General features: G+C 40.3%; 9 protein-coding genes and 2 non-coding genes across 14 annotated transcripts; 3 read left to right on the top strand and 8 right to left on the bottom strand.

The window, feature by feature from the left end:
* Positions 1-4,944: 4,944 nt before the first annotated feature.
* On the top strand, positions 4,945-5,017 carry Trnaa-agc (transfer RNA alanine (anticodon AGC)). The gene has a single exon. It is a non-coding gene; the product is annotated as a tRNA-Ala (tRNA).
* Positions 5,018-5,209: 192 nt separating this feature from the next.
* LOC141907630 (uncharacterized) lies at positions 5,210-8,703 on the bottom strand. 2 transcript variants are annotated; one of them, XM_074797339.1, is made up of 4 exons: positions 7,360-7,429; positions 7,104-7,163; positions 6,737-7,029; positions 5,210-6,484 (listed from the first exon to the last, which is right to left on the bottom strand). In XM_074797339.1, the coding sequence occupies exons 2-4, from the start codon at positions 7,138-7,140 to the stop codon at positions 6,356-6,358; spliced, it is 459 nt and encodes a 152-aa protein (XP_074653440.1). In that variant the 5' UTR covers positions 7,141-7,163; positions 7,360-7,429; the 3' UTR covers positions 5,210-6,355. The 2 variants fall into 2 exon arrangements, with proteins under 2 accessions (XP_074653440.1, XP_074653439.1); XM_074797338.1 differs by lacking the exon at positions 7,360-7,429 and adding an exon at positions 8,512-8,703 and having other exon boundaries at positions 5,211-6,484.
* Positions 8,704-9,040: 337 nt separating this feature from the next.
* On the bottom strand, positions 9,041-13,369 carry LOC141907108 (uncharacterized). The gene is made up of 8 exons (XM_074796676.1): positions 13,322-13,369; positions 13,109-13,218; positions 12,531-12,729; positions 11,652-11,725; positions 11,255-11,441; positions 10,630-10,979; positions 10,059-10,283; positions 9,041-9,848 (listed from the first exon to the last, which is right to left on the bottom strand). The coding sequence occupies exons 3-8, from the start codon at positions 12,709-12,711 to the stop codon at positions 9,723-9,725; spliced, it is 1,143 nt and encodes a 380-aa protein (XP_074652777.1). The 5' UTR covers positions 12,712-12,729; positions 13,109-13,218; positions 13,322-13,369; the 3' UTR covers positions 9,041-9,722.
* A 2,064-nt stretch (positions 13,370-15,433) lies between these two features.
* Positions 15,434-26,130, bottom strand: LOC141907107 (uncharacterized). Its single transcript, XM_074796675.1, has 5 exons — positions 26,124-26,130; positions 25,359-25,480; positions 16,990-17,511; positions 16,457-16,791; positions 15,434-15,533 (listed from the first exon to the last, which is right to left on the bottom strand). The coding sequence occupies exons 1-5, from the start codon at positions 26,128-26,130 to the stop codon at positions 15,434-15,436; spliced, it is 1,086 nt and encodes a 361-aa protein (XP_074652776.1).
* LOC141907623 (uncharacterized) lies at positions 20,226-23,011 on the bottom strand. Its single transcript, XM_074797331.1, has 2 exons — positions 22,935-23,011; positions 20,226-22,606 (listed from the first exon to the last, which is right to left on the bottom strand). Exon 2 carries the CDS (start codon positions 22,596-22,598, stop codon positions 21,135-21,137), a length of 1,464 nt encoding a protein of 487 aa, XP_074653432.1. The 5' UTR covers positions 22,599-22,606; positions 22,935-23,011; the 3' UTR covers positions 20,226-21,134.
* Positions 26,131-31,940: 5,810 nt separating the features above from the next.
* LOC141907622 (uncharacterized) lies at positions 31,941-33,945 on the bottom strand. The gene is made up of 2 exons (XM_074797330.1): positions 33,778-33,945; positions 31,941-33,451 (listed from the first exon to the last, which is right to left on the bottom strand). Exon 2 carries the CDS (start codon positions 33,441-33,443, stop codon positions 31,980-31,982), a length of 1,464 nt encoding a protein of 487 aa, XP_074653431.1. The 5' UTR covers positions 33,444-33,451; positions 33,778-33,945; the 3' UTR covers positions 31,941-31,979.
* A 5,729-nt stretch (positions 33,946-39,674) lies between these two features.
* Positions 39,675-42,534, bottom strand: LOC141907625 (uncharacterized). The gene is made up of 2 exons (XM_074797332.1): positions 42,404-42,534; positions 39,675-42,001 (listed from the first exon to the last, which is right to left on the bottom strand). The coding sequence occupies exon 2, from the start codon at positions 41,991-41,993 to the stop codon at positions 40,545-40,547; it is 1,449 nt and encodes a 482-aa protein (XP_074653433.1). The 5' UTR covers positions 41,994-42,001; positions 42,404-42,534; the 3' UTR covers positions 39,675-40,544.
* A 1,871-nt stretch (positions 42,535-44,405) lies between these two features.
* Positions 44,406-48,313, top strand: LOC141907621 (uncharacterized). The gene is made up of 3 exons (XM_074797329.1): positions 44,406-45,928; positions 46,473-46,592; positions 47,100-48,313. The coding sequence occupies exons 1-3, from the start codon at positions 44,516-44,518 to the stop codon at positions 47,613-47,615; spliced, it is 2,049 nt and encodes a 682-aa protein (XP_074653430.1). The 5' UTR covers positions 44,406-44,515; the 3' UTR covers positions 47,616-48,313.
* Positions 48,314-50,673: 2,360 nt separating this feature from the next.
* Positions 50,674-53,412, bottom strand: LOC141907631 (uncharacterized). The gene is made up of 2 exons (XM_074797340.1): positions 53,033-53,412; positions 50,674-51,888 (listed from the first exon to the last, which is right to left on the bottom strand). The coding sequence occupies exons 1-2, from the start codon at positions 53,195-53,197 to the stop codon at positions 51,676-51,678; spliced, it is 378 nt and encodes a 125-aa protein (XP_074653441.1). The 5' UTR covers positions 53,198-53,412; the 3' UTR covers positions 50,674-51,675.
* Positions 53,413-53,618: 206 nt separating this feature from the next.
* On the bottom strand, positions 53,619-53,691 carry Trnaa-agc (transfer RNA alanine (anticodon AGC)). Its single transcript has one exon. It is a non-coding gene; the product is annotated as a tRNA-Ala (tRNA).
* A 215-nt stretch (positions 53,692-53,906) lies between these two features.
* Positions 53,907-68,906, top strand: LOC141907620 (V-type proton ATPase 116 kDa subunit a 1-like). 3 transcript variants are annotated; one of them, XM_074797327.1, is made up of 21 exons: positions 53,907-53,991; positions 55,148-55,193; positions 57,101-57,235; positions 57,313-57,391; positions 57,966-58,063; positions 58,146-58,274; positions 60,533-60,624; positions 61,101-61,310; positions 61,442-61,535; positions 61,619-61,831; positions 61,905-62,055; positions 62,931-63,070; positions 63,384-63,520; positions 63,597-63,702; positions 63,968-64,086; positions 64,281-64,432; positions 64,742-64,923; positions 65,443-65,547; positions 67,837-67,954; positions 68,331-68,502; positions 68,710-68,906. In XM_074797327.1, exons 2-21 carry the CDS (start codon positions 55,167-55,169, stop codon positions 68,810-68,812), a joined length of 2,562 nt encoding a protein of 853 aa, XP_074653428.1. In that variant the 5' UTR covers positions 53,907-53,991; positions 55,148-55,166; the 3' UTR covers positions 68,813-68,906. The 3 variants fall into 3 exon arrangements, with proteins under 3 accessions (XP_074653428.1, XP_074653429.1, XP_074653427.1); XM_074797328.1 differs by lacking the exon at positions 60,533-60,624 and adding an exon at positions 59,954-60,042; XM_074797326.1 differs by lacking the exon at positions 60,533-60,624 and adding an exon at positions 59,936-60,042.
* The last annotated feature ends 715 nt before the right edge of the window (positions 68,907-69,621 follow it).

Raw genomic sequence — 69,621 nt, 5'->3', positions numbered from 1 at the left:
TTTTCAGGATGTTCTTGTTTGTTACTGAGGGATGTTTGACCAGGAGGATTGTGTACGGCTACAGTTTGTTGAGTGAATATTTTCCGAATTTTCAATATTTTATCTTTTTTATATCTTGTTTAACATCGGCTTCGGTCGTATTTCTATTTTCTCAAGTATCTTCAGAATGTTCAAGTCGTTTGTTACTGAGGGATGTTTGACAAGGAGGATTAAGTATGACTACAGTTTGTTGGGTGGATATTTTCCGAATTTTCAATATTTTATCTTTTTTATATCTTGTTTAACCTCAGCTTCGGTCGTGTTTCTATTTTCTCAAGTATTTTCAGAATGTTCTTGTTTGTTACTGAGGGATGTTTGACCAGGAGGATTGAGTATGACTTCAGTTTGTTGGGTGAATATTTTCCGAATTTTCAATATTTTATCTTTTTTATATCTTGTTTAACATCGGCTTCGGTCGTATTTCTATTTTCTCAAGTATCTTCAGAATGTTCAAGTCGTTTGCTACTGAGGGATGTTTTACAAGGAGGATTGAGTATGGCTACAGTTTGTTGAGTGAATATTTTCCGAATTTTCAATATTTTCTCTTTATTATATCTTGTTTAACCTCGGCTTCGGTCGTGTTTCTATTTTCTCAAGTATTTTCAGGATGTTCTTGTTTGTTACTGAGGGATGTTTGACCAGGAGGATTGAGTATGACTTCAGTTTGAGTGAATATTTTCCGAATATTCAATATCTTTTCTTTATTATATCTTGTTTAACCTCGGCTTCGGTCGTGTTTCTATTTCTCAAGTATTATCAGAATATTCAAGTCGTTTGCTACTGAGGGATGTTTTACAAGGAGGATTGAGTATGGCTACAGTTTGTTGAGTGAATATTTTCAGAATTTTCAATATTTTCTCTTTTTTATATCTTGTTTAACCTCGGCTTCGGTCGTGTATCTATTTCTCAAGTATTTTCAGAATGTTCAAGTCGTTTGTTACTGAGGGATGTTTGACAAGGAGGATTGAGTATGACTTCAGTTTGAGTGAATATTTTCCGAATTTTCAATATTTTCTCGTTTTAATATCTTGTTTAACCTCGGCTTCGGTCGTGTATCTATTTCTCAAGTATTTTCAGAATGTTCAAGTCGTTTGTTACTGAGGGATGTTTTACAAGGAGGATTGAGTATGACTTCAGTTTGAGTGAATATTTTCCGAATTTTCAATATCTTTTCTTTATTATATCTTGTTTAACCTCGGCTTCGGTCGTGTATCTATTTCTCAAGTATTATCAGAATGTTCAAGTCGTTTGCTACTGAGGGATGTTTTACAAGGAGGATTGAGTATGGCTACAGTTTGTTGAGTGAATATTTTCAGAATTTTCAATATTTTCTCTTTTTTATATCTTTTTTTACCTCGGCTTCGGTCGTATTTCTATTTTCTCAAGTATTTTCAGAATGTTCAAGTCGTTTGTTACTGAGGGATGTTTTCCAAGGAGGATTGAGTATGGCTACAGTTTGTTGAGTGAATATTTTCCGAATTTTCAATATTTTCTCTTTATTATATCTTGTTTAACCTCGGCTTCGGTCGTATTTCTATTGTCTCAAGTAGTTTCAGAATGTTCAAGTCGTTTGTTACTGAGGGATGTTTGACCAGGAGGATTGAGTATGACTTCAGTTTGTTGAGTGAATATTTTCCGGATCTTTAATATTTTCTTTTTATTATATCTTGTTTTATATTATATCTTGTTTTACATCGGCTTCGGTCGTATTTCTATTTTCTCAAGTATTTTTAGAATTTTCAAGTCGTTTGTTACTGAGAGATGTTTGACAAGGAGGATTGAGTATGGCTGCAGTTTGTTGAGTGAATATTTTCCGAATTTTCAATATTTTCTCTTTATTATATCTTGTTTAACCTCGGCTTCGGTCGTATTTCTATTTTCTCGAGTAGTTTCAGAATGTTCAAGTCGTTTGTTACTGAGGGATGTTTGACAAGGACGATCCAGGATTACTTCAGTTAGGTGTGTGATTACATTCTAGATTCTGCCAATTTTAAAATCCTACATTTTTCAAAGCCCTCAATGCATCACTTGCTTTTCTATTTTCAGTCTGGTGGAGCCGTTTGATACTCTCGGGGATTTTAACTCGTGAAATTACTACCCACATGACCAACGGACTACTTCGCAATCATTGGAATTCAACACATTGGACTACCATCAACAGGACTAACGGACTACATCAGAATCATCGGAATTCAACATATCGGACTATCACAAACAAGACTAACGGACTACTTCACAATCATCGGACCACACGTATTGGACTACACTCGCACTATCAACGGATTTTCACGATCACTGGACTACAGGATGTGATCACTGGACTACAGGATGTGATCATTGGACTAAAACATTAAATGGTACTCATTCCCCTGATGTAGATTCTATACATTAGTAGCGAAATTCCGTTAAGTAGTTGTCAAATAATATTTTGTATAAACGCATACAGTAATACAGTTATACAGTAATACAGTAATACAGTAATACAATATTACAGTAATACAGTAATACAGTTATACAGTAATACAGTAATACAGTAATACAGTAATACAGTAATACAGTAATACAGTAATACAGTAATACAGTAATACAGTAATACAGTAATACAGTAATACAGTAATACAGTAATACAGTAATACAGTAATACAGTATTACAGTAATACAGTAATACAGTAATACAGTAATACAGTAATACAGTAATACAGTAATACAGTAGGCTTTAAGCTCGCTATTGATAAGTTGCTCACAAATAATGAGCATAAAATCTTGAAAAACATGAAAACAAATCTCCAATTTGAACATATTATGTTCAACTGGAGATTTGTTTTATGTTTTCAAGCTGACTTTTATTCTTTGCTCAGTTAGTTTTTATTCTGCTCAACACTTAATGTGGAGTCGATTGTATGTAATCAATATTTGTATTTTGTATTTTGTGGAAATTGAATCTCTTACAATCGACCAATCAATATCAGCGATGCAGACATTGTATTTAATTAAGGTTTAAGCTCGCTACCATGGTTACCATGGTTGAGGGATATTATTTCTGGGTTAATTCATTAATTTTTAATAATTAATTTTATCGTGGATTAGAAACTCTTTGTTTGACGGAATCTTTCTTCCCGCACAGCACAGCACAGCACCGCACCGCACCGCACCGCACCGCACCGCACCGCACCGCACCGCACCGCACCGCACCGCACCGCACCGCACCGCACCGCACTACTCCGGGGACATGGTCTTTTTCCATTAACCACCTCCACTAATACCACACTCTCTATTTCTGAAACAATTTCTTTATTATCTTCTGTCAAACAAGGGGTTTATGATCTATGGAATGTATGATCTACTGCAGCTATTGTGATAGTATAGGGAATAAAATGATGCCATTATTCATATGGGTATTTAATACAAAGATATTATCAACTCATTTAGCCTGTACAATATTAATTTCGTGGTCACTCAGTGAGAGATTCAAATCTACCCAAATCATATCTGGGAAGGTGACGACACCTTTAGCCAATGCTGAGTATAGGATACCTCATATATTGAGGTAGCCGGCTCGTCACGGCAATACCCTGAATATGATTGTTTGCAAAGTGATGATTTTTTGCTTCACTTTCCAAATCGGGGGAGGTGAGAAAACACCTTTCAGCTGGTCTTGAGCATTGGGCAAACGTACCTCCCCCTCCTATGGAGTTGGGTTGGGTATCCGGCTCGCAGCGACTACCCTGTATTTGTATGCATCAGTTTGTAAACTTCTTAGGATTTTATATAATGAATATTTGATAAAGTTGTGTATGTTCGTCAACAAACAATAAACCATTTATTTCTGTAAACATATATGAACTTTACTCTTGTTTGAATGATATCTCGGAGCTTTGTTAACCGAATTAAGGACTTTATACTGCTATTCACGAGCAGTCGCCATCTTGTTTGTTTGTTTGTTTGTTTGTTTGTTTTCTGCTGTCCCTGGAACTTCTCGATAAAAGCGACTGCCTTCTCTTTACGAAGGTGTCACGAGTGATTTACCGCGGAGTCTGCAGTTCTATGAGTATTTTAGCTTAAGACGTTTGGGTTGTACTTCCTTATACAAATCGACAAAATGGTCGCGTTTCATCAATAAGCTGATGTTCGCCTTTAATTGGCTGATGTTGATGCAAAACGGCAAAAACTCGTTTCCCTGGAATTGGACCCAGACTGAAGAAATTCTCAAATCCCTCGACGCTATCAGATTGACTTCGGCGTCAGTTGCCCTGATCTTTCGGTCGCATTGTCCCCCCCCCCCCCCCCCCGGGAACGAGGAGCAGAGAACCATCGAAAGTAAGTAAAATACTGTGACAAAACGTTTTAGTCAGATAACCTTTAATTTTATGCAAAAGTAGTGACTAGCTTTATCTCCCGATAGCTTTCATCATAAAGCAATTCTGTTGTTTTAGTAGCAATAAAAAGCGAAAATCTTAATAAATCCCCGAAAACTAAAGTAGATGTTTTAGAATCGCAATCGGCATGCCATTTTAGCGCGACAATTATTTTTCAGGTACCGCAGATCAAGGCATTAACATCCAAAAAGTAGCACCAAAATTAGACCTCAAACCTTAGAAAGGTAAGTGAGGGCCCTGGAATATATATGAACGGTGTCGACCTTAGTCCGTTCTACGCAATCCACGTAAAAGCTCTGAAAACCTGCACAGGGAAGCGAGTCTACCGGAAATGCATCCAGCCGCATTCACCGTCAAACGGTGAAATGATCCCGTTAATATTCATTTTTCACAACAAATAATTTATATCATTTGATAATAGTTGTGAAAATCAGCTCAAAGTCTCATTTCAAATTTATCAGATTGTTTTGTGTAACGATCACAATGCCTTGGCCATTATATATTAGTTTTTATGACTGCTGAATAAGTCGGGGGGCTAGCTCAGATGGTAGAGCGCTCGCTTAGCATGCGAGAGGTACCGGGATCGATGCCCGGGTCCTCCACAGACATTGTTTTTCTCTTCTGATTTTTTTTATTTTCTTACTGCCGCTACTAATCCAAATGAATTAGGAAAACCCTCCCGCTGGCATCCAGTTAGCTATACTACAGTTCGTGCGGCGATGCCATCAGGTTCAATAGAATCCCCGCAGAGATCGATGATGAAGGAAGGATTGTAGGAAGACCGACACTTAAATCGTTTCAATCGATTTATTAGTTTACATTTATTTAATAACTTGATAATTATACAGACGTCAAAAACAGATACCGGGTATTTAATTCATGTAAAATTAATTTCAGTTTATCTGAATAACGACGACACACACGCGAATTTACTGACACAGTCTTATAGCAGCTTTCTGGGGGTACCGTAATAACCAATAGTGCAGTAATCGAACAGAAGATATTTCTTATTATAGACAATATGTGTGATTTATTTATTTACAATTAGAGAGATTGAGAGAAAGAGGGGATGAAAGAAGTGGGGAGGGAAACTAACAGAACAGATCCCACACATACAGAAATACAGCATTCTAATTAAGTGGATATATAAATCAATATAATTTTGTGACTTTGAATATAATAATAAAATAAAGATGATTGGGAAGAATAATTGATCGTATAAATTTACATCATAGATGATTGGAACAAACTTAAAAATAAGAATCTTATATCAAAAATTGAAGACAAAACACACAATACACAATACCTGCTAAATGCAATTAGCAGGAATCAGTGTGACCTTCAGCAGGAGCCCTCTTCTAACAGGGGATCAACAGGAGCCTTCCTCTCACAGGATGGGGTCGACAGGAGCCTTCCTCTCACAGGAGGGGGTCGACAGGAGCCTTCCTCTCACAGGAGGGATCGACAGGAGCCTTCCTCTCACAGGATGGGGTCGACAGGAGCCTCCCTCTCACTGGAGGTATCGAGAGGAGTCTTCCTCTCACAGGAGGGATCGACAGGAGCCTTCCTCTCACAGGAGGGGTCAACAGGAGCCTTCCTCTCACAGGAGGGATCGACAGGAGCCTTCCTCTCAAAGGAGGGGTCGACAGGAGCTTTCCTCTCACATGAGGTATTGTCAGGAGCCCTCCTCTCATAGGAGGGATTCGGCTGTCAGAATACAGCAGTTTAATGTTTGATAATTAACGCTTTCATTATAGTCTATTTACACTATCAGACACTGTATCCATGGTAACATATATCACCTTGGTAACGTAATCACAGCTGTCCGGAATGGACAGTGACGTCACGATTAATCGGTATTATATATATATATATATAACAGTTAATATGTATTAGCATAATTTCATTCAGCTACTCATTCGCCATCTGGTGACGCGTATCTACATCAATCGATTACATCTCGGACATCGTCGTTCTCTCATTAACAAACAACATAAAATTCCCCAAGGGAAAAATAGAATTGCGAGGATTATTCCGCAGGCCGTGAACTCTTCAACATACGTGCCGGCCTAAAAAATACAACAATCAATCGGTTAGTCACCTGTGACACAAGGTGGCGCTGTAAATGTACCGACCAATAGGTGGCGCTGTAAGCATATCGGCCACTAGGTGGCGCTGTTGATGTACCAGCCTCTAGGTGGTGCTGTTAGCATATGGGCCAGGTGCTGTTGATGTACCAACCATTAGGTGGCGCTGTAGGTATATCAGCCACTAGGTGGCGCTGTAAGCATATGAGCCACTAGGTGGCGGTGTAAACGTACCTGACACGTTTGACATCCAGCTCCTACGACGACGACAGTATTGCCAGCATTAGCCGTGTATCCAGTAGGGGGCGTTATCACAGGTTGCCCGTATTGTTGGGGCGATGAATATTGTGTCTGAGGATAGGGAGAAGAGTACTGAGTTTGTGGATAAGGCGAACCGTATTGGGTCGGAGGGGGAGGTGGGGGGTACTGACCCCCGTGTTGAGGGGGATATGCAGCACCCCCTGGTGGAGCCCCGTAAGGTGCTTGAGTTGAATACATAGCTGGCGGACCTGGCGGCTGTTTCATGGCTGAAATAATAATTCAAACATGAATTCGACGATGTTTAGCCGGAGATGTGTAGGATGAGACTGTGTATAATTACCCTCACTGTAAGCGGGTGGAGGGGCTGAAGGGTCCATTGTACAGATCACTGTCAATCAATCTGCAAAACAGAAAATACTTACAGGAACAGTGCTGATCATTGGGAACCAAGAACCAAAACAGAATAAATAAACACATGACATGAGTTCACTTTGGTGAGACCAGCAAACTGCAAACTATCTTTAAAATATCCGATATACAGACAGGTTATTACAGACAGGTTATTACAGACAGGTTATTACAGACTAGGAACTCACTTGACTTATTCCAGCGTGACGGGTTCTTTTTTGTATCTTATCTCAGTTTGATGTTAATGAATTGGATTAAATGAAAAAAACTCCCTTGACTCCCTCCCTTGACTCCCTCCCTTGACTCCCTCCCTTAACTCCCTTCCTCCCTTGAAGTCACAGTCGACGTCTCTCACACAACAGATTCAAGCACTCACATAATTCTGGGATGACGATAAAACGTCACTAACCCTGTTTAGCTAAGAGGTCAACAGGGGAAAACCTAATACATATTTCTTATAATAGATATTTCTTGGAACTAGGTCAGTGCTATGGGTGAATCATAATTCATGAATAGTACAATGCGATATTGAAGACAGGCAATAAAACAAGTTGTCTATTAACTGACTCGCATAAATAGTCCCGATATGAAATATATTACAATTGACTGGCGTCTTGTAATGTGAATAAACTGTGAATTCATCACAAACTATCGGCCTTGTCACCAGACAGTGTTAGACAGACCTACCTACAGTTGAACACCTCGTTTAACAGTGACATATCGGTGATTACAAACCTAGAATTTCATCCCAATTACTGCCTTCTTACTGGATGTAACGAACTATCTGATGTAACGAACTGATTTTCTGATCCCGTGAAGTTCATTGCTCTATTTAACGAAGTTCACGTTATCATAATGCTACAAACTAACACCTCAACTCTAACGTTATTTACAAATTATACTATTTACAATTTATACCGGTACATATACTATTGAATGGACTTATATACATCCAGACTTATTTGATAAATTCAGCCAGTTTTTAAAGTTGGATTCGACGGGAATGTCAGAGCCCCCTAGAGGTCGAATCAAACACTGAGGATCGCGATCGCTATTACGTCATGTGAATACCGAGGACTGCTCCGTAACTCGTGACTCGATAATTCCTGCTCGTACATCAATGTTGCTATGGTATCATCAGAAAATATTCATTAGAAATCCAACGGGATATTTTTTCTAATAAATAACGTCACACGATAACGGAGCAACAGTAGCAGGATAGCTCCATAGCTGTTGGCAACGGGTCGGAATATAGGATACATGTACTACAGTAGGCCTACTACCATCATCAGGCACCTCCCTTCCCTGACCCAAGTTTTAATCCACGAAATCTGACTTACTTGTGTATGATACAAACAGATGAAGATAATCAATGAATTGATTGCCCGACTGAGATATATTCAACAGTAGTTTCTGGTGTATTCCCCGTGTTAAAGCGTCTACTGATATACACAGTCAGTACTGGTATCTCTCCTGTACACCTTCCTACACACACGCGCACGCGCAGCAGTCAGTACTGTGCCGCACAGTATAGATCTTGTTACAGCAGTACTGTTGTACACCGCTAGATGTCACCGGCGTCGCTGTGCTGCGTCTCGTTGCTGGACCCACCGCCGGTGTACATCCTCCCCCGGCAGGGATTCGAACCTGATGGCATCGAGATTGCCGATGCCGTGGCTGAGTGTAGCGATGCCATCAGGTTCGAGTCCCTGCAGAGGGAGGATGCCGGTGTAGCGCGCGCGCGACAAACAAACACTAACTGTGAGAAAGATTTGAGATGAATTATATACAATTAAGTCAAGTCAAGGATTTAGACTGGGATCATTCAGTTTATTTATTGCAGACATCAGTTACATAAATGTGCTACGACAGAACCAAACACCAAACACGATGCCTCCAGTACAGTTTACCAAATAAATTAACATAAATTTATTAGATGTTAAATCACACGCTGAAGAGTCGATCCGTCTATTCGATTACTTATTCATATTCTTGTGTACTAACAAACCGTGATCCACAACAGCGGCGGCACCCCACCCTACATCCCTCTTCTGACATCCACCCGAAATAGAATATCAGCTGCACTTACAAGAGTGGATGTCAATATTCTATCAACGCTGATAATTTTTTTGAAATATATTGAGCTAATGTACAAAAATAGATGATTAAAGCTTAAATTTGCAGTTGGTGATTGAAAACCTTCAGCAGCCACAATGTCATTTATCCCCTTTGAAATTCCAGCTGCAGTACACTGTGAGTGTGCTTGGAGTTATCAGACTGATTACTCCAAGCTCAGGTGTTACCCCTAGAGTTTGCAGATATCTGCTGTCAATGTGTCTTTATTACTCCTATAGTCTGTATCACTATCACTTTATTCATCGTCTCGTTGTGTTCTGTAAACTATAGTGTAATAATTCTAACATACATTCCTGGATATAGCAGAATAAATAACTTACATAAATTACACTTCACTTTATTCATACAAATATCGATTTTATGCAAATTGATATCGATTATGATTTTATATGTAAATTACGACCATTCGATTTGTCTACATAAGGCGACATTCTTGTTGTTTTCCCGATTGACCGGCCCCTCCGGCTGCTGCACCAGCAACTCCGGAGAACACACCCGCCAGTAGATTTTCTGTCATAGCACCAACATCGGCATTTTCTTGCTGAAAATAGTATCAAAGATAACAACTATGAGCTATCATAAAAGGGTCGACGAGATCCTCGCCCCACCAGAGTCGACGAGATCCTCGCCCCACCACGGGTTAAACTCCAGTAGAAAATTTGTTATAAATAAATCTTTTACCAAATTCTTTAGTGATATTTGGACTCCACGATCTATTCTAGCGACGCCCCCTTGCGACTATTCTACTAACCACTGATATTTGAATATCGTCCGGTAGTTTGACATTAAGCCCCTGCAGTTTCTGACAAACTTTAGTTAAATCTACCGCTTGTTTCTCGTTTCCTTTCACGTCTTTTTCGTCGATTTTTTCGTCGCAAATTTCTGCTATTTCTTTATAATAAACTAAAGCTTGTTTGTATTTAGTTTTTTCGTCTGGACTCAAACTATCACCGTTCATCGCTAACCAGGCTGGGAGCTACAAATACAAAATCCGCTGGGGCTGCAGTTACTCATGATATTGCTGGTAAAATCAGGGTCCTAAATTGCTATAAACCTGGGCTCTGAATTGCTTTAAAGCTGGGCTCTGAATTGCTGTAAACCTGGGCACTGAATTGCCGAGAAGCTTATTTCAAAGTTATACTTAAATCAGAGTTTTCTATAAGGTGAGCTTAAACAGCAACTCATATGTAACTTGGTCTTTCAGTTGTACTTATCCGATTTTTTACTTTAGCTGACTATTAGGCTACTGGACTCACAATTACCCCTCACCCCCCCCCCTCACCACCCCCCTCACCACCCCGAGAGATGTAGATATCAATTACCTTTTCAATAACCGACTTTGAAACTGGTTGCATCATTTCTTTTGTATAGATACTTTTTATCATACCGTTGACCATATCTTTTATGGAGAAACCGGTTTCTTTGTCTTTTCCTCCCAACATCGCTTTGAACAAGTCGAACTCAGCATCAACGCCGCCTAGAGGAGCCTTACTACCCGCTGGGCTCTTAACACCAGTCTTACCAACCCCTTGTGCCTTTACACCACCACCGCCCGCACCGCCACCAGCAGCAGCAGCAGCAGCAGCAGCAGCAGCAGCAGATTGACGCACTATCGGAGTTTTGTTCGGCAATGTTTTCGATGTCATTTTTTTCTTCAATTGTTCGTTCAGTTCTGCGAAAAAGATTTCACACGATTTCAAAATGGCCGCCACAGATCCATGTATTTTGTATCTACAGTTCGTTATAACGCTGTCGTCGTTTTTCTGCCACCTCTCACCCTAAACGCTAACATTTTTTCAGAGAACAAATTCGCTAATTTAAACTCAAATTCAATGAAAATTCCATTGTTTATTTCGCCAAATTCGTTATAACGCCATATTCTCCAGCGGTGGCGTTAAAACCATAAACGACCTTTTTATCAAGAATTTGTATAATTTTCAAAATTACCTTTAAAGAATTCGTCATCAGAAGAATCAAGTTCTACCGATGAAGATGATTCTATTGAAACAGCATCGTCGTCATCCTCATCCTCATCATCATTTGTTCTTTCCTCCTTCTCTTCAACAATATTAAACTCTTTGGCTAATTGTGATACATACATTCCATTGTGTATCAATTTGACAACTTCATTGTTCTATAATTAATAGAGATTTAAACCGCAATCTCAGATAAACAATCCCTAAATTGGATGAGATCTTTTAAAGTTCAACATACCATGGACCGTATTTTCCAGAACCCCCCCCCCCCTCCCGACAATTAGGTAAAAGCACCCTTATTAGAAATAATCTCTAGGGAAGACATGATGTTTTTAGTGTTACATTATTGTTGTATCATTTTTTTGTACCTTCACTCTTTCTCGCACTTTTTTGATCCATATTTTTAGTCGGGCCCGGTAGGTTTTGTGTATCAGAAAAACTCCTGAAATACAGAATTGATAACTTTGTAGAAGCTTGAATCACATCCCCCCTCCCGTCGTCAATGGGTAGGCTATCGTTCCCTTATCGCTAAAGATGACCTCTTTCTTGCCCCGACCGGCAATGGGATCCGAAAAGTAATCAGAGATAACAACACTTGTATGGGTATTATTAGTTGCCGCACCTGACTGGTCACCAGTTGCCACACCTGACTGGTCACCAGTTGCCACACCTGACTGGTCACCAGTTGCCACACCTGACTGGTCACCAGTTGCCACACCTGACTGGTCACCAGTTGCCACACCTGACTGGTCACCAGTTGCCACACTTGACTGGTCACCAGTTGCCACACCTGACTGGTTACCAGTCATCCCACCTGACTGGTCAATAGTCGCCACATTGACCAGACAAACTGACGAACGTAGTTAATCACTACTGGTCTATGGTCTAGTGGTTGGCATACTCGTCTGGCACGCTGGAGATCGAAGGTTCGAGTCCTGCAAGGGTTGGGATCATTGGTGAAACTAGGGTTAGGGTTACGGGTGACCTAGGGTTAGAGTTGAGCACCTGGGGTTAGTGATATTTTGGCAGACCTGGGGCCGGTTTTATAGACTGGTAACTGTATTGTCTGTTGGGCTTATGCATTTCTTTTGTGGGAAAAATCTAATTTTTGGAACAAAGACATGACAACACGATACCAACTGATACCTTGCTACCTATCGGTGTAGGTTAGTGAGTCAACAGACTTATAGGAACCCTTTCCCAGGTCTATTCCACCGCCCTGAAACCAGTCTTGGTTTGATACAAACCTGCTGAAGATGGTTCCGGTTTTTTAAATGATTTAAATGCGGTTAAAACGTCATAGATTTTAAAAGCATCTTCTCGACTCAGCACAATAGAATCCTCGCGCTGTTGTTTACGCACAGGTTGTTGTTTCTCACTGCTGCCGCCAGTTCTTTGTTTCGACTTTGATTTCCGTAAAGACGACATGTTTTTATCAACAACCTCCTGAAAAAAACTACTTCCAATTTCTTGTAACTTCGTTACATGCAACACTTGTAGATAAAGATAACACTTAGAACAGATCCTGATTTATTTTCCAGTTGCCTGAAATTAGTCTAAGTTAGAATTGAGGCTCCCGTGCTGCTTTCATCAGTTCTAACAATATTAAAACTGATGAAATACAAGATACAGATCAAAGTTTTCATTAGACACGAGGAGATAATATCATTAAGTTTTGAATTTTGAAGTTAAGTCATTTTCCGTAGTGGTTTGTGTATTGACTCCTGTGCTACATATGTATCGACGAGTAGCGCCCGAAAAGTAACGTAATTTCTAATAAAATCAAGTTAAATCCACTGAGTACAGTATTACCTACAAGTATTACCTATTTTTTTACCTGAACTGTAATGAAAAAGATGTCCTGAACCCGTAGTTGACTGTGGTTTGTGTATAGTACTGATATAATACAGTTCAAACCTGTCACACTCCTATACACTATAATACATATACACATAATCAGTGTATGCAATAAAAAGGGTGAAAATCTGACATATTCAAAACTCGTTCTTTATAAACATATATCCGAAAATATTCTCACCACAGGCTTAACACAGTTACACATATAACTATATGCGTGATCCAGTTCCACAGTTCTGGACCCAGTTCCACAGTTCTGGGCTCAGTTCAACAGGTTCTGGATCCAGTTCCACAGTTCTGGACCCAGTTCCACAGTTGTGGACTCAGTTCCACAGTTCTGGATCCAGTTCCACAGTTCTGGACTCAGTTCCACAATTCTAGATCCAGTTCCACAGTTCTGTATCTAGTTCCACAGTTCTGGATCCAGTTCCACAGTTCTGGAACCAGTTCCACAGTTCAGGATCCAGTTCCACAGTTCTGGATCCAGTTCCACAGTTCTGGAACCAGTTCCACAGTTCTGGATCCAGTTCCACAGTTCTGGATCCAGTTCCACAGTTCTGGAACCAGTTCCACAGTTCTGGACCCAGTTCCACAGTTCTGGATCCAGTTCCACAGTTCTGGATCCAGTTCCACAGTTCTGGATCCAGTTCCACAGTTCTGGACCCAGTTCCACAGTTCTGGGCTCAGTTCAACAGGTTCTGGATCCAGTTCCACAGTTCTGGGCTACAGTTCCACAGTTCTGGGCTCAGTTCCACAGTTCTGGATCCAGTTCCACAGTTCTGGACTCAGTTCAATAGTTCTGGATCCAGTTCCACAGTTCTGGATCCAGTTCCACAGTTCTGGATCCAGTTCCACAGTTCTGGACCCAGTTCCACAGTTCTGGGCTCAGTTCCACAGTTCTGGATCCAGTTCCACAGTTCTGGGCTCAGTTCCACAGTTCTGGATCCAGTTCCACAGTTCTGGACTCAGTTCAATAGTTCTGGATCCAGTTCCACAGTTCTGGATCCAGTTCCACAGTTCTGGGCTCAGTTCCACAGGTTCTGGATCCAGTTCCACAGTTCTGGGCTACAGTTCCACAGTTCTGGACCCAGTTCCACAGTTCTGGATCCAGTTCCACAGTTCTGGACCCAGTTCCACAGTTCTGGGCTCAGTTCCACAGTTCTGGATCCAGTTCCACAGTTCTGAACCCAGTTCCACAGTTCTGGGCTCAGTTCCACAGGTTCTGGATCCAGTTCCACAGTTCTGGACCCAGTTCCACAGTTCTGGATCCAGTTCCACAGTTCTGAACCCAGTTCCACAGTTCTGGGCTCAGTTCCACAGGTTCTGGATCCAGTTCCACAGTTCTGGACCCAGTTCCACAGTTCTGGATCCAGTTCCACAGTTCTGAACCCAGTTCCACAGTTCTGGGCTCAGTTCCACAGGTTCTGGATCCAGTTCCACAGTTCTGGGCTACAGTTCCACAGTTCTGTATCCAGTTCCATAGTTCTGGATCCAGTTCCACAGCTCAGGATCCAGTTCCACAGTTTTTGATCCAGTTCCACAGCTCAGGATCCAGTTCCACAGTTCTGGATCCAGTTCCACAGTTCTGGGCTCAGTTCCACAGTTCTGGATCCAGTTCCACAGTTCTGGACTCAGTTCAATAGTTCTGGATCCAGTTCCACAGTTCTGGATCCAGTTCCACAGTTCTGGATCCAGTTCCACAGTTCTGGGCTCAGTTCCACAGTTCTGGATCCAGTTCCACAGTTCTGGGCTCAGTTCCACAGGTTCTGGATCCAGTTCCACAGTTCTGGGCTACAGTTCCACAGTTCTGGACCCAGTTCCACAGTTCTGGATCCAGTTCCACAGTTCTGGATCCACAGTTGCACAGTTTTCAGTTCGGGTTTTGATTAAATGGAGTCAGAATTAGTTCATCTCCGACCGAGTGAAATCTCACAGAACATTGACACAGTAACGCAATGTCTTCTAAAAACATTGTTATAAAATATTTTATTTCTTTTCTCAATACAATATAACGTAATAACTACAATATACAAATAAGTACAATGTTTATAGATAATATATTACACTGTAATACATTAATTCAATGTACAAAATATTGCAATAAATAAACATCAGGAAAATCGATAAAAATGAATTTAATTCATTTCGTTTTTATATCAACATTTTATCCAATTGAAGCAAAAATTACATTCAACATTTTTTTTCACTTTCATAGAAATTTCTTCATAGAAGTTTTTTATAAATAATTTGATGAAATATCAGCAGTTGTGACGTCAATGTCTCTTACGTAATTTCAGGGATCTCTGATTAAATCAAATGTCGGATTGTCGAAGTCGAGAGACTGCGTTGGATGCGTTGTATTTAATTGTAAATAATTCCCGGATTGATTTCGCCTGCAAAATTAGAAATCAGAGAATCAATAAATCAAATTTTGAAAATCTAAATTCAACACAAATTAATACGTTATTATTGTTACCTATTTCTGCATAACTGAACGATCAATATAAAACTAACCGCTACTATTATTAACCCGCTTGCCAGAGCTGCTGTTAGGACTAACGCTTCAAATAAAAACATATACATTGAAACAGTTGAAATATTGATGAACAAATGAATTCTAATGAATTTAAGATTTAACTGATATTAATTACCGGATGGTGAATCAGTTGTGGTCGATTCGGTTGATTGATCTGGAATCGATGTAAGGGGCTTCGTTTCTTCTGAGGTTGACGTCACGTCTGGTGATGTTGTAGGAACTGATGACGTCACGTCTGGTGATGTTGTAGGAACTGATGACGTCACGTCTGGGGATGTTGTAGGAACAGATGACGTCACGTCTGGTGATTTTGTAGGAACTGATGACGTCACGTCTGGTGATTTTGTAGGAACTGATGACGTCACGTCTGGTGATTTTGTAGGAACTGATGACGTCACGTCTGGTGATGTTGTAGGAACTGATGACGTCACGTCTGGTGATGTTGTAGGAACTGATGACGTCACGTCTGGTGATGTTGTAGGAACTGATGACGTCAGGTCTGGTGAAGTTATAGTAGGCTGGACTGTGGTAGTTGTAGTAGGCTGGACTGTGGTAGTTGTAGTAGGCTGGACTGTGGTAGTTGTAGTAGGCTGGACTGTGGTAGTTGTAGTAGGCTGGACTGTGGTAGTTGGAGGCTGGACTGTGGTGGTTGCAGTAGGCTGGACTGTGGTAGTTGCAGTAGGCTGGACTGTGGTAGTTGCAGTAGGCCGGACTGTGGTAGTTGTAGTAGGCTGGACTGTGGTAGTTGTAGTAGGCTGGAGTGTGGTAGTTGCAGTAGGCCGGACTGTGGTAGTTGTAGTAGGCTGGACTGTGGTAGTTGTAGTAGGCTGGACTGTGATAGTTGTAGTAGGCTGGAGTGTGGTAGTTGTAGTGGGCTGGACTGTGGTAGTTGTAGTAGGCTGGAGTGTGGTAGTTGTAGTGGGCTGGACTGTGGTAGTTGTAGTAGGCTGGAGTGTGGTAGTTGTAGTAGGCTGGACTGCAGTAGTTGTAGTAGGCTGGACTGTGGTAGTTGTAGTAGGCTGGACTGTGGTAGTTGTAGTAGGCTGGAGTGTGGTAGTTGTAGTAGGCTGGAGTGTGGTAAGTGTAGTAGGCTGGAGTGTGGTAGTTGTAGTAGGCTGGAGTGTGGTAGTTGTAGTAGGCTGGAGTGTGGTAGTTGTAGTAGGCTGGAGTGTGGAAGTTGTAGTAGGCTGGAGTGTGGAAGTTGTAGTAGGCTGGAGTGTGGTAGTTGTAGTAGGCTGGAGTGGGGTAGTTGTAGTAGGGTGGAGTGTGGTAGTTGCAGTAGGCCGGACTGTGGTAGTTGTAGTAGGCTGGACTGCGGTAGTTGTAGTAGGCTGGACTGTGGTAGTTGTAGTAGGCCGCAGTGTGGTAGTTGTAGTAGGCTGGAGTGTGGTAGTTGTAGTAGGCTGGAGTGTGGTAGTTGTAGTAGGCCGCAGTGTGGTAGTTGTAGTAGGCTGGAGTGTGGTAGTTGTAGTGGGCTGGACTGTGGTAGTTGTAGTAGGCTGGACTGTGGTAGTTGTAGTAGGCTGGAGTGTGGTAGTTGTAGTAGGCCGCAGTGTGGTAGTTGTAGTAGGCTGGACTGTGGTAGTTGTAGTAGGCTGGAGTGGGGTAGTTGTAGTAGGCTGGAGTGTGGTAGTTGTAGTAGGCTGGACTGTGGTAGTTGTAGTAGGCTGGACTGTGGTAGTTGTAGTAGGCTGGACTGTGGTAGTTGTAGTAGGCTGGAGTGTGGTAGTTGTAGTAGGCTGGAGTGTGGTAGTTGTAGTAGGCTGGACTGTGGTAGTTGTAGTAGGCTGGACTGTGGTAGTTGTAGTAGGCTGGACTGTGGTAGTTGTAGTAGGCTGGACTGCAGTAGTTGCTGTCGATACCTGATCTACAATAAAAGAATCAGTCACTAATGTCGCCCACTGTTCGAATAGTTATATGACGTAATACATACGTTCTATACAACTATATATAATGATATAATGATCATCTCTTTGTTAGCGTTCGAGGATGTTATCGATTATTTTCAGGCTGTCTGTTGTCTGCTGTCTATTATCTATTTAAAAACTGTCTAATTCATATCATTCATGATAATGGTGAAATGATAGAGACAATTCAAAACTTCAAAGAAAATTATCTCCCTCTCTCCTCCCTTCTCCCTCTCTCCCTTTCTCTCTCCCTGTACCCCCTCTCTACTCTCTCTCTCTCCATTCTCGTCTCGATTCCACACAGTCAATGACCCAGGGTACTATGACAATAAGGGCATTAATTCTCAACCTAGGACTATCTATGCTCATGGTTAACAGTCGTTTAGAGAGGGTAAGTTGTATAATAAATGTGATACTACTTTAAAACTAAAGAACTACACACATTTGAAATCGAAACTTCATCAAGTTTTGTATCATCAGGAACTAGTTCTACAATTGTTGGGTTAAACTTGATTCTTCACATTGAAAATGAACTACTGTGTGACCCCCTCCATACCTGTCATGTGTGATCCCCCTCCATACCTGTCATGTGTGATCCCCCTACATACCTGTCATGTGTGACCCCCTACATACCTGTCATGTGTGATCCCCTCCATACCTGTCATGTGTGATCCCCCTACATACCTGTCATGTGTGACCCCCTACATACCTGTCATGTGTGATCCCCTCCATACCTGTCATGTGTGATCCCCCTACATACCTGTCATGTGTGATCCCCCTACATACCTGTCATGTGTGACCCCCTACATACCTGTCATGTGTGATCCCCCTCCATACCTGTCATGTGTGACCCCCTACATACCTGTCATGTGTGATCCCCCTCCATACCTGTCATGTGTGATCCCCCTCCATACCTGTCATGTGTGACCCCCCCCCCCCTCCATACCTGTCATGTGTGATCCCCCTCCATACCTGTCATGTGTGATCCCCCTCCATACCTGTCATGTGTGATCCCCCTACATACCTGTCATGTGTGATCCCCTACATACCTGTCATGTGTGACCCCCTACATACCTGTCATGTGTGATCCCCCTACATACCTGTCATGTGTGATCCCCCTCCATACCTGTCATGTGTGATCCCCCTACATACCTGTCATGTGTGACCCCCCCCCCCCCCCCTCCATACCTGTCATGTGTGATCCCCCTCCATACCTGTCATGTGTGATCCCCCTACATACCTGTCATGTGTGACCCCCTCCATACCTGTCATGTGTGATCCCCCTCCATACCTGTCATGTGTGATCCCCTCCATACCTGTCATGTGTGATCCCCCTCCATACCTGTCATGTGTGATCCCCTCCATACCTGTCATGTGTGATCCCCTCCATACCTGTCATGTGTGATCCCCCTCCATACCTGCCATGTGTGATCCCCCTCCATACCTGTCATGTGTGATCCCCTCCATACCTGTCATGTGTGACCCCCTCCATACCTGTCATGTGTGATCCCCCTACATACCTGTCATGTGTGATCCCCCTACATACCTGTCATGTGTGACCCCCCCTCCATACCTGTCATGTGTGATCCCCCTCCATACCTGTCATGTGTGATCCCTCCATACCTGTCATGTGTGATCCCCCTCCATACCTGTCATGTGTGATCCCCCTCCATACCTGTCATGTGTGATCCCTCCATACCTGTCATGTGTGATCCCTCCATACCTGTCATGTGTGATCCCCCTCCATACCTGTCATGTGTGATCCCTCCATACCTGTTTTTAGTGGTAACACCACCAATAACAAACAAACAGCCAGCACATATAAATCCATCCTCACAGGTATAATATATATTTCAATATGACCAGCTAGATTCTACATACAGGTATTTGATCTGTGATTGTGTTTATAGTCTGTTCTTGTCTTTGTCGTTATCAGTTTTAAGTTCACAAAGATAAGCATAATCAAACGTTTCCCTTTCTTTCGATTATAGCTGAAAATTCCTTCATTCGTTTTTTTATAGTTTCACTAGTTTTATATCAAGTTTTATGTCTACATTTTTTTAAAGAATTTTTTTAATTTTTTAAGCAAATTCTTGTGTTATAAACTTTGCGCACCTGGTATTGTTAGTGATTTTAGACTAATCAACTTTCTTGAAGAGTTGAAGATCGAGGTTAATTCGAGATTTCCATTGTTTTGGTTGCTCGGTGAAATCCAACAGTCGATGATGAAAACATCAAATTTGCAGTTTCATTTCATCAGAGTTTATCGAGTAATTTCCCCTTTTCTGATAAATGTGACTTTTAATCTGAACTCTGAAACAATCAGTCAATGAATGTTGTAATCATCAACAGTAGGTTTTGTTTCTGAATAAACTCTGAATTATACCGAGATCGAGACATGTTTGGTTCCTCTCTCGGTTGCCACGCGGATGTATCCTCAAATTAGGGTTATTCTACCCTACAGTTTACACATGAAAGGGCTCCGGGTTAGGGCTGCAGTTTTTGTGGTTCCGTCAATCCGGGCAGGAAGAGTTTCCGCCATTTTGTTTTCAATCAGTGCGCATGCTCCCAAACAGCGTCTACTGTGGCGATATGTGATGAATTTCTTGGACCTGATAGAAACATTGAACAATAACTTTCATACAGATTAATAAATTTATAATATTCATTATCAATATCATAGGTACAAGCAAAACTATAGTGCGATACTGGTCACGTGTGTCTGATTTTAACAGAACCGGTGGCAGAATATGATACAATTGCATATATACAGTTAGATTACATTAGTACTTATATATTGAGGACATGGCGCTTCATCGCTGCCATTTCGATTATAAAGAAATATTAGTTATAAGTTACTAAACGTCTTACAATGATTTGTTATGTCCTTATCGCGGATTCCTCTGAACCTGATTCAAAGAATTCTCGATATCAGAACAGACGTAAGCTTGACAACATTTAATTGATTCCATTGATTATAGTGATCCGGGAGGTCTCAGTTTCACAGTCTTCAGTTGAGTCCGAAAGCGATCTTGAATCTTGAGGATTGGTCTCAAGTTGTTAGATTATCTACAGAACTGAGCTGGTGTTAGGACTGGACTGGAGCCCCGACTGTGAAACTGGTCCCAGGGAGTCTGTTATTCATCATATTACTAATAACTTTTTATTTATTTATTTTACATCACTTTTGCTTACTACAACTTTATTTAGGTCATCTTTGCAAAGTCAGGCATGTTTATACCAGATTTCTACCACGTTATAGCGATTGGGTCCGGCTTGTTTTGGATATCGAGAGACTGAACAAAATATCGTGTTACACCTAACACATTCTTAATTAAAGTAGCCTGGTGTAAACCGGGTGTAGAATAGAAGAGACGGATAGTACTTTATAGGTGTGACTAGTTTTTTTAACTAGTTTTTCGACCTTTGATCTAGATACGTATATTTACAACTACTATTAGGTGAGTGATGAAACTACATTAGTAACGAAATCTCTCGTGCGTCAAATATACTAGTTAAACCTAGATAGTACTACTCGTGTCTCATTGTATTCATTCTAATCCTCCAGATTCTGTGACCCGATACGACGCCATATAACTATTAAGATAATCAATTGCACAAATTGTGTTGGGGTCGGATTTCAAACGACAAATTCGATCTGTTAACAAGTTGATTTCGCCGATAGGACTTGGAAACGATAAACTACCATCAGTATTAACTCTTGTCTGATAAACCAGTGTCTTACTGTTGTCGAAAGAAATAAACACAATAATGTAGGAACTTGTCGGACAAAACAGACTGACCAATGAATATGTTCCCTTTTTGCAAAGGTTCGTTCTATGTTTTACAATAAGTTGGGCAGCATCTTGTGTAACATGATACAGAACTGCTTCTTCCCTGCTGCCATCGTCATGTCGTATATAACAGACAAGAATAATTTCTGCGTTCAGTGTTGTTATGATATCTCTGATCGTACTATCAACGGTAAGCGCCATCTTTGATTGTTTATCAATAAACCTGGTATTGGTATCTGCTCCTGCGGTGACCGGTTTGATTTTGAAATACGTAAGTACATTCTCGCTGCCAATGTATAACTGGTTGTTTGTAATGAAACAAGCATTAATGCTGATGATCCCAGGCAATGTTGGGACAAACCCGGTACACTTGTAAACCTGTTGCCCGGCTGCTGCTGCTGCTGCTGCTGCTCCTGCTGCTGTTGTTACTAAGCTAAACCGGTGGACGCTTATCTTATCCGTATCTTTGCAGAACGCATACAACAAATCAGTTTCATAATCCAGTCTTACTACAGAAAGATTCGACATGTTTACAAATATTGAATCAGTATCAATTTCAACAAGTCGTTCATCCACAATTGTATCTCTATCAAGCATTATGTTACCATCCGGCAAGGCTGTTATAAAACCATTGTTATTGGAAATTTCATTTCCCCTGAATTCAGTAATTTCGAAGGTTTTATTCGGACGATCTTCTATCGCAGCTACGGCCTCACTTCCGACCCCTCCCACAGCTCCCTGTCGAGTAGTTGTGCCTTCATCCAACTCTCCCAGAACAACTGATTTTGAAAGTGCTACTTCATTAGGCTTGAAACAAATATTCACATTTTCAACTTGAGTTGCTTCAACCAATGCGTCAACATCACCAACAGCGAACTTTATATGATCATTAGTGAACTCTTCTATATCCTCTACATCTATTTTACCTTGTTCCAGCGACGACTCAAACATCGTCAACTTGTTCAAACATTTCGTCACCTTCTTCAGCGCATCCTTCGAGATTCCCTGTAATTCCTGTCGCCTGATATCAATCTTTGACTTGTACTCTTCATACCAAACATCTAGTTGTATTTTCATGTTGTCCACAGATAGTTTAATATCTTGTTCTACACTCAGTAGTTCAGCCATCCTCTCCTGTGTTGTGTTACTGATATTAGCGACAAGATCAGTCAACATTGTCTTGTGAGTCTCAATATTCTTCATCGACTTTTGAAGCGCCATGATTTACTCTGAAAATAGAGAGACACCTGGTGTGAGTTACTGGAGTCACTAAGTGAAAATACTTATAGTATCGACCAGCTAGGCTTAAACAAGTTGCTCACACTAGGAAAACCAATGCCTGGCCTGTGTTTTATATGAATATTTTGAAGCTACAATTTTTGGGGGCTGGGAGGTTTTGTCCACCCCCCCCCCCCCCATTCCAAATCGCTGGATCCAGACCTGTGTATATTGTAAACTCATACAAAATTAACGAAAGCGAAAGAAGCAATTGCAAAGCTATGAATCAGGTGGTATGTCTTGCGCAGTGTATAATCAGGTGGTGATTCTTTTACTTACCTTCTAATGAAACTTTATCTGACTATGTTTTTGTGGAGAGACGATTTAACACGTTATGCCTGTAGTTGTGCTTGCGTCATACGTGTCGTCATGGTACCACTGCGCACCGAGTTTCAGATTCAAGTCAATGAAAACAAGTAGTGAATGTCGAGTTGATTGTGAACGACCTATATGCAAATGTATAAAATGCTCATTAAAATGTTTAAAAAGGAAATTTATTTTTATTAAAATCAAATGACGCAACGTTTTTCGCACACAAAAACAGCTTTGCTGTCTCTGTCTGTCTGCTGTCTATTATCTATTTGAAAACTGTCTAATTCATATCATTCGATGATAATAGTGAGATGATAGAGACAATTCAAAACTTCAAAGAAAATTCTCTCCCTCTCTCCTCCCTTCTCCCTCTCTCCTACCCTCTCCCCTCCCTTCTCCCTCTAACTCTCTCTCCCTCTCTCCTCCCTTCTCCCTCTCTCCTACCCTCTCTCCTCCCTTCTCCTTCTCTCTCCTCCCCCTCCCTTCTCTCTCTCTCTCACTATGCCCCCCTCTCTTTCTTTTCTCCTTTCTCCAGTCAGGCATTGGTTGGTCAGGGTAAAATGGAAAAATTGAAATCGAAACCAAAACTGCGATTAACTTTTGTATCATCATGATCCAGAATTCGACGGGTTTTAGTTGAAGTTGACTCAAGAGTCAAATCCCAGTTGCACAGTTGTGATTGTAAGACTCGACTATAGTTAATTCATAGGAAAACGAACTAAGTTTAAGTTGCAAATTAATGTAACACTTAAATTCTGGGCCCAATTTTAGAATACGGGTTTATAGTGCAGGGTGTAGGAACATATTACATGCGTTGGTTGTGATTCGGTTCTTTATTTTGAAGTGATTCGAAGACTGTACATGTTACATGGTATACTGGTCGGACGACTGGTCGGACGATTGGACAACTGGTCGACTGGTCGGATGACCGGTCAACTAGTTGACTGGACGACCGTCAGCATCACCATCACTACCATCATCACCATCTGCCTCATCTCCGCCATCTCCAGCATAGCTGTCATAACCATGCTCTACCCCGTCCCATCCCTACCAGATTCATCAGCATCACCATTGTTATCATCATCACCATAGGCTTCACATAGTTGTGTGGAGTGGTATCATCATCACCACCATCTTCCCCTGCATCATCATCACCCCTGCCATCTCCACCACCCTTATGACTGACAATTCAATCACCGTCATATCCACTTTCTCATCCCTATATCCACCATCTCATCCCCCTATCCACCATCTCATCCCCCTATCCACCATCTCATCCCCCTATCCACCATCAAATCGACCCCCTATCCACTATTTCCACCTTCTCATCCACCATCTCCACGATCGCCACTACCACCTATTGAACCAGTCATCCAGTCTGGGTTATTCTACCTCAAAGGTCTGACAACCAGTTACGTTTAGGTTCCTCTAGTTCACCAAGCGGAAAGCCAGCTCGAATTCATTTAACCTCATGGTTTAGGCCTGAACTCTAAGGGCTACATCTGTTTGTGGTACGGTTAATTCAGACTACAAACAGCATCAGCAATGTTTCCAGGTTTCGAATCCGTGTGGGAGCTAAGGGGAGATGTGAGGCTATAGTTGTGCGGAGTGGTAAACCTGGGAACATGTGATGAATTTCCTTGGATCGATAGAAACTCTGAACACATAACTAACTATAACTATTGTTATAATCACTAATACAGAAATGTTTGAAAATGATTATTGATATCATACATGAAAACATACTTCAAGAGAAAAGAAAAATTACAGTAAGACACAGGTCACTTGTCTGATTTTGACAGAAACCTTCAATAGAAGTCAATGAAAAGCTTTTGGAAAGAAAGTGCAAATAAAATGAACTCAGCCACCAAAGTCTGTGAGTTACTGTAAACAGATTCACTATTTATCTAATACGAAGTGTTTTGTGTTTTTATACATTTAGCTGTTCAAGAAACCGACGGCAAAACATAATGATACAGTTTCTATGCACAGTTAAATTACATTAGTATCTGTCGAATATATGGAGCTCATTGCTGCCATTTTGATTATAGAACAATTTCAAAAACAAGTCTCTTCTCAATGTTGATTTATTACATTATTAATTTCCGAAGACAAAGAGAAATTCATTGTTAAATCGGTTCAAAAATAACCTTGGAACATCTAATTGGTTCCAGTGACCCAGGTCCCAGTTTCACAGTCTTATTAAGTCCAAAAATATTTTTGAATCTTGATTTTGATCTGAAGTTGTTAAATTTGTACAACAGAACTAAGATGGTCTTAAACTGGTCGTCTGTAATCCAAGAGCCACGACTGTGTAACTGGTCCCTCATGTCATCGATCCTATAAATGATAACTTGTAGGCTGGAGTGTGGTAGTTGTAGTAGGCTGGACTGTGGTAGTTGTAGTAGGCTGGACTGTGGTAGTTGTAGTAGGCTGGACTGTGGTAGTTGTAGTAGGCTGGACTGTGGTAGTTGTAGTAGGCTGGACTGCAGTAGTTGCTGTCGATACCTGATCTACAATAAAAGAATCAGTCACTAATGTCGCCCACTGTTCGAATAGTTATATGACGTAATACATACGTTCTATACAACTATATATAATGATATAATGATCATCTCTTTGTTAGCGTTCGAGGATGTTATCGATTATTTTCAGGCTGTCTGTCTGCTGTCTATTATCTATTTAAAAACTGTCTAATTCATATCATTCATGATAATGGTGAAATGATAGAGACAATTCAAAACTTCAAAGAAAATTCCCCTCTCTCCTCCCTTCTCCCTCTCTCCCTTTCTCTCTCCCTGTACCCCCTCTCTACTCTCTCTCTCTCCATTCTCGTCTCGATTCCACACAGTCAATGACCCAGGGTACTATGACAATAAGGGCATTAATTCTCAACCTAGGACTATCTATGCTCATGGTTAACAGTCGTTTAGAGAGGGTAAGTTGTATAATAAATGTGATACTACTTTAAAACTAAAGAACTACACACATTTGAAATCGAAACTTCATCAAGTTTTGTATCATCAGGAACTAGTTCTACAATTGTTGGGTTAAACTTGATTCTTCACATTGAAAATGAACTACTGTGTGATCCCCCTCCATACCTGTCATGTGTGATCCCCCTCCATACCTGTCATGTGTGATCCCCCTACATACCTGCCATGTGTGATCCCCCTCCATACCTGTCATGTGTGATCCCCCTCCATACCTGTCATGTGTGATCCCTCCATACCTGCCATGTGTGATCCCCCTCCATACCTGTCATGTGTGATCCCCTCCATACCTGTCATGTGTGATCCCCCTACATACCTGTCATGTGTGATCCCCCTCCATACCTGTCATGTGTGATCCCCCTCCATACCTGTCATGTGTGACCCCCTACATACCTGTCATGTGTGATCCCCCTCCATACCTGTCATGTGTGATCCCTCCATACCTGCCATGTGTGATCCCCCTCCATACCTGTCATGTGTGATCCCCTCCATACCTGTCATGTGTGATCCCTCCATACCTGTTTTTAGTGGTAACACCACCAATAACAAACAAACAGCCAGCACATATAAATCCATCCTCACAGGTATAATATATATTTCACTATGACCAGCTAGATTCTACATACAGGTATTTGATCTGTGATTGTGTTTATAGTCTGTTCTTGTCTTTGTCGTTATCAGTTTTAAGTTCACAAAGATAAGCATAATCAAACGTTTCCCTTTCTTTCGATTATAGCTGAAAATTCCTTCATTCGTTTTTTTATAGTTTCACTAGTTTTATATCAAGTTTTATGTCTACATTTTTTTAAAGAATTTTTTTAATTTTTTAAGCAAATTCTTGTGTTATAAACTTTGCGCACCTGGTATTGTTAGTGATTTTAGACTAATCAACTTTCTTGAAGAGTTGAAGATCGAGGTTAATTCGAGATTTCCATTGTTTTGGTTGCTCGGTGAAATCCAACAGTCGATGATGAAAACATCAAATTTGCAGTTTCATTTCATCAGAGTTTATCGAGTAATTTCCCCTTTTCTGATAAATGTGACTTTTAATCTGAACTCTGAAACAATCAGTCAATGAATGTTGTAATCATCAACAGTAGGTTTTGTTTCTCAATAAACTCTGAATTATACCGAGATCGAGATTGGTTCCTCTCTCGGTTGCCACGCGGATGTATCCTCAAATTAGGGTTATTCTACCCTATAGTTTACACATGAAAGGGCTCCGGGTTAGGGCTGCAGTTTTTGTGGTTCCGTCAATCCGGGCAGGAAGAGTTTCCGCCATTTTGTTTTCAATCAGTGCGCATGCTCCCAAACAGCGTCTACTGTGGCGATATATGATGAATTTCTTGGACCTTATAGAAACATTGAACAATAACTTTCATACAGATTAATAAATTTATAATATTCATTATCAATATCATAGGTACAAGCAAAACTATAGTGCGATACTGGTCACGTGTGTCTGATTTTTACAGAACCGGTGGCAGAATATGATACAATTGCATATATATTGATTTTGATTTGAACACTTTATTTTTCAAATATAATTTACAGCATAGTGTACAAAGCATAATACAAAATACAGTAAATTAGACCTGGAGGGGCCTGTAGAAACTAAGGAATAGTTTGTATAAAACAGGTCCCTCAAAAGAGAAAAGAAAAAAAGAGAAATGCAATAAAGAAAATAATATGCTCACAGTCAACCCTTAACACACAAAATGCAATCAAAGTAAACTATGATAACAGCTTGATTAAGATATAATCATTTAATAAGCCAGTTATTTTCTGAAATATTCCAAAAACAATAATTTTAGTTCGAATAACTGTATGATAAAATCAAGCACAAAGTTGCTTTCTATAATTTCTTAGGAACAGTTTAGAATTTTCCATGTTTTTTAGATTTTCACTGATGTTATTCCAAAGTAAAGGGCCGGATACTTTTACTGAAAATTTTCTTCTTAGACTATTGAAAGAAAGTGTTTGTAAATCTTGACGTCGCCGAGTATTGTGACTGTGGATTTGAAAATTTTGGTTCCAATAATTTTCGAATGATTTCGGTAATTCGGAGTGGACAGATCTGTAGATAAAAGTACCTAGCTGAAGTTTATTGATATCTTTGAGCTTGAGGATATTAAAAGCTTTGAATATAGGGTCAGTGTGCGCCAAATAATAGGAATTAGAAATTAGCCTGATAGCTCTTTTTTGCAATACAATTAATGGCTGAAGTTTATTTTCAAAATTTCGTCCCCAAACTAAGTTACAATACTGGAGGTAAGGATCAATAAGCGACAAATAAAGGGTACGAAGAGAACTCACTGGCAGCTTATGTCTTACTCTATTTATTATACCAATGCTTCGAGAAACTTTTTTTTCAACTGATTTTATTTGATCGTCCCAGGTTAAATTTCTGTCAATAAAAACTCCAAGAAAATTTGTGACATTGACTTGTTTGATCTCTATATTGTTAATTGATATTCTCAAGTTATGTTTCAATAGTTTACCGAACACCATAAATGACGTCTTCTTTACATTTAATGACAGCTTGTTTGTTTGAAACCAGGTATACAATTTTGATAATTCAATGTTTACTGTACGTACTAATCTGTCTAAATTAATGTCACTATAAAAGGCATTTGTGTCATCGGCAAACAATATAAGTTTTAACACATTAGAAAATTTAATACAGTCGTTTACATATAATAAAAAAAGCAAGGGACCTAAAATTGAGCCTTGGGGTACTCCAGTTTTAACGGTACATAACGAGGATTTATAATTTTGAATTTGAACAAATTGTTTTCTATTCTTCAAATAGTTTTCAAACCAGTTGTTAGAGATGCCTCTTATTCCATAAAAACATAATTTTCTTAATAAGATTTCGTGATCAACGGTGTCAAAGGCTTTTGATAAATCTAAGAATACCCCAATAGTTGATTTGTTTTCTTCTAAATTTTGTGAAATTTCATCAGTTATCAATGTTAAGGCCATGGCAGTTGAATGGTTCTTTCGAAAGCCGAACTGGTTTGGTTGAATGATATGAAACTTGTTACAATATTCGGTTAATCGATTATACACTATCTTTTCGAGAATTTTAGAAAAGCAAGGCAGTACGGATATCGGTCTGTAATTATCAAAATAGTCATTATTGCCAGCTTTATAGAGTGGACGTATTCGCGCTACCTTCAGTTCAGCCGGCACTATACCGGAATTTAAGCTACAGTTAAATATATGAGTTAGCGGGTATTTTACAGAATCAATTATTTTCTTAACTACTTTTACAGAGAAACCATCAGCACCAGCGCCTTTGCTGGGTGAGAAATCATTTACAATCTGACTGATTTCATCAGGGTGGGTCGGGAAAAAGAAAAAGTTTTCATTTACTGGATCTGTCAGATATTCACTGAAGTGGACACCTGTATCTGGTATTTGATTGGCTAGGTTGCTACCAATATTTACAAAGAAAGAATTAAATTCATTAGCGATATTTTCATAGCCGTTTACAACGATACCGTTCCTTTTGAAAGAGCAAGGTAATCTACACCGATCATTGGAAGATTTTCCAATTAGACTGTTTAAGATATTCCATGATTTTTTCATGTCGGATTTGGCTGCAAGTAATTTAGTCTCATAATACTTTTTCTCGGCATATTTGAGTGTACGAGACAAGGTACGTTTGTAATTCAAATAATTTTTCAAATGTGATCTATTACGCAAAGATTTTCTGTACAAGCGATTTTTGTGTTTAATACATTTCAATAATCCAGATGATAACCACGGTTTATGTAATTTATTTTCGTTTATTTTACGGGGAGTTGAAAAAGGAAAACATTCATTATATAATTCCATGAATTTAGTGTTAAATGCGCTGTATGAGAGTTGCGGGTCTGCATTACTATAGATATCCGACCAATCAGTGGCCAGAAGAGCTCTATTGAATTTTGAAATGTTACGTTCACAATAGTTTCTGTTCGAAGTCACCTCTCGGTCAATTTTGGGCTCAAGGTGATTACAGACAGTAAAAATAGGAAAATGATCCGAAATATCGGTACAAATAATACCCGTACTAAACACATGGCGAATATCGTTACAAAAAATATTATCTATAAGCGTCGAGGATGTGGGAGTGATTCTTGTGGGTTTATCAACTAATGGAATGAACCCAAATGAAGTCATATTTTCTAAATAGTTATCAGTTGGTCTGTGGGCGTTAACTTGTAGTAAATCGATATTGAAATCGCCCATAAGATAGCATACTTTGTCTTCTCTATTAAGTTTCACTAAAAGTGGAATTAATTCATTATTAAAGCCATTTATGCTTTGTCCGGGTGGTCGATAGATCAGACCAATTAATTTATTTTTTTCTTTTTCAAGAATCAATTCAATAAATAGACATTCAAAAGTATTTCTATCCTCGGATAGATCTGGTCTAAGTTTCACATTAAAACTTTCTTTGAAAAATAGGGCCAAACCTCCTCCCTGACAATTTTTTCTACACTTAAAAACACTTTTCATACCTGGGAGATTATACAGCCTGCCATTATCATGAAGTTCGCTAGTCCAGGTTTCGGTTAACCCGAAAATAGAAAAGTCAGTTTTTAAATTGCTCAAAAAATATGAAAATGTATCAAAATTTCTGTTACAACTACGAATGTTTAAAGCACAGATTGAAAAATGTTGCTTTTCAAACTCTACAGTAGAGTTTACATCAAAGTATTGACATTTGTTATTATTAAAGATGTCGATGATGAATAAGTATAGGGTAGATAATACTCGTTAATAGGTAGCATTATTAGACTGATGTTATCGGTAAATCATCCGGGACTGAAATTCTGTCCTTTTTGGCCATGTGAACAGTTGGGCTAATATCGGATGATGATGTCTGACTTCTGGTTCGTTTTTTATTCTGATCCGGTGTTAATGCACGAAGAAAGACTTGTGTAAGTTCTTTGGCACCATCGATTCCAATATGGATTCCTGACCTATCAGTTGAATCAAATAACGACTGGTTAACTGAAAAATTTGGTTGGAATACCAAATCATTGTCTATATAGTTCAAATGATTTTCACTGTCACATAGCTTTCGAAGATAGTTATTGATCTTTGAGGAAGTGTCATTGTAGGTTAGCGCGGTCTTACTTTTTCCTTTACGCGGTAGTATACTAGATACATTAATTTGAGCGCTGGGAAATGTATTTCGAAGGATATTTATCATTTTTGACATATCCAGGATTGTTTGGTCTAATATACAGTTAGATTACATTAGTACTTATATATTGAGGACATGGCGCTTCATCGCTGCCATTTAGATTATAAAGAAATATTAGTTATAAGTTACTAAACGTCTTACAATGATTTGTTATGTCCTTATCGCGGATTCCTCTGAACCTGATTCAAAGAATTCTCGATATCAGAACAGACATAAGCTTGACAACATTTAATTGATTCCATTGATTATAGTGATCCGGGAGGTCTCAGTTTCACAGTCTTCAGTTGAGTCCGAAAGCGATCTTGAATCTTGAGGATTGGTCTCAAGTTGTTAGATTATCTACAGAACTGAGCTGGTGTTAGGACTGGACTGGAGCCCCGACTGTGAAACTGGTCCCAGGGAGTCTGTTATTCATCATATTACTAATAACTTTTTATTTATTTATTTTACATCACTTTTGCTTACTACAACTTTATTTAAGTCCTCTTTGGAAAGTCAGGCATGTTTATACCAGATTTCTACCACGTTATAGCGATTGGGTCCGGCTTGTTTTGGATATCGAGAGACTGAACAAAATATCGTGTTACACCTAACACATTCTTAAAGTAGCCTGGTGTAAACCGGGTGTAGGATAGAAGAGACGGATAGTACTTTATAGGTGTGACTAGTTTTTTTACTAGTTTTTCGACCTTTGATCTAGATACGTATATTTACAACTACTATTAGGTGAGTGATGAAACTACAATAGTAACGAAATCTCTCGTGTGTCAGATATACTAGTTAAACCTAGATAGTACTACTCGTGTCTCATTGTATTCATTCTAATCCTCCAGATTCTGTGACCCGATACGACGCCATATAACTATTAAGATAATCAATTGCACAAATTGTGTTGGGGTCGGATTTCAAACGACAAATTCGATATGTTGACAAGTTGATTTCGCCGATAGGACTTGGATGCGATAAACTACCATCAGTATTAACTCTTATCTGATAAACCAGTGTCTTACTGTTGTCGAAAGAAATAAACACAATAATGTAGGAACTTGTCGGACAAAACAGACTGACCAATGAATATGTTCCCTTTTTGCAAAGGTTCGTTCTATGTTTTACAATAAGTTGGGCAGCATCTTGTGTAACATGATACAGAACTGCTTCTTCCCTGCTGCCATCGTCATGTCGTATATAACAGACAAGAATAATTTCTGCGTTCAGTGTTGTTATGATATCTCTGATCGTACTATCAACGGTAAGCGCCATCTTTGATTGTTTATCAATAAACCTGGTATTGGTATCTGCTCCTGCGGTGACCGGTTTGATTTTGAAATACGTAAGTACATTCTCGCTGCCAATGTATAACTGGTTGTTTGTAATGAAACAAGCATTAATGCTGATGATCCCAGGCAATGTTGGGACAAACCCGGTACACTTGTAAACCTGTTGCCCGGCTGCTGCTGCTGCTGCTGCTGCTCCTGCTGCTGTTGTTACTAAGCTAAACCGGTGGACGCTTATCTTATCCGTATCTTTGCAGAACGCATACAACAAATCAGTTTCATAATCCAGTCTTACTACAGAAAGATTCGACATGTTTACAAATATTGAATCAGTATCAATTTCAACAAGTCGTTCATCCACAATTGTATCTCTATCAAGCATTATGTTACCATCCGGCAAGGCTGTTATAAAACCATTGTTATTGGAAATTTCATTTCCCCTGAATTCAGTAATTTCGAAGGTTTTATTCGGACGATCTTCTATCGCAGCTACGGCCTCACTTCCGACCCCTCCCACAGCTCCCTGTCGAGTAGTTGTGCCTTCATCCAACTCTCCCAGAACAACTGATTTTGAAAGTGCTACTTCATTAGGCTTGAAACAAATATTCACATTTTCAACTTGAGTTGCTTCAACCAATGCGTCAACATCACCAACAGCGAACTTTATATGATCATTAGTGAACTCTTCTATATCCTCTACATCTATTTTACCTTGTTCCAGCGACGACTCAAACATCGTCAACTTGTTCAAACATTTCGTCACCTTCTTCAGCGCATCCTTCGAGATTCCCTGTAATTCCTGTCGCCTGATATCAATCTTTGACTTGTACTCTTCATACCAAACATCTAGTTGTATTTTCATGTTGTCCACAGATAGTTTAATATCTTGTTCTACACTCAGTAGTTCAGCCATCCTCTCCTGTGTTGTGTTACTGATATTAGCGACAAGATCAGTTAACATTTTCTTGTGCGTCTCAATATTCTTCATCGACTTTTGAAGCGCCATGATTTACTCTGAAAATAGAGAGACACCTGGTGTGAGTTACTGGAGTCACTAAGTGAAAATACTTATAGTATCGACCAGCTAGGCTTAAACAAGTTGCTCACACTAGGAAAACCAATGCCTGGCCTGTGTTTTATATGAATATTTTGAAGCTACAATTTTTGGGGGCTGGGAGGTTTTGTCCACCCCCCCCCCCCATTCCAAATCGCTGGATCCAGACCTGTGTATATTGTAAACTCATACAAAATTAACGAAAGCGAAAGAAGCAATTGCAAAGCTATGAATCAGGTGGTATGTCTTGCGCAGTGTATAATCAGGTGGTGATTCTTTTACTTACCTTCTTTTAACTAATGAAACTTTATCTGACTATGTTTTTGTGGAGAGACGATTTAACACGTTATGCCTGTAGTTGTGCTTGCGTCATACGTGTCGTCATGGTACCACTGCGCACCGAGTTTCAGATTCAAGTCAATGAAAACAAGTAGTGAATGTCGAGTTGATTGTGAACGACCTATATGCAAATGTATAAAATGCTCATTAAAATGTTTAAAAAGGAAATTTATTTTTATTAAAATCAAATGACGCAACGTTTTTCGCACACAAAAACAGCTTTGCTGTCTCTGTCTGTCTGCTGTCTATTATCTATTTGAAAACTGTCTAATTCATATCATTCGATGATAATAGTGAGATGATAGAGACAATTCAAAACTTCAAAGAAAATTCTCTCCCTCTCCCCTCCCTTCTCCCTCTCTCCTACCCTCTCCCCTCCCTTCTCCTTCTCTCCCTCTCTCCTCCCTTCTCTCTCTCTCTCACTATGCCCCCCTCTCTTTCTTTTCTCCTTTCTCCAGTCAGGCATTGGTTGGTCAGGGTAAAATGGAAAAATTGAAATCGAAACCGAAACTGCGATTAACTTGTATCATCATGATCCAGAATTCGACGGGTTTTAGTTGAAGTTGACTCAAGAGTCAAATCCCAGTTGCACAGTTGTGATTGTAAGACTCGACTATAGTTAATTCATAGGAAAACGAACTAAGTTTAAGTTGCAAATTAATGTAACACTTAAATTCTGGGCCCAATTTTAGAATACGGGTTTATAGTGCAGGGTGTAGGAACATATTACATGCGTTGGTTGTGATTCGGTTCTTTATTTTGAAGTGATTCGAAGACTGTACATGTTACATGGTATACTGGTCGGACGACTGGTCGGACGATTGGACAACTGGTCGACTGGTCGGATGACCGGTCAACTAGTTGACTGGACGACCGTCAGCATCACCATCACTACCATCATCACCATCTGCCTCATCTCCGCCATCTCCAGCATAGCTGTCATAACCATGCTCTACCCCGTCCCATCCCTACCAGATTCATCAGCATCACCATTGTTATCATCATCACCATAGGCTCCACATAGTTGTGTGGAGTGGTATCATCATCACCACCATCTTCCCCTGCATCATCATCACCCCTGCCATCTCCACCACCCTTATGACTGACAATTCAATCACCGTCATATCCACTTTCTCATCCCTATATCCACCATCTCATCCCCCTATCCACCATCTCATCCCCCTATCCACCATCTCATCCCCCTATCCACTATTTCCACCTTCTCATCCACCATCTCCACGATCGCCACTACCACCTATTGAACCAGTCATCCAGTCTGGGTTATTCTACCTCAAAGGTCTGACAACCAGTTACGTTTAGGTTCCTCTAGTTCACCAAGCGGAAAGCCAGCTCGAATTCATTTAACCTCATGGTTTAGGCCTGAACTCTAAGGGCTACATCTGTTTGTGGTACGGTTAATTCAGACTACAAACAGCATCAGCAATGTTTCCAGGTTTCGAATCCGTGTGGGAGCTAAGGGGAGATGTGAGGCTATAGTTGTGCGGAGTGGTAAACCTGGGAACATGTGATGAATTTCCTTGGATCGATAGAAACTCTGAACACATAACTAACTATAACTATTGTTATAATCACTAATACAGAAATGTTTGAAAATGATTATTGATATCATACATGAAAACATACTTCAAGAGAAAAGAAAAATTACAGTAAGACACAGGTCACTTGTCTGATTTTGACAGAAACCTTCAATAGAAGTCAATGAAAAGCTTTTGGAAAGAAAGTGCAAATAAAATGAACTCAGCCACCAAAGTCTGTGAGTTACTGTAAACAGATTCACTATTTATCTAATACGAAGTGTTTTGTGTTTTTATACATTTAGCTGTTCAAGAAACCGACGGCAAAACATAATGATACAGTTATAAACATTATATTGAACACGATGCACAGTTAAATTACATTAGTATCTGTCGAATATATGGAGCTCATTGCTGCCATTTTGATTATAGAACAATTTCAAAAACAAGTCTCTTCTCAATGTTGATTTGTTACATTATTAATTTCCGAAGACAAAGAGAAATTCATTGTTAAATCGGTTCAAAAATAACCTTGGAACATCTAATTGGTTCCAGTGACCCAGGTCCCAGTTTCACAGTCTTATTAAGTCCAAAAATATTTTTGAATCTTGATTTTGATCTGAAGTTGTTAAATTTGTACAACAGAACTAAGATGGTCTTAAACTGGTCGTCTGTAATCCAAGAGCCACGACTGTGTAACTGATCCCTCATGTCATCGATCCTATAAATGATAACTTGTAGGCTGGAGTGTGGTAGTTGTAGTAGGCTGGACTGTGGTAGTTGTAGTAGGCTGGACTGTGGTAGTTGTAGTAGGCTGGACTGTGGTAGTTGTAGTAGGCTGGACTGTGGTAGTTGTAGTAGGCTGGACTGCAGTAGTTGCTGTCGATACCTGATCTACAATAAAAGAATCAGTCACTAATGTCGCCCACTGTTCGAATAGTTATATGACGTAATACATACGTTCTATACAACTATATATAATGATATAATGATCATCTCTTTGTTAGCGTTCGAGGATGTTATCGATTATTTTCAGGCTGTCTGTCTGCTGTCTATTATCTATTTAAAAACTGTCTAATTCATATCATTCATGATAATGGTGAAATGATAGAGACAATTCAAAACTTCAAAGAAAATTATCTCCCTCTCTCCTCCCTTCTCCCTCTCTCCCTTTCTCTCTCCCTGTACCCCCTCTCTACTCTCTCTCTCTCCATTCTCGTCTCGATTCCACACAGTCAATGACCCAGGGTACTATGACAATAAGGGCATTAATTCTCAACCTAGGACTATCTATGCTCATGGTTAACAGTCGTTTAGAGAGGGTAAGTTGTATAATAAATGTGATACTACTTTAAAACTAAAGAACTACACACATTTGAAATCGAAACTTCATCAAGTTTTGTATCATCAGGAACTAGTTCTACAATTGTTGGGTTAAACTTGATTCTTCACATTGAAAATGAACTACTGTGTGATCCCCCTCCATACCTGTCATGTGTGATCCCCTACATACCTGTCATGTGTGATCCCCCTACATACCTGTCATGTGTGATCCCCTCCATACCTGTCATGTGTGACCCCCCTCATACCTGTCATGTGTGATCCCCCTCCATACCTGTCATGTGTGATCCCCTCCATACCTGTCATGTGTGACCCCCCTCCATACCTGTCATGTGTGATCCCCCTCCATACCTGTCATGTGTGACCCCCCTCATACCTGTCATGTGTGATCCCCCTCCATACCTGTCATGTGTGATCCCCCTCCATACCTGTCATGTGTGACCCCCCCCCCCCTCCATACCTGTCATGTGTGATCCCCCTCCATACCTGTCATGTGTGATCCCCCTCCATACCTGTCATGTGTGATCCCCCTCCATACCTGTCATGTGTGACCCCCCTCATACCTGTCATGTGTGATCCCCCTCCATACCTGTCATGTGTGATCCCCCTCCATACCTGTCATGTGTGATCCCCCTCCATACCTGTCATGTGTGATCCCCCTCCATACCTGTCATGTGTGATCCCCCTCCATACCTGTCATGTGTGACCCCCTCCATACCTGTCATGTGTGATCCCCCTCCATACCTGTCATGTGTGATCCCCCTCCATACCTGTCATGTGTGATCCCCCTCCATACCTGTCATGTGTGATCCCCCTCCATACCTGTCATGTGTGACCCCCCTCCATACCTGTCATGTGTGACCCCCCTCCATACCTGTCATGTGTGATCCCCTCCATACCTGTCATGTGTGATCCCCCTACATACCTGTCATGTGTGATCCCCCTCCATACCTGTCATGTGTGATCCCCTACATACCTGTCATGTGTGATCCCCCTCCATACCTGTCATGTGTGACCCCCTACATACCTGTCATGTGTGATCCCCCTACATACCTGTCATGTGTGACCCCTCTCCATACCTGTCATGTGTGACCCCCTACATACCTGTCATGTGTGACCCCCCTCCATACCTGTCATGTGTGATCCCCCTACATACCTGTCATGTGTGACCCCCCTACATACCTGTCATGTGTGATCCCCCTCCATACCTGTCATGTGTGATCCCCTACATACCTGTCATGTGTGATCCCCCTCCATACCTGTCATGTGTGACCCCCTACATACCTGTCATGTGTGATCCCCCTACATACCTGTCATGTGTGACCCCTCTCCATACCTGTCATGTGTGACCCCCTACATACCTGTCATGTGTGATCCCCTCCATACCTGTCATGTGTGATCCCCTCCATACCTGTCATGTGTGATCCCCCTACATACCTGTCATGTGTGATCCCCCTCCATACCTGTCATGTGTGATCCCCTACATACCTGTCATGTGTGATCCCCCTCCATACCTGTCATGTGTGACCCCCTACATACCTGTCATGTGTGATCCCCCTACATACCTGTCATGTGTGACCCCTCTCCATACCTGTCATGTGTGACCCCCTACATACCTGTCATGTGTGACCCCCCTCCATACCTGTCATGTGTGATCCCCCTACATACCTGTCATGTGTGACCCCCCTCCATACCTGTCATGTGTGATCCCCCTACATACCTGTCATGTGTGATCCCCCTCCATACCTGTCATGTGTGATCCCCCCATACCTGTCATGTGTGACCCCCCTCCATACCTGTCATGTGTGATCCCCCTACATACCTGTCATGTGTGACCCCCCTCCATACCTGTCATGTGTGATCCCCCTACATACCTGTCATGTGTGATCCCCCTCCATACCTGTCATGTGTGACCCCCTCCATACCTGTCATGTGTGATCCCTCCATACCTGTCATGTGTGATCCCCCTCCATACCTGTCATGTGTGATCCCCTCCATACCTGTCATGTGTGATCCCCCTCCATACCTGTCATGTGTGATCCCCCTACATACCTGTTTTTAGTGGTAACACCACCAATAACAAACAAACAGCCAGCACATATAAATCCATCCTCACAGGTATAATATATATTTCACTATGACCAGCTAGATTCTACATACAGGTATTTGATCTGTGATTGTGTTTATAGTCTGTTCTTGTCTTTGTCGTTATCAGTTTTAAGTTCACAAAGATAAGCATAATCAAACGTTTCCCTTTCTTTCGATTATAGCTGAAAATTCCTTCATTCGTTTTTTTATAGTTTCACTAGTTTTATATCAAGTTTTATGTCTACATTTTTTTAAAGAATTTTTTTAATTTTTTAAGCAAATTCTTGTGTTATAAACTTTGCGCACCTGGTATTGTTAGTGATTTTAGACTAATCAACTTTCTTGAAGAGTTGAAGATCGAGGTTAATTCGAGATTTCCATTGTTTTGGTTGCTCGGTGAAATCCAACAGTCGATGATGAAAACATCAAATTTGCAGTTTCATTTCATCAGAGTTTATCGAGTAATTTCCCCTTTTCTGATAAATGTGACTTTTAATCTGAACTCTGAAACAATCAGTCAATGAATGTTGTAATCATCAACAGTAGGTTTTGTTTCTCAATAAACTCTGAATTATACCGAGATCGAGACCAGTGTCTAGTTTTATGTTTAGTTCCTCTCTCGGTTGCCACGCGGATGTATCCTCAAATTAGGGTTATTCTACCCTATAGTTTACACATGAAAGGGCTCCGGGTTAGGGCTGCAGTTTTTGTGGTTCCGTCAATCCGGGCAGGAAGAGTTTCCGCCATTTTGTTTTCAATCAGTGCGCATGCTCCCAAACAGCGTCTACTGTGGCGATATGTGATGAATTTCTCGGACCTGATAGAAACATTGAACAATAACTTTCATACAGATTAATAAATTTATGATATTCATTATCAATATCATACGTACAAGCAAAACTATAGTGCGATACTGGTCACGTGTGTCTGATTTTTACAGAACCGGTGGCATGATACAATTGCATATATACAGTTAGATTACATTAGTACCTATATATTGAGGACATGGCGCTTCATCGCTGCCATTTCGATTATAAAGAAATATTAGTTATAAGTTACTAAACGTCTTACAATGATTTGTTATGTCCTTATCGCGGATTCCTCTGAACCTGATTCAAAGAATTCTCGATATCAGAACGGACGTAAGCTTGACAACATTTAATTGATTCCATTGATTATAGTGATCCGGGAGGTCTCAGTTTCACAGTCTTCAGTTGAGTCCGAAAGCGATCTTGAATCTTGAGGATTGGTCTCAAGTTGTTAGATTATCTACAGAACTGAGCTGGTGTTAGGACTGGACTGGAGCCCCGACTGTGAAACTGGTCCCAGGGAGTCTGTTATTCATCATATTACTAATAACTTTTTATTTATTTATTTTACATCACTTTTGCTTACTACAACTTTATTTAGGTCATCTTTGGAAAGTCAGGCATGTTTATACCAGATTTCTACCACGTTATAGCGATTGGGTCCGGCTTGTTTTGGATATCGAGAGACTGAACAAAATATCGTGTTACACCTAACACATTCTTAATTAAAGTAGCCTGGTGTAAACCGGGTGTAGAATAGAAGAGACGGATAGTACTTTATAGGTGTGACTAGTTTTTTTACTAGTTTTTCGACCTTTGATCTAGATACGTATATTTACAACTACTATTAGGTGAGTGATGAAACTACATTAGTAACGAAATCTCTCGTGTGTCAGATATACTAGTTAAACCTAGATAGTACTACTCGTTTCTCATTGTATTCATTCTAATCCTCCAGATTCTGTTACCCGATACGACGCTATCTTGTCGATATCAAAACAATCAATTGCACAAATTGTGTTGGGGTCGGATTTCAAACGACAAATTCGATATGTTGACAAGTTGATTTCGCCGATAGGACTTGGATCCGATAAACTACCATCAGTATTAACTCTTGTCTGATAAACCCGTGTCTTACTGTTGTCGAAAGAAATAAACACAATAATGTAGGAACTTGTCGGACAAAACAGACTGACCAATGAATATGTTCCCTTTTTGCAAAGGTTCGTTCTATGTTTTACAATAAGTTGGGCAGCATCTTGTGTAACATGATACAGAACTGCTTCTTTCCTGCTGTCATCCTCGTGTATTTTAAAACAGACAAGAATAATTTCTGCATTCATTGTTGTTATGATATCTCTGATCGTACTATCAACGGTAAGCGCCATCTTTGATTGTTTATCAATAAACCTGGTATTGGTATCTGCTCCTGCGGTGACCGGTTTGATTTTGAAATACGTAAGTACATTCTCGCTGCCAATGTATAACTGGTTGTTTGTAATGAAACAAGCATTGATTCTGTCGATTCCTGGCAACGTTGGGACAAACCCGGTACACTTGTAAACCTGTCGCCCGGCTGCTGTTGTTACTAAGCTAAACCGGTGGACGCTTATCTTATCCGTATCTTCGCAGAACGCATACAACAAATCAGTTTCATAATCCAGTCTTACTTCAGAAAGATTCGACATGTTTACAAATATTGGATCAGCATCAACTTTAACAAGTCGTTCATCCACAACTTTATCTCTATCAAGCATTATGTTACCATCCGGCAAGGCTGTTATAAAACCATTGTTATTGGAAATTTCATTTCCCCTGAATTCAGTAATTTCGAAGGTTTTATTCGGACGATCTTCTATCGCAGCTACGGCCTCACTTCCGACCCCTCCCACAGCTCCCTGTCGAGTAGTTGTGCTATCATCCAACTCTCCCAGAACAACTGATTTTGAAAGTGCTACACCAGAAGGCTTGAAACAAATATTCACATTTTCAACTTGAGTTGCTTCAACCAATGCGTCAACATCACCAACAGCGAACTTTATATGATCATTAGTGAACTCTTCTATATCCTCTACATCTATTTTACCTTGTTCCATGTTAACCAATGACGACTCAAACATCGTCAACTTGTTCAAACATTTCGTCACCTTCTTCAGCGCATCCTTCGAGATTCCCTGTAATTCCTGTCGCCTGATATCAATCTTTGACTTGTACTCTTCATACCAAACATCTAGTTGTATTTTCATGTTGTCCACAGATAGTTTAACATCTTGTTCTACACTCAGTAGTTCAGCCATCCTCTCCTGTGTTGTGTTACTGATATTAGCGACAAGATCAGTTAACATTGTCTTGTGCGTCTCAATATTCTTCATCGACTTTTGAAGCGCCATGATTTACTCTGAAAATAGAGAGACACCTGGTGTGAGTTACTGGAGTCACAAAGTGAAAACATGTACCAGTTTAACTAGTCCTAATTTCAATAGCCAACGCCCTCTGGTGAATAACACAGAAACTAATGACCTAGAAAATCATCACAATCATCTAAAAAGCACGTCACGAGCTACATATCGTTTCTGGGCTAAAATCGTGGCTACAAAATATGCCTAGGAGGCTTCGCTGTGACCTCCTACATCCAACACCGCCCACTCCCCTTTCTATGTTATTCTATTCCTGTGCATTACTCGCATTACTCATTAAAGAAAACGAAAGTGATTGTACAGTAAACACGACTGTGAAATACCATTTTAGTAAATCAGTTTCTCGTACGGTCTATTATCAGATGGTAAAACTTTGTTCTTACCTTCTTTAATGAAACTCTTTCTGAAGATGTTTAGACGGTAGGTAAAACGGTTTATGAATACGTAACGTCTGTTTGTGGTTTGGAGGTGTCTTGTGATTATAACTGCGCACCCGAGATACGATGTATTTAGGCTTGGGGTAATCAGTCTGATTACTCTAAGATTTTAGGTCAGGAAAAATGCGACACTTGCGCGCGAGTTTTTAAAATGTCTCTTATCACGTCAGTTTACAGTTCAAAACGTCGCGTCATTTTGATTTTAATCTAAAAACCTTCTGATAATGTACTACTTTTTAGCCTCAGGGGCTATAAATTACGTATACAAATTATGTTGGGGTCGGATTTCAACCGACAAAGACCAGATATTGTTGAATTCAATTGGCCGATAGAACTTGAGTCTGAAAAACTACCATCAGAGTTGACTCGTATGTAAAACCTGGTGTCTTACTAACTATCACTGTCAGCGTTACCGTTAGTGTCACCGTTACCGTCACCATAACCGTCATTGTAACCGTCGTCACTGTTACTATAGATAAAGAAATCTTTTTCGCAAAGGTTCATTTAGAATAAGTTGGCCATCCGGCATCTTGTGCAAGATGATACAGAACTCTGCTTTCTTCCCTGCTCTCGATCCTCGTGTAGTATATAACCGAAAAGAATAATTTCTGCGTTCACTATTGTTATGATTCTAAGCTTCTAATAATTGTCCTGAGTCTTATTATTAATCACAGTCAAGAGGGCAAAAACATCGTGTCATTTTCATTTTCTAATAACTTCTAATAAATGTAATCGGACTCGACATATTCAACCCTGTACCCGGCGCCCGCTTGACACGTATATACCGTCCGGTGCTGCCATCTACACGATATTTACATACGTCGTGGCGACTGCAGAGTTTTCATTTTCGTATCGACCAATGTGTCATGTTGTCAGCCACGACTAAAAGAGGGCGCGCTGATCAAAGAATAGATTTCTATGAAAAATGAAAAATTTGCCAATAATTTGAATAAATAGCTGTATTTTGCTGTATTTATATCGAGGTATAGTATATATTGTATATAGTGTATGTTACAGTGTATATTGTAGCGTTGAATTGACCTCTCAATGACCTCTCAAAACATCTCTATTTCACGTATTTATAGCGAGGTTTTTGTTGCTGGCTTTTCTCCAAAAAGCCATTTTTCAGTCACCGTGTTTTATTCGAACACGATTATAATCATTAAAACCGTGATCTTCAATCTCTCCTCTCTCTCTCTCTCTCTCTCTCTCTCTTCTCTCCCAGTCAACTCTTACTTATTGTTCTTATCTGTTTTAAAGTTGCATTGAGATTTTGAGATTCTGCAAATATCAATATCTCACACAATTAGCTAAACAATGAAACAAGCAGCAGCAGCAGCAGCAGCAGATACAGTCCTCTCCTGATACTATGTTAGTCCTACTCAGGCCTCAGGTTTAGATCCAGAGGGCAAACTATTACAGTCAATCAAAGTAAATAAGATGTATTTATATATTGAGAAAGGGCAAGTAGTATCCATGAGGCCAAAAAACAAGGGTCTGAAAAATTCGAAAATTTCAGCGCATTTTAATACAATTTCTGGGCACATGATGGAAATTTAAGAGATTATGAGTTAAATCTTGCATGGAAAACAAACCCTGAAAAATATAGCTATTGTATTTTAAAACGTCACAAAGAACTTGCGCCTGGATCATCGGTTCAGATCTGCTCCCATCTAGATCTGAGTCTGTGTTAGCTCATGATGTTCTACCTTTACTCTAGTTTTAGTGTAACTGTGTATGATCCTAGCCCGCGGTGCCGGGTGCATTACCCCCCCCCCCACGGGCCTAGCTCCGGCAGCCCCTAGCCCAGGTCTCATTGTTTATAAATTATAACTGATCTAATTTTAATTGTTGTAATAATGCGATGTTTATTTCTCTATTGTTTTCTAGGATTAAAACTGTTTAAGCGTGGATTAAAATGGACCGGTCGATTAGATTAATACCGATCTAATTTACAACCGACCGACGTCTATTATTGTAACTATACCCGCGCTCGGACAAACGTATCCGTCGACACTCAACCTAAAATCATCCGTAAACAGCGCCATCTATCCGACAATGGATGCACCAACTACTAAAACACCGCATCAAAATTTAGACTTTGAAGATTTTGGACCGATCAACGAGATTCAGTATCTGGAACAATTCACGCAGTCCGTTTTAAAACGGGAATGTGACGATACTTCGAGCCCTTACAACGATACCATAGCGACGCAACAATCGTTTAACTATTCACCGGATCCGGGAGTCGGGATTCCGCAGAATCTCGTAAAACACGAGACTCAACCGTTTAACGCGTGTCAGTTTAAAGCTCCGACTCCGGGTAGCGTGTCGGATCTGTCTTGTCCTGGAAGCGCTGAGGCTCCGACTAGTTTAGACCTGTCAGCGACCGGTGGTCAGTCGTCTATACCGCCTCGGTCTCCGGCATTCAGTCACCCTCAGAATTCAGATTCACCTCACCCGATTACATCCTCTAGTCCTCACGACGTCTATCAAGCATATCAGAGCACGGTGGCTCCCCCTGTCGCCGCAGCTCCACCTGCTGTCACGTCGCAGAGTTACGAGCCATATACACCGGCGCCACCGCAGTCTAATCACCGTAACGGAGCACCGGATATATATTCTACAGCTGCGCCACCTACTGGACCGCCGCCGTCGTTACCCCAGGCTTTAACGGCCGATATATACAACCACGCACCTGCGTATTTCGAGAGTCAGGTACGAAGTGCAGCTGCCGCAGCTGGTGTTTATCATCAGAATCATAGTTTACACCCGGAGTTTAAAAGCGAATACGGAAACTCTTATCAAGGCTTCACGTCCAGTAACTGCGGTATGTATCAGGCTGCGTTACCGGGCTGGGGATACCCTACAGATAACCATCATCATCCTCATCCCTACGCCGGAGCGTATCCACCGGACGCCCATTCTCCGCACATGCCTATACCGCATCGGGCGTCGATGAAACGTGAATTCTCTGCAGCTGCGTTACCGGGTATCTCATCGTTCGGTGGATACGGCGTACCAGATCGCACCTGGTCGTATCCCCCGATGAACTATCAGCCGGTCGATTACTACGGACTCGACGATAACGAGGAAGGTACGAAGAAAAAAGCTAAAAAACGTAAATTGGAATGGGGCGAAAACTGTAATATAACGGTTAACGGAGAAGTGTCACTCGATTATCACTTCGATCCGGCGTCCGGGGGCTACGTTCCCGGGTTCGTTCCACCCGTATATCGAAGGTTCACTGATTTCTCCGGGCCGATTTGCGAGATATTTCTGAAGATCGAGAAATCGTTAGGAGATGTTTTGAGTACGATGAGATTTCGAGATCCGATTACGCATATTTACAACCCGTTCGATTACGCGTTCGAGACGCACAGCGATTACGTGAGGAAATATTGTAACGGCAGGAAAACTGTTCTGTTCTTAGGAATGAATCCAGGTCCATTTGGAATGTCACAAACAGGGGTGAGTCAATCAGTCAATTAACCAGTCAGTCAATCAATCAGTCAGTCAGTTAATCAGGACTTTGGGGCTGCAGTTGCTGAAAAGCTGGTTAGGGTTAACCAATGGATAGTTGACATAGTGACAATAAAAAGTTCCTTACGGAATCTATCTGCCGGTTATCTTTAACTAACTTATAAGCAACTGTTCTCGGAGTTTGATTCCACAGAAATTACTTCGTTCAAATACTTCATCTCTAGAACCAAATACTGATCTAGTGAAATGTGGAACTGATTCCTGGATCCACATTGGTGTTGATTGAGTTAAAGGGTTAAAATCAGTTCATCTTCCGATGAAGTTTTAACCAGTGGATCCCGGTCTAGAATTCACATTACTATTTGAATCTCATTTCACGGAAATTTTTAGAATATTTTGAACAACGCTGTAAAGATAGTGCGACCATTGTCATACCAGTGCTGCCCTCTATTGTCTAATACCAGTACTGCCCTCTATTGTCTAATACCAGTACTGCCCTGTAAAATGTAATCTAATGTTATAAATATTGTAGATACCGTTTGGAGAAGTGAGTATAGTACAGAATTGGCTCGGAGTTCAGGGTACTATACGCAAACCGACGAGAGAACATCCTAAACGACCTGTTAAAGGATTTGAATGTGAGAGAACTGAGGTAAATATTACTCATCAACCCCTCAGCAGCGCGTTTTAACCTCTACATCGGCCGGGCGTTGATAGAAGTTTAACTAACTTTTGACCAGTCAAAAACAGGGCCTAGGGTGGAACTAGATCCACAAGTATGGACTGTGGAACTGGTCTTCAATTCTGTGCCCAATTCCACAGTTCCGATATCAGCAGGTGCGATCAAAGGGTGGGTTTGCCCCTGCCTTCCAATTGACATTAACAGTGATAAGATTAGAAACCGAATTCAGGTAGTTTTCAGGGTAAAAATTAGTTAACAAAACCATCTAAAGATAAACAGATATAGGAGAAGTCTGCAGTAATCGGGATTTAAGAAAGTTAAGCAGATAATTCCTCAAAATTTAGAATTTCTTTCATCATTGAAAACTCCTTATATCCAGGAATCAATGATGTGTAGGGATCCTGGTGAAGGTAAATTGTGGATTTGGATTCACCCGGTACGTGATTTAGTTATAACCCCGATGTTATATATTTCTAGGTGAGTGGATCAAGATTTTGGGGATTCTTCCAGAAAACGTGCGTAACCGCCGAGAATTTCTTTAAACATTGTTTCGTGCACAATCACTGCCCGTTCGCATTCATGACTGCATCCGGTAAAAACGTCACTCCGGCACAAATGCCTAAAACGGACTCTCGGCACCTGATGGAAGCGTGCGATGTGGCGCTATGCGACGTAGTCAGATTACTGCAGGTGCAGCACATTATAGCCGTAGGTAAATACGCGGAGGAACGAGCTCAGTTAGCTCTTAAAAACGATGGTCTCGAACACGTACAAGTGGACGCTCTGATGCATCCCAGTCCTATAAACCCGATAGCTAATAAAGGTTGGGAGGAAATCGCGCGTAAACAATTAATAGACTACGGAGTTTATCAATATCTCGTCGCCCACGACGACTGTAACGGATCACGGGCTGCGGCGATCGCGTCGACCTCGTCTCAGCATCCTCAACATCCCGGCGCTGCACAGCAACAACAGCATCATCATCAACAATGAGACTGTTCGTTCGTACGTTCGTCAGGGGGCGCTAGTGCATGGTTTATAATAGTGTGAATATTAATCCTGGAATATTATTTTTACTTTAATCCAGGTGTACATTGTTGAACATACGATAGTGATTTGTATGTTGTATTTTCTATATTTTGCATGCTGTACCCTCGAACAGGGGGTGTACCCCCCTAAGGGGGATATTCTCCCCTCGCGGAGTGAGTACTCCCCTCACGAGGTACTCTCTGAATCTCTTCTTGTAAACAGTTTTTTATATAAATATTTCTCGATCTCCTTTAAATTGAATCTCGTTTGAACTCTGAAACCTGCCACTAGGTGGCAACAGCGGTTTGTGCTGAATTTGTAAAATTTCTCCCAGTAGGTGGCAGCACACACCCGTGTTCAGATATCAAATTTCTTTCACCACTAGGTGGCAGCACGTCGGTTAAATTCGAGGGTTACGTTGAAGTTTCCCTCGTTTGCCTGTAGGTGGCAGCATTGTATAAATATTTATATATCTATATATATTAATGATGAGAATCGATACCAGGTGGCAGCACGGGTACTATACTGTAATAAGAGATGCCTCAGCTGCCAGAGGTGGTGTCGCGCCACGGGTGAGAGACAGAGGAACATGAAATAAAATATAGACAATCTCAGCATAATAGATATAAATAGAAGAGTGATCAGTCCCTCTCCTCCCTCTCTGCCACCTACCCCCCCCCCCCTCCTATTGTAACGTATAGGTTTAGTTATCACCGATTGTAAATTGATTGTCTATTTGTATAGATATTTTCTCTGATATAAGATAATACTGATAATGATGATAAATATTCTATTCTATGTTTAATCCAGTCTTTAGAACGACTGTTAGCTTTATTCTGCATCTACTCACGCTCTCCCTCGTATCTATGAATCGAACCTCCAGGGGGCAGCACTATACCGGATTGGTAACGCGCGGCGTGTGGTGTGAAGATGTTTATTTTATGTAGAGTTATTCTGTCTCAGTATTAGACTAGTCTTTCTTTCTTCGAAAACCTAAACATCCGTCGCCAGTGCCTGCTCCCGCTGTGGGTTGCCGGGTCAGTCGGTCGCTAGGTTACGGTTGCTATGTTTATATACTGTAGCTACTATTATTGTATTTGTTCTTTATTTTTATACAGAAATCTCTTTCTCTCTCTTTCCCTAAAGAGAGAGAGAATGAGAGAGAAAAAGAATCATGTGCAAATTACGTAGAATTCGATATTTTTTTTATTTTTTAAACTGAGATTTTAACTATGTGTAAAATGATGATGATGATGAAGATGAAGATGTCCAGTCATTGTTGTTGTTGCTGTTGTTGTTGTTGTTGTTTTTCGAGCCCCGAATTTGATCAAAAAGAAAAAAAACTCGAGCGGGAACGTTCCCGCTAGGTGGCAGCACGCGAACACGACGTTACCTAGACAACGCGAATCGTGTTTATATAAATTCGAATTTGAAACTCAACGCGTGTTGTGTGTCGACATATATATATATATATATATATATATATATATATATATATATATATATATATATATATATATATATATATATATATATATATATATATATATATATATATATATATATATATATATATATATATATATATATATATATATATATATATATATATATATATATACATATACATAAAACTACTTAGAACATTTTAAAAAACGAATTGTAACTTATATTTTTTAAGTTGGAACCATTTTAAAAATGCCTAGTCTTTAGATTCTTGTACAAAACAAAAAAGCTACGAAAACCTTCATCGTAATAACGACTTAACGAAGGGCGAAACCCTGATTATTTATTAATTAATTAATCATCGCCTTTAAACGAATTAATTAATTAATGAAAATCATCGGTCATGTGTAAAAAATAAACTTTTTAAACGCTTACAACACGTTATTATTATTATAATTACATATGTCTTAATACTATAATTACTATAATTAATTATATTAATAATGATAACTATTATTCTAATCAACTATAACTATATATATATATATATATACATACATACATATATATATAAAATATTATAACAATAACTATAATTAATAATAATAAATGATTGTAAATTATTTTAAGGTGTTCAAACCTGTCATTGTGTAAATACATACAACAATAAGGAACAACAATTAAAATAAAGCTACCATTGTTTTGAATAGATTAAAAATTAGCTGTCTTTAAAAAGCAATAATGAAAATAAAAGTGACACTAGGAAAGATGTTTAAATGAATTGATACTCCCCCTCCTCCCTCCCCCTTCCCCCCTCTCCTGCATTCATCTGAATTTTTATACAAATCTATCCAAATCAAGTTATACGCATACAATTAATTAATTGAATTGAATTTTGTTTTTATTGGGTTTCATTTATTTTTTTTTTTAACTTGTGCCAAAACAGTAAAATCTCTCACACCAGCAGTAAAAATACAGCTGTATTATTAAACGAGTATCAACATGTATCCCCTGCATACAGCTGTATTACTCAACGAGTTTCAACGTGTATCCCCTGCATACAGCTGTATTATTAAACGAGTTTCCCTGTTTTCAATTTATGTATCAATGTTTTTTATTTTTTTTTTTTTCACTTTTTTTCATTTTTTGCTTTTTTCGTATTTTCTTCTTTAAGGGTTTTTTGTAAAAGATGGCATTGAATGATTTTAATTAGACATGTTTGTCTCACACATAGTGCATACTGTCTCCTCAACTGCCTGTGTTTGTCTGAAAGGTCACATTTGAAACTGTTTATAGTTTGTACCATTTTTTTTTAGTTGTTGAGATTTTTCGAAATGTTAAAATGCAACCATTCAAAACCATCTTTAGTCATTTATATTTTTTTGCTAAGAAAAATCAATGACTTTTTGCGTATGCTTCCAATATTAACTGACACTATTGTTAGTAGTCCTCGTTTATATAAATATCCTGAAATTTCAAAAATCCTCACGAGAAATGTAATTTACAACTGAAAACAGTGAGCCAGAATTCGTGAAAAGTTCACATATTTTAAAGCTTCAATTTATTTAAATCTCTTACAAAATTGTGGGTTTTTTTGTCTACCATCCAGGGCCAGAAGTTCAATATTCATGTTTACGGCAAACTCTTTTTTATACGTGTTAGCTATATATTTAATACCCGTGGTACCCCAGGGCAGTAAAGGGTACCTCTAGAGGCGACCCTGGCATGTTAGGGTTTATACAGTACCCTAAAACAGTAAAGGGTACCTCTAGAGGCGGCTCTGGCATGTTAGGGTTTATACAGTACCCTAGAACAGTAAAGGGTACCTCTAGAGGCGGCTCTGGCATGTTAGGGTTTATACAGTACCCCAGGGCAGTAAAGGGTACCTCTAGAGGCGGCTCTGGCATGTTAGGGTTTATACAGTACCCTAAAACAGTAAAGGGTACCTCTAGAGGCGGCTCTGGCATGTTAGGGTTTATACAGTACCCTAGAACAGTAAAGGGTACCTCTAGAGGCGGCTCTGGCATGTTAGGGTTTATACAGTACCCTAGAACAGTAAAGGGTACCTCTAGAGGCGGCTCTGGCATGTTAGGATGTATATATGAATATGAGGTGCTGTATCGATTTTTCTCTGTGCTCTTGTATACATTTGTATTAAATACGACAGTTTTCTTCTTTTTTTTAGTTATTATTATTTTTATTTAGTCCGTCAACAGTTCACGCGGGTTATTTATTATTAGTATAGTCTGTGTGTAAACCGCTGTGACGAGCAGTGACGTCACGCGTCTGCTATGCTAGCCTGTATTGTCTGCTTGTGCCGTATTTTTTAAGTCTCTCTTGTAGAAATAAATGCCTTGTTTTTTCTATGATAAATTCAAAAAGTAAATAAAGTTCTTGCCAGTGTCCAAAACTTCCGTGTTTATTTTAATGGTTATTTTGATTTTTTCATTCTCGGTGATCGCTTTCACGATTTCAATCAGTGGAGCAGCCCATCCCCGACCTGGAGCAGACCATCGCATCCGGAGTGGCTTGGTTCCTAATATTCTGAATCCATTTCTCACTAATTTCGATCCACAATTCAAATCGTTTCCATTCTCCTGATTTTCTCTTTTTCTTGCGCCATGATGTAATCATAATAATCCATGTCGTTAACGGCTGCGATTGTTGAAATGCCGTGGTTTCTATGACGATTTTGCGTCCTCTTCAGCCAATAGATGATGAGAATTGTTGACAGGACAACCATTAGAACTACAAAACTTCCTCCCCACGATAATAGGTGGCGTGACATCAACTGAAATTATACACGGTTATAAACTGTTAGTTTGAGTCCCATGTTCCCAATTCCACGGCCAAAAATAAGACATCGAAAAAATTTGCAGGACGCACTGCTGGATGTAGACTCCAGTAAAAAGCCTCAGCCTCTTGCTGAGTTCTGGCCTTGAGACTTGGAGGCCCCGGTTTGGATTAAACTAATCCTCCAGTTCTATAGGGTCTGGGGCAGGGAGGTCAATTTTAGTGGGTCCCCGTCAGACGGTTGCCAACCAGTCGTAACCATAACTGGTCACTACACTTCACCAGACAAACTCACGATTTTGTCAATCACTACTGGTCTATGGTCTAGTGGTTAGCATGCTCGCCTGGCATGCTTGAGGTGCCGAGTTCGAGTCTTGCTAGGGTTAGGGTTATCAGCGACCTCTATGGTTAGGTTTACGAACGACCTAGGGTTAGGGTAATTGGGGTCAGGTTGCTTTCGTCAGGATATCCGCGACACGCGTATATGGATACTTTTGCCTAACTTTTATAATGAGGAGAGAATCCCACTATCGTGAACTTTTATAATGTTTTATTTCGATAACTTGAACAATTTAAACAAAACTATTTTACTAAATTTGATAATTTATTGCTCGGTTGCCACACGAGACTGTGCTGGAATATATTCGTTATTCCAATCTGGTTACTGCCTCGTGCTGAGACCTACAACATCCTAGAATTGTTGTGCAAATAGTCTTTAAATGATTATAGGTCAATCCAGGGTCGATATCTATTATCGATCTAATTAGATCAACAAATTATACATACTACTGCGATTCCTATATCAGCGAAACCAAATCAGTTCCATTTTTTCCTGTAATCTTTAAATCCGTTTTAATTAAAGCGTTTTAGTTAAAGAAACAAACAATAATAGGGCAAAAAACTGGTGGGTTTTTGGGGAACTGAGGATATGGTCCCGCTGATTTGGACAATGTATAGTGAAAGAGTCACCCCCCCCCCCCCACCACTCCTTCCCCCGTGCGACGATCTCATGTCATGAACTTTCAAGATATTCAGTTCATATTTGGGTGCCTCCTCCAGTACTCTCTCTCTCTCGATCCTAGGCGCCCTCGAGAACCAACCCAGGCCTCCTCCTTCCCACCCTATCGATAACCGGACCTCACCTCAGTTTTAACAATTGTTGCCCTGATAACGGATACCGCCGGGATGAATGTTTCATTGTTAGCACGGCCGGTGTCGAACCCGAGTCCTACAGCAGTTCGTGTGACAGTCATCAGTATCATCCAAACACTGAACACGACCCCGCGGCCGCAGTTAACCGGATCCATTGTCTTAATGTCTCAGTCAGTATTAATTATAACTAGTTCTACTGCATGGACACCTGATCCGCTGCTGTAAATACAGTCGTTACTGGTTCATTAGGTCATTAATCAGCTGATAATCAGCTGATATATCGTGTCTGCCGTGGCCACCACTAAACACACGCGCCCGGTCCGGACCATTTACCAGTTACCGTACAACTGAAGGAAAGCAGTTCGTCTGCGAACGGAGACGCAGCCTCCAGTCGAATCCCTCCTCACTCTGGCTGATCGGGCCAACGGCCCCGGCACCCGCCTGCAGCGGGGTGATGGGGGCTAGTTTTCTATCCCAAATGATCGAATGAAAATACATTTGTTCCGGCAGAGAATCTGGGCTGGACTCGTTGGTCCAAGACAGTGGTTCAGTGTCCAGGCAAGAAAAAATAAAATTTGGAGGACCCGGGCATCGATCCCGGTACCTCTCGCATGCTAAGCGAGCGCTCTACCATCTGAGCTAGCCCCCCGTTATAACTATTCCGCTCGAATGAAATTTCTTTTCGAAGACGGTCGTCAAATCTGTGACAATTGACAAACCAGGCACGTGCGACAGCCCGCCCGGCGCGTGACAGCCCGCCTGATTATCGTCAATTCAGTTTCTAGTTCTCAATTTGTGTGAGTAATTCATGCGGGTCATGTGACCGATAATCAGTCATGTGACTGACATCAATCGCCGCCATTTTGTAATGACAAGAACCCGGAAGTAAAAGAAGATAGACCAAACCCCGAAACAAGAGAAAAGAGACCAATTTTAGAGACGTTAAGCGGTAAGAATTGATTCATAGAATAGCGAAATAATTGAATGAAATGTGCATGAAATTGTTGAGATGAAGAGAATGATGTTTTTAGCGCTGGTGATGACACTGTCACTGACAGGAGACACTGACTACTGTCACTGTCAGTTGGTGTCAGAGAATCACTGCTCCTCATCAGCTCACTAGTTTCTGGTTGTCGACCGTCGTATTGTGAGAGTCTGTAGCTCTCCCCTCCCCCTCACTCACTCGTGGATCAGTGAATCATGTTAGTTTCGCTAACCCCGACCCTCCCCTTGCTCGCTAATAGAATCATCTGTTTAAACAGACGCTGGAACCGGATAAAGATATATGAAACACAGCTTCATTTAAATCTGTCCCGGCGGAGGAAGGTCGAGGGAGAGAGGGCAGAGAAAGACGAGGAGGGGAGAGAGAGGGGGAGCGGGAAAGAGCGAGTCAAGAAAAGGGAGGGGTTCAAAGAAACGGAGAAATAGAGAGGGAGATTAGAAAGGGAGAGGGGAGAGATAGGAAGAGGGTGTGTCTGGTGACACTTGCTCTGGCATGCTAGTATTTGTAACAGATGTTCAAATTGTTGATATTGATTTTATAAATAAAAGTCACAGCTGTTTCAGGCAGGAGGGGTGATAGGTATCTATGTAGATACCTAACAGAGGAGTGATAGCTATCTAGGCAGATACCTGATAGAGGAGTGATAGCCTGTCACCCCTCTTCCCTTCACCTCTCCCCTTCCCCCTCTTCCCTTCCCCCTCTGTCTAAATACAGTAATAGATGGGTGATAGCTATCTACACAGATACCTAATAGAGGAGTGACAGCCTGTCCCCCCTTCTCCCTCTCCCCTTCTCCCCCGTCTCTGTCAATGTTGTATTTATTTTCTCAGCTGTTTATATTTAAATCTCGTCATATTTGCTTCAATATTTGCTTTGTAACCTAACGCCCCCTAGTATCACCTACCTGTACTACTCCGTCGAGAATTCATCATCATCATCATCATCGTTCCTCGTTAGAAGGTGTGAAAATCTTTCCCTTTATACAGTGGCGCCCCCTGTGTCACTCTGTACATGGTCGGTGGCGCCGTCTATGTGTGAATGCGTGTATTATGTTGTTATGATTAATTGTATATATATATATATAATAAATGTTTAACTACAGAATTCAATAAACAAAAATCATGGATTATTCCGTTCATATTCTCGATGTAAGTTCATTATATATAATTATTTAAATTAATTATTAATGTATTGGATTATTATTCTGATAATTATTATAATATGATTTTTAAAGTTGCCAGTTGAATATGTCCATCGGTCTGTTTTCTCTCCATCCAGGGATTTATTACGAGTAGTGAATTTTATTTCAAATATATCTTTCACATTTCATTATTTACGTTTACAAGTTATAACTCACTACCCAGGGGCTACTTTATGCGTTGTCGGTTTGTTTCTGCCCCTGGTATGTGAGGGTCAATTGGATCATGTTTTTTGGTATCCTCACCCACCCAGGTGGCAGCATCAGCTGGTAACGCAAACCCTGGTATGTGAGTGTCGAGGACATGTCCAATTGGCATGTGCTGCAGCTGCTGCTGCTGCTGCTGCTGCTGCTGCAGCTGCTGCTGCTTCTGGTGCTGGCTACGCTTTGTATAATTCAATCATTGCTTTGTTCACTATTTTTTTCTTATCACAAATAATGTTGAATGGTTCCCTAGTTCTCTTTGCCGCCTAAAGGGGTCGCTTTAATAGGGGTCAGGGTTCACTCTGATATTCACTTGCCAGGGGTAACTTTAATCATATTCTTTTCATTTACACCAATTGATGCCTCTGTTTTTTGCTTGTTTCACTATAATCTCTATATTCTGGATCGGTAGTTTGTGCAGCTGTGGTCTATTACTTTTGGCGGCTGCTGCTGCTGGTGCTGCTGCGGCTGCTGCTGCTGGTGCTGCTGCTGCTGCTGCGGCTGCTGCTGCTGCTACTGCTGCGGCTGGTGCTGCTGCTACTGCTGGTGCTGCTGCTGCGGCTGCTGCTGCTGCTGCTGCGGCTGGTGCTGCTGCAGCTGCTGCTGCTGCTGCTGCTGTTGCTGTTGCTGCGGCTGCTGCTACTGCTGGTGCTGCTGCTGCTGCTGCGGCTGCTGCTGCGGCTGCTGCTACTGCTGCTGCTGCTGCTGCTGCGGCTGCTGCTGCTGCGGCTGCTGCTACTGCTACTGCTGGTGCTGCTGCTGCGGCTGCTGCTGCTGCTGCTGCGGCTGGTGCTGCTGTAGCTGCTGCTGCTGCTGGTGCTGCTGCTGGTGCTGCTGCTGCTGCTGCTGCTGCTGCTGCTGCTGCTGCTGCTGCTGCTGCGGCTGCTGCTGCTGCTGCTACTGCTGGTGCTGCTGCTGCTGCTGCGGCTGCTGCTGCTGCGGCTGCTTCTGTGGGTTGAATATGGTTGAAATCTGGTTCATGGGTTTAAAAAGTTATTCTGCTGTGATAAATCCCTGTGCCCGTGTGTGTGTGCCTGTCTATACCCGTGTGATCTACCTGGTGGTGTGCCCGTGCCCGGTGTGCGTGTGCCCGTGCCCGGTGTGCTGCTCTGTGATACCGTTATAAAGCGTGTACTCGCTCTGAGTGCCGAGCGTTCGTTGTTGTCGTGGTTATTGAAATGTATTCTATTGATTTTTATTGTATTGTTGGTGGTAGACGTAATTAACTCTATTATAGAGGTAACCATGGTAACTATATAATCGGCATCAATAGCTACCATATACTGTATCGACCCGGTCGTCAGCGGCAACCGTCTGCTGCTGTATTATTGATCACGTCCCAACATTCAATGAATTTCACGATTACATTTTAGAGGTTTTTTTTGTAGGAGAAAAGTTAGAACAGACGCACTAAAATTTCACTAGAATTTCACTAGAATTTAACTAAAATTTCACTAGAATTTCACTAGAATTTAACTATAATTTCACTGGAATTCACTAAAATTTTAATAGCCTTTTAGCTGAATTTCACTAGAATTTTTACTACTATTTAACTAGAATCTCACAGACTAGGGTCAAGCGTCATGAAAAACCCCTTCCCCTCAGTTGCGCCCTCTATAATCAATAAGATAAACACTTGTAATTATATTTCAGACGGGAGGAAGTAGAAAGATGGGTTCATTATTCCGTAGCGAAGAGATGACTTTATGTCAACTTTTCCTCCAATCAGAAGCAGCCTACGCTTGTGTATCGGAACTAGGTGAATTAGGTCTTGTTCAGTTCCGTGATGTAAGTATAGATGGCGCCGCTGTATGTGTGTCTCCCTCGCAGGGTTTGACGTGTAATGATTGTGTGTATGATTTCAGTTGAATCCTGACGTCAACGCGTTTCAACGTAAATTTGTCAATGAAGTTCGAAGATGTGACGAAATGGAACGAAAACTTAGTAAGTTATTACACTGTATTACACTGAAGTGGACTGCATTACGCTGTTTTACAGTGTAGTGGACTTTATTACGCTGTATTACACTGTAGTGGACTGTATTACACTGTTGTGGACTGTATTACACTGTATTACACTGTAGTGGACTTTATTACGCTGTATTACACTGTATTACACTGTAGTGGACTGTATTACACTGTTGTGGACTGTATTACACTGTATTACACTGTATTACACGGTTGTGGACTTTATTACACTGTATTACAGTGTAACACACTGTAGCGGACTGTATCACACTGTAATGCAGTGGTATATGCTATGGTGCGGTGTATTGCACGGTTTGTAATATATTGTAGTACACTGTAATACACTGCATTACATTGTAATACGCTGTAATACGCTGTGTTACATTGTTGTACGGTGTAAAACACTTAACTACATTGTAATACAGTATGATACAGTGTACTATAGTGTATTACACTTTGATACACTGTAATACAATGTATTTCAGTGTAACACAATTCAGTACATTGTAATACACTGTGAGACATTGTTTTATTGTGTGTTTAATTTGCAGGATTTTTGGAGAAGGAAATCAAAAAAGATGAAATTCCAATGTTAGATACTGGTGATAATCCGGATGCTCCGGCTCCAAGAGAGATGATCGATTTAGAGGTCGGTTTTACCTCCTTACACAACCTCCTGTTACCTCTCTCAGAGAGTGTGAATAACTAGCTCCATCTGGTGACTATTTCAGGCAACGTTTGAGAAGTTAGAGAACGAGATGAAGGAAGTAAATTCGAACGCTGAAGCTTTAAAACGTAATTTCCTAGAATTAACCGAACTCAAACACATCCTTCGTAAAACGCAGTCGTTCTTCGATGAGGTGAGCAGCCACTAGGGGGCATCGCGTTATCTTAAACTATTTAACAATACCTGAATAATAATTCATTATATATTTATTATTATGATTAATTGACCAGTTATTGATGATTATTGACCAGTTATTGATGATAATTGACCAGTTTTATATTGATCGAATGAAATGAAGATTGTTGTGTAAACACTAATGGCAACCTCCATCCATCTGTTACCGGGGGTTACTGCGCTCTGTTACCGGGGGTTACTATGCACCTGTATTCACTAATCTCGCTCTCATTGTTGTTTTGTCTGCTATAATTTGTGCATCACTCACATAGAAATCAACCATGTGTTTATCACAGACTATCATCCTGTCATGGATACGTGGATAATCCTGTCATGGATACACGGATAATCCTGTCATGGACACACGGATAATCCTGTCATGGATACACGGATAATCCTGTCATCGATACATGGATAATCCTGTCATGGACACACGGATAATCCTGTCATCGATACACGGATAATTCTGTCATCGATACATGGATAATTCTGTCATCGATACACGGATAATCCTGTCATCGATACACGGATAATCCTGTCATCGATACACGGATAATCCTGTCATCGATACATGGATAATCCTGTCATCGTTACATGGATAATCCTGTCATCGATACATGGATAATCCTATCATCGATACACGGATAATCCTGTCATCGATACATGGATAATCCTGTCATCGATACATGGATAATCCTGTCATGGATACACGGATAATCCTGTCATCAATACACGGATAATCCTGTCATCGATACACGGATAATCCCTCAGTAGCTTATTGATAATCCATTATCAGCCTCTTAGTTGTCAATGTTCTGGTGTTTCTATTTTATATTTCACTGAATTCTCTAAACTCTGTTTCTAAAGGTTTGTAACATCTATAACCTTTAATTATAACAAATTTAAATAAAATCAATTGAATTATGATAATTTGTATAATATTTATATTAGTGGTTTATTTCTCAGGTTCCAGTTCCACAGTTAAAAGAGTTTAAAGAGTTAACTCTTCATTTTTAATGAGTTAATTCGTAATTCGGAACAGTGTGTAACTGGATCGTGATGGTTTATTTGGTTCATTGCTTATGTATTTATATATATATATATTAATATTTGTATCTGCTTTGTACATATTCATGTCTTTTAACCATTTCTTGCTTTATTTAGTGACTGTTTTCTCATGCACCAAAAAAACTTGGGACTTGATTTAAACCTGAAGTTGTTTAACACTTAATGCTAGCTAATGAACTAATAGACATCTTCAGTGTCCATTTGATATTTATAACGAATATATCTGATATTTCTAAGTGCAATACGTATCCAATACATGTCTACAAAACTGATATATCTGATATTTTGAACTGATATCTCAAACTGCCATATCTGGTATTTCAAACTGATATATCGGATATATATATATATATATATATATATATATATATATGTATATATGTATATTAGTGTGAGTTGTTGTATAATGTTTTGCATGTGTTTTTAAATGCACCACTCACTCACTCACTGACACTGACTCTCACAGTGAGACAGTAAGCTGTAGGGACGGGTCAAATATATAACAGAGATTGTTGATTAATAAACGGGGGTTGCCATGTTTGTTCACACTAGGCTGAATTACATCATCAGGCAATGCACGATCCAACAATGACTGAAGAGAATGTCGGGTTGCTAGGCGAGGAAGGTTTACGCGCCGGTGGACAAGCGTTACGTCTCGGGTGAGGAGCAAATTAATTATAAACATCGACTGTAGATGGCGCCCCACCTGCCTGTGTATAAGTATCACACTGATATATTGAGGGAGGAGGGAGTGTCAGGAGGGAGTGTCAGAAGGGAGGAAGGAGTGTTATGAGGGAGGGGGTCAGGAGGAGGAGGGGAGGGAGTGAATGATTGTTTTAAATTGTGCTTCGTTTTTTTCGGTGGTTGACATTTTTTTCTGATTATTAAAATTCAATTAATTTTATAATTCATTTCTTTACGCACTATAAACAATAATCCTGGAGTAAAATATAAATCACGTTTTTTATGTGTGTTCTAACAATATAGAAAACACCAGAACATCTACATTTATACCCGGTGTTAGTTTAAGAGATTATAGCAGCATGCGCCACCTACCCGTACCCTGACACACTACCACAATAATCAATATTATTGATCGCTCGCTAGCGGTATATATATATATATATATATTTTTGTTGCTATTATTAGCAAGAGCAGACACTATCAGAGGACGCGCATGAAATACTGATAAATCAAGATGTAATAGAATTACAACAAGCTACAGGTCCTGTACGGTTCGGGTAAGCCTTTCAATTAGACCAATCACCCTCTTTTCATTCAGGGGGACTTCGTTCAATGAGGGGATACCACTCGATGGACTAATGAGGGGGATATCCCTCGATGGACTAATGAGGGGATACCACTCGATGGACTAATGAGGGATACCCCTCGATGGACTAATTAGTTTAATGAGGGGATACCCCTGGAGGGGTTTTATCAGGGGATACCCCTCGATGGCGATTGAGGGGATACCTCTCGAGGGATTTAATGAGGGGATACCTCTCGAGGAGTTCAATGAGGGGATACCCCTCAAGGGGTTTAATGAGGGATACCCCTCGATGGACTAATGGGGGATACCCCTCGAGGGTGTAATCAATAGTGTGTGGTACTTATATACAGTGTTAGTGGTGTATCTACAGGAGGCCCGCTGTCTTATTTGTATTCAAATCAGTTTGTCGTACCGTTGCTATGGATGATTGGTATTGTTGGTTTGTAGTTTTGTTGCCGGGGTGATACATAGAGAGAGGTTACCGGCGTTTGAGAGGATGTTATGGAGGGCGTGTAGAGGTAACGTGTTCCTGAAACAGGCTGAGATTGATACACCGTTAGAGGACCCGGTCACCGGTGAGGAAGTGAGGAAATCTGTATTCATCATCTTCTTCCAAGGAGATCAATTAAAAACACGAGTCAAGAAAATCTGTGAGGGGTGAGTTTGATATCTGATCTCTTGATCTGATTGGTTTAATATTCCTCTCTCGATCTGATTGGTTGAATATTCCTCTCTCGATCTGATTGGTTGAATATTCCTCTCTTTATCTGATTGGTTGATATTAATAGATTCCGTGCTACACTGTACCCGTGCCCGGAGACGCCCGCTGAACGCAGGGAGATGGCTGTCGGAGTAATGACTAGAATTGATGATTTAAACACTGTAAGTTAAACCAGGACTATCAGAATACTACCGGTGTATATTTAACTATAGGATTATACCGGTATATATGTATGTAATAACAGGTATTAGGACAGACTCAGGATCATCGACACAGAGTTCTGGTCGCGGCTGCTAAGAATATTAAAGTATGGTTCATTAAAGTGCGTAAGATTAAAGCGATCTATCACACGTTGAACATGTTTAATTTAGACGTTACTCAGAAATGTCTAATCGCTGAATGCTGGTGCGCCGTGTCTGACCTCGATAAAATACAACTGGCTCTACGTCGCGGAACGGTTAGTATTGTCGTCGCTATAGGTTACGCCGATCGTTCAGTGTTTATAGTTGCTATGATACTGATTGTTCTAGGAGAGGAGTGGTAGTAGCGTGCCGTCGATTCTGAATAGAATGATCACTAAACAGGACCCACCGACGTATCATCGCACTAATAAACTAACTGAGGCGTTTCAGAATATCATAGACGCGTATGGTGTGGCTAATTATCGAGAAGCTAATCCGGGTTAGTTCTGCCGCATATATCATCTCATTATCTCATCATATCACGTGTTATCTCGATATATCACAGTATCTTGATATCATCTTGATATTCTTCGCTTTATCTCGTTATATCATGTAATTTCTAAATATAATGTTCTTCATCTTGATATATCATGTTTTATCTCGACATACCATGTATTTTCTTGATATATCATATATTATCTCGATATTCCGTGTATTATCTGGATATATCATATATTATCTCGATATTCCGTGTATTATCTGGATATATCATATATTATCTCGATATACAGTGTATTATCTGGATATATCATGTATTATATCGATATACCGTGTATTATCTTGATATATCATGTATTATATCGATATATCATGTATTATATCGATATACCGTGTATTATCTTGATATATCATGTATTATATAGATATATCATGTATTGTATCGATATATCATGTATTATCTCGATATATCATGTATTATATCGATATATCATGTATTATATCGATATATCATGTATTATATCGATATATCATGTATTATATCGATATATCATGTATTATATAGATATATCATGTATTATATCGGTATATCATGTATTATATAGATATATCATAGATTATATCGATATATCATGGATTATATCGATATATCATGTATTATATCGATATATCATGTATTATATCGATATATCATGGATTATATCGATATATCATGTATTATATCGATATATCATGGATTATATCGATATATCATGGATTAGATCGATATATCATGTATTATATCGATATATCATGTATTATATCGATATATCATGTATTATATCGATATATCATGTATTATATCGATATATCATGCATCGTTTGAATATTTTGCAGCATTATTTACGATAATCTCGTTCCCGTTCCTGTTCTCTGTGATGTTCGGTGATACCGGTCACGGGTTTATCATGTTTCTGTTCGGACTGTGGATGGTCGTCAAGGAAAAATCATTGATGGCTAAAAAAATTGACGATGAGGTAAAAAAATAGAAATTATTGAACTGAAATGATAAATCAATGATGAATTATTCTGATTGTTGATGTTGATGCTGTTCAGGTTGGCCCTTGATCTGGAAAACCTTTAAAACTCAGAGAATCAGGAAAATCAGGGGGGAAAATGAGGGAATTTGACAAATTTTGTGACAAAGCTGATAAACTCGAAGAATTTCTGATATGTTATTGACCACACGTTTGTTTATCAGTAGATGAGTCATGAAATTTTAAACCAGGAATTCCTTGAATTAGTAAGTGGCGCCACCTGCTGATTATGTTGCTGTTGTTGATATTGTAGATATGGAAGATGTTTTTTGGAGGCCGGTATATAATTCTATTGATGGGAATATTCTCAGTTTATTCTGGAATGATGTACAACGATATATTCTCGAAATCGTTTAATATATTCGGTTCCGCTTGGTCTCCTAATTACACGTACGTATACATTCCCGGACTCGTTCCCGGATCGAAACACCGACCCGCGTTTTAACTCGGTTATGACTATTTTCAGGATGAGCGTTTTGAAGGATCCTAATCTACGGAGTTTAACGATGAGTCCGAATTCTAAAGCCGGTTTTTACAGTACCGGGTCTCCTTACCCATTCGGATTAGACCCTGTAAGTTTATGTACACCTACCCCTGACCAGTGATGTGTACACCTACCCCTGACCGGTGATAAGTACACCTACCCCTGACCGGTGATGTGTACACCTACCCCTGACCGGTGATAAGTACACCTACCCCTGACCGGTGATGTGTACACCTACCCCTGACTGGTGATAAGTACACCTACCCCTGACCGGTGATGTGTACACCTACCCCTGACCGGTGATGTGTACACCTACCCCTGACTGATTCATCGTTTTATTCTATATATTGTAGGCATGGCAACTAGCGAGCAATAAGATCACATTTTTGAATTCGTTTAAAATGAAGATTTCAGTAATTTTTGGAATCACTCAAATGTTGTTCGGTGTTATATTGAGCGCCTTTAATCACAGGTACGTATTGAGATGGCCCCTCCATCTACCCATACACCCTCATGAGATGCCCCCTCCATCTACCCATACACCCTCATGAGATGCCCCCTCAATCTACCCAAACACCCTCATGAGATGCCCCCCATACACAATAATGAAATTAAACTAGCGCAGATCAATTCAAATAAAATTAATGAATTGTTTGTTTATTTCAGATACTTCCGCAACAGATTGAATTTATTTTGTGAATTTATTCCACAAGTGATATTTCTGTTGGCAATATTTGGTTATTTGGTTGTATTGATATTCTATAAGTGGATAGCTTACAGCGGTGACAACTCCTACGATGCACCCAGTCTATTGATCGGTAAGCAATCTAATTATCAGCATTCAAGGGGTGGCTCCATTTGGCAGATTGGCTCAAGGGATGGCTCCATGCTACAGATAGTCTGAATGGGTGGCTCCATGCATCTGATTGTCTGAAGGAGTAGCTCCAGGCAGCTGATTGTCTAAAGGGGTAGCTCCATGCTGTAGATTGTCTGAAGGAGTGACTCCATGCTGCATAGCATAGTCTGAAAGGGTGGCTCCATGCTGCAGATAGTCTGAGTGGGTGGCTCCGGGCTGCTGATTGAACTGTACTGTTTCTAACTCAAGATTAATTTCTTGTATTTTACAGATTTGATCAATATGTTTCTGTTTAAATATCCCACACCACCGGCAGCTCCGGCTATTCGACCTTTCTATAAGGCTCAACAAGGAGTTCAAACATTTCTCGTGATGTTAGCATTAGCTTGTATTCCGTGGATGTTACTTATTAAACCATTCTATCTGAGACATCTTCACAAGAACAGAGTTCAGGTTAGTCGCAGCGGGTCCCTTCCGCAAAAACATTGTTTTCAATATTCAATTTAAATAATATGAAAGGTAGAATTCTTGATTATTTTAAAGTATAAAAACTAGTTTTCACAATTGAATCTAAATCTATTTAACAAATTATTGAAACATGAAATTGTAAACACAGTGAAATCGGTTGTATGTATACATATTTCACAGCAGCAGCAGCGGCGGCCATTTTGAATTACATCACGGTTAATATCATTGCTCAATGGTTTCACATGATCCAAGATGGCCGCCGCTGCTGTTTAAATATGAAATAGCTGTGTATTTTACGTTAACGTATTTGTATATCTACTAAGAATCCTCGACCCCCCTCCTCCCCTCCCTCTGAACTCCCCGCCTCCCTCTCAGGTTTCACAGCTCCTCAATATTAAAACTATTCATTATTTTTCAGTTATTTTCAAAAGTTGTCGCAGAATTTACGGTTGTTTTTTAATGAATATTGATTGAATTTTGATTGTTGTAATATTTTCTGAATAGCGACGACTGCCGGTGAACGGACATCGGGAAACCATGACGACCGACGCGGTGATTCACCACGACGACACGGGAGCAGTGTTGATAGAGGAGGATGATGAAGAGGAGGTGATCATCAGCATCATCTTACAGTGGTTACAGTCGCCATTAGCAACAATTGTTGACAAGCGATGAAATCGTCACAATTGTTTATAGTGCGTTCTGTAACTACTGTAAACTATATACAGTTTATAACCGCTTGTACCGGCTCATGCTGCCACCTGGTGTAGGGCCTTCTAACTAATTACTACTCGTCCCGTCCAGCCCCCCCTCCCTCTCCCGGTCTACCTCTCTTCTAACACATGTTAATTAAGAAGGGGGCGTGATTAGAATTTGATTATTTTGATTGATTGACAGCTGCCTCATCTATCGGTGAATTCTGGTGATATTTCTGTCGATGGTGATTTGAATAAAGAAGTTGAATCAGGATTTAATGAACAACAGGAAGTAGAAGAGGTGAATCTAACCGTCCAACTCCAACTTTTATTGTCTATCTATTGATGTTGTAATATTGAGGGTCTCTACCGAGGGGGGGGGTATACCGCTTTAGTTCGGTTTAGTAATACACTATTGATGTTGTAATATTGAGGGTCTCTACCGAGGGGGGGCGGTGGGTATACTGCTTTTGTTGGGTTTAGTAATACAAAGTAGGGGGTGTATAGGGTGGGGGGTTAGTTTTGGGGGATTAAAGGGGGGTTAGTGCATGGTTCTCTGCTGTGTGTTAAGTGTAGCTTGTTGTTAATCACTAATGAATAGAATTGTCTGTATGAGGGCTTACTGCTGTTCCACTGTGGAAGGGAAGGAGGGTACCGCACTGTGTGTTCCACTGTGGAAGGGAAGGGGGTACAATTGTTCCACTGTGGAAGGGAAGGAGGGTACCGCACTGTGTGTTCCACTGTGGAAGGGAAGGAGGATACTGCACTGTGTGTTCCACTGTGGAAGGGAAGGAGGGTACCGCACTGTGTGTTCCACTGTGGAAGGGAAGGAGGATACCGCACTGTGTGTTCCACTGTGGAAGGGAAGGAGGGTACCGCACTGTGTGTTCCACTGTGGAAGGGAAGGAGGGTACTGCACTGTGTGTTCCACTGTGGAAGGGAAGGAGGATACCGCACTGTGTGTTCCACTGTGGAAGGGAAGGAGGGTACCGCACTGTGTTCCACTGTGGAAGGGAAGGAGGGTACTGCACTGTGTTCCACTGTGGAAGGGAAGGGGGTACAATTGTTCCACTGTGGAAGGGAAGGAGGGTACCGCACTGTGTTCCACTGTGGAAGGGAAGGAGGGTACCGCACTGTGTGTTCCACTGTGGAAGGGTAGAGGGTACCGCACTGTGTGTTCCACTGTGGAAGATGGATCTTCACTATTTCCACTTTCCTCTTGCACTTTCTCTCTTAATATTGTAAATCATTCTCAATGAATTAAGATTCCTTAAGAAATTTATGAATAAATTTAGTTTCTACTTGTTACAATAGGTGTCTCACCTAAAGGAAAATCATCCAATAGAAGTATGTACATAGTGTATATATAGATCTATATATGTAGGTTGGGGGTAATTATAGAGCTATTTAATGGAAAGTTAAAGTGCTCTGAGGGCTATTATTATTATTATTATTATTATTATTATTAATTTATTACGGTATTATTATTAAACCTGTATATATCGGGTTGTTGTATTCTGATGGTTGTAGGAATTTAGGGCAATCTGTGATGAGTTAAATAGTTAGCGTAAAATCGGATACAGCTGTTAAACTCATTGAGTTAAATAGCTAGCGTATAATCGGATACAGCTGTTAAACTCATTGAGTTAAATAGTTAGCGTATAATCCGATACAGCTGTTAAACTCATTGAGTTAAATAGCTAGCGTATAATCGGATACAGCTGTTAAACTCATTGAGTTAAATAGCTAGCGTATAATCGGATACAGCTGTTAAACTCATTGAGTTAAATAGTTAGCGTATAATCCGATACAGCTGTTAAACTCATTGAGTTAAACAGCTAGCGTATAATCGGATACAGCTGTTAAACTCATTGAGTTAAATAGCTAGCGTATAATCGGATACAGCTGTTAAACTCATTGAGTTAAATAGTTAGCGTATAATTGGATACAGCTGTTAAACTCATTGAGTTAAATAGCTAGCGTATAATTGGATACAGCTGTTAAACTCATTGAGTTAAATAGCTAGCGTATAATCCGATACAGCTGTTAAACTCATTGAGTTAAATAGCTAGCGTATAATCGGATACAGCTGTTAAACTCATTGAGTTAAATAGCTAGCGTATAATCGGATACAGCTGTTAAACTCATTGAGTTTAGTTGTTTTCTTATTGAAACTGATTTTAAATATTTGTTTTGTTTTTAGTTTGATTTCGGTGAAGTATTCATTCATCAATGTATTCATACTATTGAATACTGTTTGGGATGTATTTCAAATACAGCATCGTACCTGCGTCTGTGGGCTTTGAGTTTAGCTCACGCTCGTAAGTAAAAATATCTCATCTGATATGTCGATTTAAATCCTGATTTCTCACTTTAAATCCTGATTTCTCAATTTGAATTCTGATATCTCGTGTTAAATAATGATATCTCAGTTTGAATTCTGATATCTCGGTTTGTATTCTGATATCTCAGTTCAAGTAATGATATCTCAGTTTGAATTCTGATATCTCGGTTTGTATTCTGATATCTCAGTTCAAGTAATGATATCTCAATTTGAATTATGATATCTCGGTTTAAATTCAGATATCTCTGTTTAACACGAGATATTAGAATCCAAACAATGATATCTCAGTTTAAATTCTTATATATCAGTTTAAATTCTGATATCTCAAGAAGTGTCTCGTATTATTTTGATAGAATTATCGGAGGTATTATGGAATATGGTAATGCGTATTCCGCTAGGAATGGATGGATGGATCGGAGCTCCTCTGATGATCGCTATATTCCCGTGTTGGGCTCTTGCTACTGTAGCTGTTTTATTACTGATGGAAGGATTATCAGCGTTCCTGCATACATTACGTCTTCACTGGTACGTCATCATCGCGTCTTACTGTGTCTCGCGTCTTACTGTGTCTCGTGTCTTACTGTGTCTCGCGTCTTACTGTGTCTCGCGTCTTACTGTGTCTCGCGTCTTACTGTGTCTCGCGTCTTACTGTGTCTCGCGTCTTACTGTGTCTCGTGTCTTACTGTGTCTCGCGTATTGAAATTGATTCTGATTTGTATTTTCTATTTGCAGGGTCGAATTCCAGAACAAGTTCTATTCGGGTCAAGGTTACAAGTTCGAACCGTTCTCTTTTGATTTGATGTTGGACGTTTCAACTGAAGAAGCTACAAAATAAATAATCAATAATTCAAACTAACTTATATATATATATATCTATATATAACTATCTGTATCTATGTGTGAGTAGGGGGGTTGTAGGGGGAGTGCTGTGAGAGTAGGGGGGAGTTTAGAGGGGAGGGGAGTTAAGAGGGGAGAGTGCAGTGCAGTGAAAGAAGGGGGAGTGGAATAAAGAGGGTTGGGGTAACAATGAACGAACAACCGAACTGATATTGATATTGTTCAGTATATATAGTTGTATTGATAATTAAATCTAATTGTATTAATGTTAAAATAGTTGGCAAAATTAAAAATTGATGAATTCATCAGAAAAAATAATTCTTATGTTATGCTATGTATGGGCAAACAGTGGCGCCTATAGGAGACGATTATATCCAAAACCGCCACCTAGAGGAGACATAACCAAAATAGTTCAGAGTGATCCTGATGCTGAATAGAAGATGTACAGGGGTGTCCAAGGTTCGAATCCAGTAATTACTGATACTGATGCAGAGTGGTCCTGATACTGTATAGAGGATGTACAAGGGTGTCCCGAGTTCGAACCAGGTAATTGCTGATACTGATTCGAGTGATGCTGATGCTGAATAGAGAATGTCCCGACCGTACGGTGCTGCCGCTATGCTCATCGTTAGCGGGATTTCCTGACACTAACTAAAGTCAACTCTGGCAATCGACGTGCAGACCCGTAACCCTTGCTTGCCAGAGTTGATTTATGTTAGTGTATGAAAATTCCGCTAACGATGAGCATTGCGGCAGCACCGTACGGTAAAATGTTGATATCTTTACATGTACAGGGGTGTCCTGGGT

The sequence above is a fragment of the Tubulanus polymorphus genome, chromosome 6, assembly GCF_964204645.1.
Source record: "Tubulanus polymorphus chromosome 6, tnTubPoly1.2, whole genome shotgun sequence".
NCBI classification, from domain to species: Eukaryota; Metazoa; Nemertea; class Palaeonemertea; order Tubulaniformes; family Tubulanidae; genus Tubulanus; species Tubulanus polymorphus.
The sequence above is the reverse complement of the archived record's forward strand: the minus strand, read 5'-3'. Positions and strand labels throughout refer to the sequence as shown.

What these genes read in the sequence shown, in the direction of transcription:
- LOC141907630 (XM_074797338.1), bottom strand. Translation starts at nt 7,140, where the DNA reads ATGGACCCTTCAGCCCCTCCACCCGCTTACAGTGAGG. An exon ending in TCCACCCGCTTACAGTGAGG is followed by an intron (nt 7,030 to 7,103) that starts GTAATTATACAC and finishes TTATTATTTCAG; the next exon opens with CCATGAAACAGCCGCCAGGT. An exon ending in CTGGATGTCAAACGTGTCAG is followed by an intron (nt 6,485 to 6,736) that starts GTACGTTTACAC and finishes TGTATTTTTTAG; the next exon opens with GCCGGCACGTATGTTGAAGA.
- LOC141907108 (XM_074796676.1), bottom strand. Translation starts at nt 12,711, where the DNA reads ATGTCGTCTTTACGGAAATCAAAGTCGAAACAAAGAACTGGCGGCAGC. An exon ending in AAGTGCGAGAAAGAGTGAAG is followed by an intron (nt 11,442 to 11,651) that starts GTACAAAAAAAT and finishes TATTAATTATAG; the next exon opens with AACAATGAAGTTGTCAAATT. An exon ending in TGATGACGAATTCTTTAAAG is followed by an intron (nt 10,980 to 11,254) that starts GTAATTTTGAAA and finishes TCTTTTTCGCAG; the next exon opens with AACTGAACGAACAATTGAAG.
- LOC141907623 (XM_074797331.1), bottom strand. Translation starts at nt 22,598, where the DNA reads ATGGCGCTTCAAAAGTCGATGAAGAATATTGAGACTCACAAGACAATG.
- LOC141907107 (XM_074796675.1), bottom strand. An exon ending in AGCCTACTACAACTACCACA is followed by an intron (nt 17,512 to 25,358) that starts GTCCAGCCTACT and finishes ACTGCAGTCCAG; the next exon opens with CCTACTACAACTACCACAGT. An exon ending in AGCCTACTACAACTACCGCA is followed by an intron (nt 16,792 to 16,989) that starts GTCCAGCCTACT and finishes ACCACACTCCAG; the next exon opens with CCTACTACAACTACCACACT.
- LOC141907622 (XM_074797330.1), bottom strand. Translation starts at nt 33,443, where the DNA reads ATGGCGCTTCAAAAGTCGATGAAGAATATTGAGACGCACAAGAAAATG.
- LOC141907625 (XM_074797332.1), bottom strand. Translation starts at nt 41,993, where the DNA reads ATGGCGCTTCAAAAGTCGATGAAGAATATTGAGACGCACAAGACAATG.
- LOC141907621 (XM_074797329.1), top strand. Translation starts at nt 44,516, where the DNA reads ATGGATGCACCAACTACTAAAACACCGCATCAAAATTTAGACTTTGAA. An exon ending in TTGGAATGTCACAAACAGGG is followed by an intron (nt 45,929 to 46,472) that starts GTGAGTCAATCA and finishes TAAATATTGTAG; the next exon opens with ATACCGTTTGGAGAAGTGAG. An exon ending in TTGAATGTGAGAGAACTGAG is followed by an intron (nt 46,593 to 47,099) that starts GTAAATATTACT and finishes ATATATTTCTAG; the next exon opens with GTGAGTGGATCAAGATTTTG.
- LOC141907631 (XM_074797340.1), bottom strand. Translation starts at nt 53,197, where the DNA reads ATGGATCCGGTTAACTGCGGCCGCGGGGTCGTGTTCAGTGTTTGGATG. An exon ending in CAACAATTGTTAAAACTGAG is followed by an intron (nt 51,889 to 53,032) that starts GTGAGGTCCGGT and finishes GTATAATTTCAG; the next exon opens with TTGATGTCACGCCACCTATT.
- LOC141907620 (XM_074797326.1), top strand. Translation starts at nt 55,167, where the DNA reads ATGGATTATTCCGTTCATATTCTCGAT. An exon ending in CGAAATGGAACGAAAACTTA is followed by an intron (nt 57,392 to 57,965) that starts GTAAGTTATTAC and finishes TTTAATTTGCAG; the next exon opens with GATTTTTGGAGAAGGAAATC. An exon ending in TTATCGAGAAGCTAATCCGG is followed by an intron (nt 62,056 to 62,930) that starts GTTAGTTCTGCC and finishes AATATTTTGCAG; the next exon opens with CATTATTTACGATAATCTCG.